This window comes from Euphorbia lathyris, chromosome 1 (assembly GCF_963576675.1).
Source record: "Euphorbia lathyris chromosome 1, ddEupLath1.1, whole genome shotgun sequence".
In the NCBI taxonomy this organism is placed as follows: domain Eukaryota; kingdom Viridiplantae; phylum Streptophyta; class Magnoliopsida; order Malpighiales; family Euphorbiaceae; genus Euphorbia; species Euphorbia lathyris.
In genome coordinates, this window is record NC_088910.1 from 110,606,656 (window position 1) to 110,678,744 (window position 72,089).

The following is a 72,089-nucleotide window of genomic DNA, read 5'->3' on the forward strand; positions in this document are numbered from 1 at the left end:
TTAATGACATATTTTTTTATTAATGTCAAATAAATATTTAAACTGATAAATTATGTTTTTAATTTATAATTTATAGTTTAGTAAGGGCATTAATTTTGGCCTAATTAGAAAAAAGTTCTATGCTTATACTGATTGAAACATCTAACACTATGTGTTGGGGGCTAATTTAATTTTTATATTTTTAGCATAGGTTATAATTTTATTCTATAGTTTTTTTTTAAATTCATTTTGCAACAAAATAAAAAATAGAAAATAATATCAAAAGATGATTATAAAAAAGAAAAAAAAAAGAAATAATAAAAATCAGGGACAAATTTGCACCATTTTTTCAGTAACCCGTCCAGCAACTTCGACGATGAAACGGACCCCGAAACAGCAAGATATCAGACAGCTATTTTTTTTTCAGAAAGCTCGGGATGTTAGCTTTCCGGAATGTCAAAAACGGAGCAAAACGGAGCTAAAACGAAGCCAGTAGAATTTTTCAAAGAGAAGTAGTGCAGAAAAAACGGGTTTGAACTTGTCTTCACATCCCAGGACATATTCAACGGCATTACCTCCATATTTCCAACTCCCCACTCACCCATTTTCTTTCTTTAACTCATGGGAAGGTAGTGGGATCATGTTTGAGAAAAATAAAGGCTACTAACATGGGATTTGTTGCTCAAAATCCTATAAATAGAGCTCAAATCCTTCATTCCAATCCCTACTCAAAAAACACAGAACAACTCAATTTGTCTCTCAAATTTTCTGCCAAATTCGGCCTCTTTATCAATCCTTAGATTCGTAGAAATCTTTCCTTAGCATCTAACTAGTCTAAACAAGGTCTCAATTCCCAGAATTAGTTCTTTAATCTTGAGTTCCTCATAAAAGCTTTCAATTTTCAGAAACTTCAAATCCGAAATTCTCTTAGTTTAATCAACCAATTCACAAATCGTTTTTTGCAATCTCTTAGTTAAGTCAGTAAAATCATTACCCAATCATCGGTTCAAGCTTTCTTAGTCTAAATCAAATTTCGCCATTGTTAAGTTCTTCAAAGTTTCAAACATTTTCCGTGAAACCAAGATCACCGAAACCCCATTTTCGAGTCATTCTTAGTTTACACACCTATTCCAAATCATATTTGGGAACTTTTTATTGATCTTAATCAATTAAAAAGACCCAGAAACAAGCTTTTGAGTTTTTCATCATTGAAAAATTCATCAAACAACCTTTCTGGTGAGCCGTTTTCCAAATTTTATTTAGAGTTCGTTAGCTGATCATTTTAGCCCAAGTTAATTTTAATCTCTTTATTGACATCAATTCTAGAACTCTCAATTTTTATTTCATAAAAAACGACATCCTATAGCCTTCTAAATCGCCCCTAAAGTACCATCCACGAAACAGAATCAAGATTTTGGTTTTTTCAACCATCAAACAATTATTCTCTCGCCCAATTTTCAATAATTTATTCCGACTCATTTACTCGATCTTTTTCTGAAATTCCAGTTCTAAATCCTTCCTTCGTACACTAAATTTAGATATTAGCCTTCGTCTCGCTATTATCCGACCTCTACAGCTCCCGAAATTGAGCCCGAAAGTCTCACAAAAGCATCAATTTAGTCTCATTTTGCTGTTGACTTGGTGGTAAATTTCTGCTCAAGTCCCTGAACTCTCCGAATTACTTCAAATTCGCCCAGCACTACCCGGACAACGCAACAGCCCCCAAGCCGATTTTCTGGAGGTCCAATCCTCAATTTCACGCATCCCAACGACATCAAAGAGATCGGTTAATTTTATTTCATCCCGTACATATTTGTTTTTGTGACTTATTTGCGTTTCTAGCTTTAAAGTTATTATTTATTTTTAAGTTGTAATTTTCATGCTTTATTATTATTTGTAATACAAAAAACATTGAAAAATATTTACAAAATCAATAAAAATATAAAAGAAAATTAAAAAATTTATATTTTTGTGTTGTTTTATTGCCTTTATTTTTAGTACTTATCTTAAAAAATTGTTTTTCCGACCGACCTGTCAAGTAACGTCGGGGCCCAAGACCGTTGTTTTTATTTTCAGTCCTTGTAACGGTCGTCAATCGCTTTTCGTTTAGAATTCAAGTAATTTAGGCGCATTTTATTTATTTACTTCATTCAATTACCATTTTACCCTTTGAGAATTAGCTTCTCTGGCACGCCCGCATTATTTTTACCATTTTTAATCCCCGCAAACGCGTATCAAGGTTGAAAATTGGGATATTTCGAAAATATCGCTAACACTATGGAATTGTTTTTTTTTTTTATTTATTTATTGTTATGACTATGTAGAAAGAAGGTTTTCGCTTACAAACTAATTTTTATCATGTGACAATGTTGAGAGAATGTTGGAGTTGTTTTCGTACAATTTCATAGAGTTTCAGATGAGTGATAGAAAAGATGAAACAAGAAACCACATAACGATTAAGATGATATTATATTGTATGAAGTGCTTGTATGAACTCCGCAACTAGGTTGCAATGTCAATGAAGAAGAAGAGTTATCCGCACGCTTTGCAGACTTCAGAAGTCGACGTTCGGGAAACAGAAATTTCAAATAGAAGAAAATGAGGTTCAATAAAATATTGCAAATGTTTCAAAACGAGCACACGATCATTCAAAAAAGCTAGATTGATCTAAAATAAAATCGGCAATTACAGGAAATCAATCAAGTGGTTTGTTTCGATATGTTATTAAACAATAATAAACATCACCAATTTTTTGGTTGAAGCTTCTAGATGAATTATTGAAGACCACGCTATAAAAATATCTTTACAGTAATTGATCTTAATATCTAGATTTTGTAAGCTTCATTTGTCTTCTTTGTTGTAATGACTTTATAATTCTATAAAATAGGGTACCTGTGATTGTAGGATGTGCAAGTGAAGAATGAGAGCTAGGAAGTTCTTATAACAAAAAAAAAGAAAAAGTGTGTGAACCAATAAATAAAAAGTGAGTTGTGTATATGTGTGATATGTTGGTGTAAAGAATTAAAAATAAAATAGTTTATTATTTCAATTAAATCATATATTTTCAACAAGTAGTATTAGAGCAGGTGGTCAGGAATCTATAGTCGGGTACGAGTAGGCAGTCAGAGACCGATTATCGAGTGCTAGGAGTTCATGATTTGGGATCTTGGTGGTACGAGGTATTGCTAGTGTGCAGTCCCAGACATGTCAACCTCGGTAAGCACTTTAGAAAAACTCAATAATAATAATTACAGTACTTGGAGTACTTGTATGTAATTTTATCTGCTCGGACAAAATATATGGGAGAGTGTTGGAGGTAATAACGCAACACCTCCAACGGAACAAAATAACCTTAAAAAGTGGAAGATCAAGTGTCGTAAAGCTATGCATCCTTTATCAATTTGGGTGGAGGATGATTTGCTACAGCGTATCAAAGATGCCAAAAACTCTAAAAAAGCATGAGACACTTTTACAGGAATATTTGCAAGAATGAACGATGACAAGCTCCAACAATTCGAGAATGAGTTACTGTCAGCAGGGCCGACTTTTGGGACAGTTGTCCTTGGCTTGTGCTTAGGGCCTTCAACATTCCAATTTCAAAAAAATTATAAATTATTATTATTATTAATTAAGGAAAAAAATTGAAACTTATATGAATATATGATAGAACAATACGTACACAATTTAATAACACATTTCATGTGTCTTTTAATTGGCACATTTTACCATTAACTTCAAAGAAATTGTCAATTAAGGTGGTGTGTAATGACTTGAAGCCTAGATATGAAAGGAATAACAATATAATCATTTGATGTATCAAATTTTGTTAGTGGGGCTTTTAATTGCGTCATTTGATAAACGTTGATACAATTTGATAAACGTTGAGACTGAAATTGTATTATTTAATATGAATGTGCTAAATTAACTCTTCCTCAAAAACCTTAAAATTATTTTAATACCTTATCCCAATTATATATTACAAGGTCGATAGAACCAGTATCTTAACCAAAGTGTATAGCTTCTGATTACGAGGCCTACTTATTCATTGAATACATATTAAAATAGATTATATCAATGTTAATTAACTCTAGCTAAATCAAATTATTTATCCTATTATCTTTGAGCTAAAGTTAATAAAAAAATTATTTTCGATAAACAATTTTATAAAATAGATTGAACAGTTCAGTCATACGTAGTAGAAAATTTTAGAGATTACAATGATTTAATTAGAGATTTTGTATATCAAAAAAATAAGAAGAAGAATAACTTCTTATTTTAGTTTATTATTATTATTATTATTTATTTTTGTTTGTTATATATGACTAATATATAATTATGAATTGTAGTTAATAATATACTTATTTAACTATGTGATGTTTATTATTTATAAAACAATATTAAATTTTATATTTATTAAATTTAGATTTGTACAAAAAAAAACAAAAAGGAGCATAAGACCTCCAAAATGCTAGAGCGTCTCTGACTGTCAGTGTCGCAAAATCATATGATATTGAGTTAATACTTTACTAAAGTTAAAACTTTATATAAACAAATTTCAAAATTGAATCCTGAAAATAAAATTATAAAACGAGAATAAGAAGAAAAATACTTTATGAGTTACGTCTCAAATTTAATGCGCTTTGTCATAGCAACCCGTGGATGGACTAAAAAGCCAAATTTAAACAAATTAGAAAATACATTGACTAATCAAGAGGTTCTAAACAAACTAATATCTAAAGTCTCAGTCAAGGATGAAGATAAAAAAATTTAGCAATAAAAAGAGCAATGATCCAAAACCGCGAGATCGAGAAATGGTAGAAAATTCAAGCAAGGATGGCAGAAAAAGAACGAGGGAGTTAGCAACAAATGGGAGCTCACTACAACCACAACCAAGCGGACGAGAAATCACATCGACACAAGAATAATCAATGTCATAATTGTGGCAAAAGAGGTCCTTATGTTCGAGATTGCTGATATAAGAAAGCAGAAGGAAATGTTGCAACATCCACACACTCTTGAAATGAAATAGAGGAAGATTAGGACTTCGAGGCTTCATGTGCAATTATAGGGCCAATGACATATGATATATTCATGCCCTCCAAAGCATTTGCATAGGATGAGCTAGCACTTACCTCTATAACTAATAAATTTATCAATTATAATGATGATTGGGTAGTGACTATAAATGCTTTAACCATACGACTGGAGATAAGGAAAAACTATCAAGCATGACAGTATAAAAGGGAGCGACTTATTGTCACTACGAACAACTCAAAACTACCAATCACACATGTTGACAAGACGATGGTCATGCCTTGATATAACTCTAAGAAAGTGCAACTAGAGAATGTATTATATGTGATATTACCCGGTTGAATTCTTGTCGGGGCTCCACCTGTGGGGGGCGCCGTTGGGTTCGGCCGGGGGGACTCCGATGCTAAAGTTAGTAGAGTGTATGGAATGATAAAATAAAAAGTATAAAGTAGGGTCTTGGAATGTGTACCTCAATAGCTTGGGATGCAAGACTATTTATACTAGGTTAGTGGTAACCCTCGATTTGGTAACCAGAAAGTCTCCGTTAGTGCCTCATTAATGGTGGTTACTGAGTTCATTCAAGTATGACCGTTAGCTCATTAATGGGTTATTACTAGCCTTTAATGATGTCAGTTTTCCCATGGGAAGACGACGCCGAAATTCTGCGGGCGTATCGATTCCTGAGGGCGGATCTCCTAAAATGCGGTGGTCACGAGCCTCTTTGTGATACCTGGCCATCTAAGGCGTATCGAAGAATCTAAGGATCCATGTGGCGTATGGCTTGTCTCATACGCCATATAGCAGGCGTATCTTATAATGCCCGCTCGTGGCAAAATGTCCTTTCTGGTCCTTCGATTCCTTAGAGCTTTACAGATTAATATCATAATAATATCTGGATGTTATCAGAAGCCCCCTTTAAAAGTCTAAAAATCTCTTTAGGGCTTTTCAACTTCTACGCGTGTTATAGTTGGCGGCCTATAGATGGATGGTCTGTCCCAGGCCAATGGATGGGTGACAGGTGTCTCTTGCGTGCTTTGAATAATGGGATAATGACGTCACGCCTTCCTCTTATAACTTTGGGTTTTCCTTTCTCTTTAACTTTCTCACTCTTTTAACTTTCCTAGTTCGTCTTTCTGCTTCATTTCTCTTTCGCGTGGAGCTTTTTCATTTTTGGACTCCTTCGACCCCGTCCTTGCTTTTCACAGTATTTTCATCTACTCACGTAAGTTTACATAACCATTCACACTTGTTTTCTTCTATTTTATTTCCATAGTTTCTAGCTCTGAATTATTGGGTTCCATTGAGAGTTCTTTGAGCGAGGGTTCCTCCGAAACCTTCAGTTGTGAATTCACGAACCTTAGAGGTCTTAGGTAAGACCAGGAGGTTAATCAATCTGGATTTTTACAAACCCAGATTCCTCTCGTCATTTCGGCTTCGGTTGTGATGACATTAGAACTTAGGTTTGCTTCTGGGGAAGAGGCCACCTCCTCGACTCCTTATAGGAGGAAGAAGAAAGGTCCCCGGGTGGAAATTACTCCATCCCGGATAAGTTTTGGGGATCTTACCACTCTGGCGGGTCTTTACCCCTGGATGAAGAGTGTGGACTTGATGTTGGTGGATGAGACACATCGTCCTGACATGCCTCCTAAGGGATACTTCTCTATGTGTAGGAGTCATGTTGAAAGAGGGTTCACCTTTCCTGTCCCCAAAGTGATTGGGGAAATCTTAGATTATTTTGGGGTTGCCGTCTATCAGCTACATCCAAATGGCTGGCTGGATCTAGTGTTGGATGCTTATCTGGCGGTTAATTTAGGAGTGGTTTTGACCCCACGTGTCTTTAGGTCCCTTCATACGCCTACCAAACGCAAAATAGAAGACCATCTAACTTTTGCCAAGTTGAGGGGTTATTCGTCTTTTAGGGACAAAATGTCCAACGTCCATAACTAGAGTGACAAATTTTTCTTTGTCAAATTGTCGGAGGGCGTATCTCTTGGTTTCCCCTCCTCTTGGAACCATAACCCCCGTCATATGGCTGGGGAGATCATTACTTTGACCCCTGCTAAAGAGAGGGTGGCTGGGATCTTGAGAGCGATCAAGACGGATTCTTGGTTGTACGCTCAAGCCATTGATTTTGTAACTGATGGCATTCCGTTGGTCCGCCGCGAGGGGGCATCGATTGAGCGATGACTGATTAAGAGCAGACGTCTTTGACTTTTTAGCTGACGGTTGATAGCCTAGTCCGCCAGCGATGACGTTGATAATGCCTTTCGCTTTCTTCTTTGGATCATTTTTCTATTTTTCATCACTTTGCTTTTTGTCATCTTAGATAAATCTATCTAGCTTGCCCTTTTCGATTAACCTTTCAATTTCTTTAGCTAGCTCCCAACATGCATATGTGTCGTGACCATGCCTTCTATGGTATCGGCAATAATTTTTAGGGTTTTTTCCAACATTGGTGTACTCCCCCCTTTGGTTCGGGATATGTAGTTCCGTTTGTGTTGGCTCCTCTCTAACCATATTAATACCTTACTCTTAGGGGCGTTCAACGGAGTGTACGCCGGCCTATTCCTCGAGCTCCTGCATCTAGCTCTGGCGGATGGTTCAAAAGCTTTATCCTTCTCCTTTTCTCTGTCTTTCTTCCTATATTCACTTTTTCCACTTTTAGGAGGAGATGTATATTCCCTTCGAATGTCATCGATCTTCATGAACCCCTTGCATTTTTCCATAAGCTTGGCAATACTTCTAGGTTTGTGCCTCGCCAACTTCTTTTGTAAGCTTTTACATGTGGTATTTTTTATCACTGCTTCAACATCCATGGGAATGTCCACATCGATTACCTGAATGCATAGTTTATTGAACTTGGTGATGTTATCTCTGAGGGGTTCGCCCTCCTTCTGCTTGAGCTCAAAAAACTTACATGATGAGACGACTGGGGGGATACTGCCTGCGAATTTGGCACAAAACTCTCTGCTTAATTGATCCCAACTATCTATGGATCCTGGTGGGAAGGATTGAAACCAGTCATACGCTGGTCCTTTCAAAGTGGTTAGGAACATTCGGCATATGATTGCTTCGTTTGCACCATTGATCGCCAGTAACTCCTTATATTTTCTTGCATAACCTTCTGGATTCTCTTCCCCCATATAGCTGGGAATATTTGGGATTTTGAATCATCTATCCGGTGTGACTTCCTGGATATGCCTTGAGAATGGCGATTCTCTATTGGCGTGTGGATTGTGCCTTGCATTCTCTTTATTCTGCCTTTGGAAGGTTGCTCGGATTTCTCTTGTAATATAATCACGGTCTATCTTTGGACGATCTCTGATGTCAGATCTGCTACACCGAGATTCAGAAGAGCTTAATGACGGATCCGATGGGGATCGTCTGCCACCTCTGCCCTGTCTTCCAGATGGGGATCATCCGCCACCTCCTCCTTACCTTCCAGGTAAAGGTGGAGCCCTTCTATCGTGAGAACGTGATTGCCTTCTGCTATGGGAATGGGATCTGGATCGCCTTTTACCTCAGGATTGGGATCGTCTTCTACGTCTGGGATTTGCGTGCTCGCCTCCTTGGTGACCTTGATCAGCCGCCACTCTGAAGGGGGTGGCTGTTGTCCGCCAATTACGATTCCTAGGTTCTGCATATTTCTTGGTGGGAATTGATTGTTCCTCTGACTCCCTTCAGACGGATCTTCGAACAATCTTTTATGCAGTGGCAGGTTTCCTCCCACCTCTGTGCTGGTGATGACTGCATCTACATGATCATAGAATAAGAACGATGACTCGTTCCTTGCTCGTGGTCTTACAATGGCACTTTCCCAATTTGAGATTCTTGGCCTTGGCGGAGGACGACGAACGGGTGGCACAATTCCTGTTGTTGGTCCTCCCATGAGTGGGTTAGTAAAGTATGGTCTTAATCGATCCGCAGCTGCCGTGCCATAGTTATTTGCCACTAAGTCCATGATAAGATCGGTGTCAGTGTCCGGTGACATTTCTCATTCGTCCTGAACAAAAGGAGGTAGATTATTTCTTTGATTAGTAGGGATTGTCGAGGCATTGCTTACCGATGTGAAAATTGTAAGCGAGGGTGTCGTTATTCCGGATGAAGGGTGATGCCCTTCATTAGCCATCTTATGTACGTGGTGTGAGCTCTTTTATAATTAGAGCCTCTACGATCACCGCAACAATTGATATTACCCGGTTCAATTCTTGTTGGAGCTCCACCTGTGAGGGGGGCGTCGTTGGGTTCGACCGGGGGGACTCCAATGCTAAAGTTAATAGAGTGTATGGAATGATATAATAAAAAGCACGAAGTAGGGTCTTGGAATATGTACCTCAATAGCTTGGGATGCAAGACTATTTATACTAGGTTAGCGGTAACCCTCAATTTGGTAACTAGAAAGTCTCCATTAATGCCTCATTAATGGTGGTTACTGAGTTCATTCAAGTATGACCGTTAGCTCATTAATGGGTTATTACTAGCCTTTAATGATGTTGGTTTTCCCATGGGAAGACGGCGCCGACATTCTACGGGCGTATCGATGCCTGAGGGCGGGTCTCTCAAGACTCGGCAGTCACGAGCCTCTTTGTGATACCTGGCCATCTAAGGCGTATCGAAGAATCTAAGGATCCACATGGCGTATGGTGTGTCTCATACGCCATATAGCAGACGTATCCTATAATGCCCGTCGGTGGTAAAATTTCCTTTATGGTCCTTCGATTTCTTGGAGCTTTACAGATTGACCTCAGAATAATATCTGGATGTTATCAACATGTACTCGGGATGACAAAGAACTTGATATGAGTGTCATAACTGACATCCTCAAGCAACTACTTGGTACTTGGTCCAAATGATGTGAAGTTCTACCAAAGTTTAAAGTTCACGAGCACACCATTTATGGAGGGGAGAAAACTTGAGTTTGTCTACGTAATGTTAACACAAACAACCTACATAGACAAATCTAGAAAGAATGAGACAACTGATTTATGGCATGCGCGCTTGGAATGCGTGAGCTATCATAAGTTGAAAGTGATGATGAAGAATTCGATGCTCAATGTATAAGGACAGTGAAAGGTTGTCTCTCTATCTCCCTCTCTCTCATCTACGTCATCTCCTCTCTCTTTGTCTCGCTATTACATTCACTCTTAGTTTGTGAATTAGTCAATTCCTCTCCCGATTAACATCGACGTAGTTAAAGCATGATCGGTAATACGAAAGTCGGTGATATGTACTTCTGATGTAAATCACATAAGAGGTTATTTGTGCTACAAGAGGTAATTAGATAACCCGTATAAAATATGTGATATTTATCTTTCAATATTTAACATTATAAATGATATAATTTTACCTCTGATATTGACAAATTGAGCGAATTTCATATCCAATTTCACCCATAATTAAAAAAACACCAATATTTTGTTTTTGTGTTATATACTAATTTACATATGAGTTGCTTATGAAACGAAAGATTTTGTGTTTTTTTAGAAATGAAATACTTTAAAGTTCAACAATATTAGGTCGGAGAAGAAGAGATGAGATGGGGCTTAGGTCAGGTTCGAAAAGTAGAGAAGAGATGGGAGGGGGCTTATGTAGAGATCGGAAACCAGAGAAGAGAGGAGAGGCGGCTAGGTCAAGCTCGAGAGCAGAGAAGCGAGAAGAGGGGGCTTTAGGTCGATTTGATTTAGGTTTTCCCTTTTTCTCAACTTCCTTTTATATTTATTTTTCTTTTTCTTTTTTTTTTTCTAAATTTCTTTTTATTTTAATTTCTTTTTTCTTTTTTTTTATTCGGTAAGATGGGTGCCAATATTTCCCCTAACTTTTTTGCGTCTGGTTAATAATCACCGACCGAATCAGTCGTTAATTAGCGACCGAATTTGCCCCGGTCGCTAAAATCGATCGCTAACTATCTGTTCACTAGTGGTTGTCAATATTAGGAATATTTTTGTATGTTATTTCTGTTTATTTTGAGGTTAATAAAAGAAAATAAGGCAAGTGTATAAAAATATAGGTGTGTATTTTAAGGTGTAGATGATGGTTATGATTATTGATAGCAAATTGATGAGTGACAAAATTTCAAGGAACCTTATGAACTAAAAACTTAAGTTGATAGTTAATGTCCAATGATAATTTTTTATTTTATATAATCTATGATATGCCTATGCACTTGCACCTGCATCTGTATGTTGAAATTCCTTTTAATAAATGGAAGTTGTTGAGATTCGAATCCTTGATCACTTGGTTAAGATATTTTAATACCTTGAAGTGTGTACGAGATATGTCCATCATATCATATGTTGAAATTCTTTTAATAAAGGGGAGTTGCTAAGATTCGAACCCTCAACTTAAATTTATATAATGAAGTAATTTGTACTATTCGATTACAATCAAACTCAACCCATTAAAATAAGCAACTCATGGGTTGGTTATTAAAACCAACCAAACCCATGCAAAAATAATCAATTAGAATGAAAAAGGTTGAATAAGGTTGGTTTTTAATTCAAATATCTGTATGTTTTTTTTTACTCTTCTTTACTTTTCAATATGAAAGCAATTTTATTACAAAATATTAATTTAATTGAAAAGTGAAAAAACAATTCTAATTTAGGTCATGTTTCTTGTTCAACCCAACTAACCTATATGATAAACAAGTTTAGTAGCGGGTTAGTTGAGTTAACCCGTTTAATCAATTTAACAATTTGAGAAAAAATGATTAAAACAAAAAAAACCCGAGAAAAGCAGTGAAAAAGGAAAAAACAAGATAAATGGTAAAAAAAATTTTGAAAAACGAAAAAAAATATGAAAAAAAAGAAAGACGAAAAAAATATTTTTTTTTGCCGTATTCCACATTTTTTTCTATCTTTTACATTTCTTTCATGTTCTTTTTTAGTTCAAGTTTTTCCACTTTTTATTTTTTTGTTTGCTTTTCCGTTTTTCTATTTTTCACGTTTTTTTTTTACGTTTTTACTGTTTTCCCGTAGTTTTTTTCACATTTTTCTTCTCATTTCCTTTTTTTGTTATCCTATTTTCCTGCTGCTTTTTTTCTCATTTGTCATGTTTTTCTGTTTTCCTGTTTTTTTTATGTTTTCTTATTTTTCCGATTTTTCTTGTTGTTCCTGCTTTTATTTTTTACTCCTTTTATATTTTTATAGGTTTTATGTTTTTCTCATTTTTCCATTTTTTCCTTATTTCACCGGTTTTTTTTGTTTCCCATGTTTTCACTATTTACTATTTTACCTTTTCTTGTCTGCACATCTATACTATATATAATAGCGGAAGCAGAGAGAAATAAGGAGAAGTGTTTTAGAGGCATTTTGTTGTTGGTCCCTGGTAATTAGTTCCAAGGGGGGGTTAGGAACTAATATAACTTTTTCGTGTTTTAATTGACCTGACCAGAAGTTATTTTGAGAGTTTATTAACTCAGCCTTTGGTCAGCTTGGTGAGATATATCACAGGACAGCTTTAGTCAGATGTTGACCAAAGTTGTTTCCTTGAGAGTTAGGAATTGACACTCTTGGAGGTCAGCTTCTAACTCAGCACCACTTACTTACTCAGGATCAGCTTAGGCAATTTATATGATGAGTAAATAAAGCAAACAACAAATGCAGTTATAAGAGAGAGTTTAGAGATTACTCAGTATTACTTATCCTGGTTCGGCCTCTCTGCCTACGTCCAGTCCCCAGAGTCCTCTGGGCTTTTTGAATCCAATACTGAGCTCTTTAATGGTAGAGCACAAACCAATTACAAGGCAGTTGAATATGCAAGAGTACCTTCCTCTATTCGTCTACTCAACTCCTACTAAGTGCTACAACCCAGCACCTAGATTTCTCTACTACTGAAATGCTTACAACCAAGCACTCAGCTTTACACTCTCAATATTCTTATTGATCACAGGCTTGTTCCTTTTTGAACTAAAGAACACTTTAGATGATTACAACTCAATCTAGCTTTTACACATAGAATAGAAACGTCGGTGTAAGATTCTTTTTGTATTTGAGTGCTTTTGAAACTTTCTCTCTTGTATTTTTATTTGATGCTTCAGTGTGCTTTTTAAGTTCTTCGATTGTCCTTTTATAGAAGAAAATCTGTGGACTTGATTGTTTTGAAATGTCTTGACCGTTGCTACCAAAACGGCTCTTTTGAGGAACAATCTCTGGAAAGATTCAGACTCCACCTCCATTCCCTTTCTCTGTTTTCTTCAGGCGTCAGGTTTGTCTTCTAGCGTCTGGTTTGTTTGTTTGTGCCAGTTGTCTGTTTCCAATAATCCAACGTCCCATGACTCTCGGAATTAGTCTTTTAGGTGTCTTCAAGGTTCCAATTATTGGTGCAGAAAATTTGCAGACTTTGTCTTTTTGTGAACGAATCCTTTATGCTGTCCTGACTGTTACTCAGCTTCGTTTGTTCTTTTCGAATGTTTCACGGTTTATGCTGAGTTCCTACAAGGTCAGCTCCATTTTATTTAACGCTCCTAAAGAAGTCTTCAGCTTTAGTCAGCTTCGTTTTGTTCCTGAATTTTAGCTCCACTCAGCTTCTATTCAGTCATGCTGAGTTCCTTTCTACTTAGCTTCGTTTGTGCTGACTTTTGTCCTGTCTTTACTTTATATATTTTTGCACTCAAGATTTAACAAACATATTAGTACAATTAAATCAAAGCATCTAAATTTAATTGCCTCTTGATCATGGATGATTTTGTCAAATCAAAATCTTGTGGAAAGGTGTTTCAACAAACTCCCCCATTTTGATGTTGGCAAAATACATAATTACGGAACTCAGTTATAAGTTGCCCCATGATTGATGTTTTTGAAATGACTCCCCCGTAAGGGTTGCATTCATTTTATTCTAAACCTTCCAAGATCTAATTTCATTAGACTTGTTACATTTGTGTATACTGACTTAGTTTTGGAAAGATGTTGTCTCTTAGTTTAGTTTTAGTGTTCATGTGGTTAACCTTTTTGATTTGTTTGTTCAAACTTGATTAGTCAGATCAAGAAAAAAAACTGATATTGTGATATTGGATTTAAACAACAACAAAACAAAGCATATTAACTTAAACAGTAGAGAACACAAAAAAAAAACAGGTAACAGGATATGGTGACAAATCTCTAGACACAAACTGGCTAGATTTACTTCTTCTTGCTTTGAGCTGAGGGATCAACATAAGCAATGCCTTTTCCTTTGCTTCCAGACGCAGACGCAGTTCCTAAAGGCTGAGGCTGAGTTCCTCTTTTACTTGTCTCCCCCGTTTTGCCATCATCGGGTTGGTAAAGGAAGGTCTTATTTCTGGCGGCAGAGGAGAGATAGTTAGAGTAGCGATGAAGCCTTTTTGTGCTTTCACCCAAACTGTCAATGACGGGAACGCTATCGTCCTGGACATGCCTAGGAACTCGAAGGGAGCTGCTGATCATACTGAGGAGACATTCATGGGCTTTGCTCAGGCAGGAAATTGAACTGGTGACCTGACCATAAGATTGATGGAATAGTTTGAGCAGAGCAGAGTCATAAAACATGCGCTGGGCATTGTTGATCCGCATGGCCTTCATAATAGCTTGGGAAAAGCTCATGAGTTATGTGTTGGATACGGGATCAACATCCATCTGGGTTCTATCAATGTTCAGGAGTCTGACTGCCTCACTTAATTGGTCAATGATGCACTAAGAGGAAGAGGATACTAAGTCACGTGTACTCGTCAGCTCAGCTTGAAGCTTAGTGAAGCATTGTTGGAGTTCGGTAGAGGTGACAAACTCAGTATTGCTGGGTGGACTGGATTTAGTTAGCTCAGCATATAACTTGGTGAAGCAATCTTGCAACTCAGCAGATGTTGCAGACTCAGTATGGGCAGTTGCTCTAGAGGGGGTCAGTTCCGCTGCTAGCTTAACAAAACAGTTTTGAAGCTCAGTGGAAGTGACGTACCCTGGATTGGCTTCAGACATTTGTTGAATTTTCCCTTCAAGAGAGTTCATATGAGTGGCCATTGTAAGCACTAATTCAGTCAGTTTGGCCATTTGCTTTTGGGTTGGTTGCTTAGTTTGGACTGCAGTGATAATACTGACCAGATCTTTTAGGCTACGTAGTTCATGCAGAAGCTGAGTGATACCTGTCAGGTGAGAGGACTCAGCTTGAGTGGATTGGCAACCTTCAGCTTGAGTAGGATAAAAATCTTGAAGTAAGGACTGAGCAGAAGCAATGACCCGACGGCCAGACTCAGTTGCATTCAAGTATGCAAACTTAGCAGCATTGGACTCAGAGGCTGGTGCAGGATTTTCTGATGGAGGTGGTGGTTCCTTGCCAGATTGAGTACCTGGACTTTGATGGATTTGTTGAGCTGAGTTATCAACATTTTGTGTTGGAGGTGGAATTGAGGTATGAGTTGGCTTAATTTGAGCAGTTTGACTTGGATCTACAGGGTTTTTAGCATGTTCCTCATCCTGAGTAACAGAGGCTTGCTTTTCTGCTAGATCTTCTGGTGGAGATTCAGTTGCATTTGAAAAATACTGGAACTGAATTGTAGAGAGGTCAGTTTCAGGCTCGTCAATGGGAAAGTCGTTCATGAGATCAAGTTGCTTCTGCGCTTTCTTCTTTAATCTTCGCCGAGTCTCAGTTTTTGGTGGTGAATGGTCAGTTCGAAGACCTTCACTGGACTCAGTAGCAACTGTCCCCTCTTCTACAGGTTGCTCAACATTACCTTCTTTCCTTTTCTGCTCAGCATCATCATTGGGGTGTTCTTCTTCTTCAGTATTAACTTGTTGGTGCTCAACATGTTGCTCATCTTCCTTTTCTTGGTCAATCTCATGACCTTCAGGTTGAGTGGAGGCTAGTGGGACAGCTTCTATTATCTTTAAAGAGTTACCCTTTTTCTTCTTCTTTAAAGGGGTTTCAGGAGTTTCTTCGTGCTCATCCTCAGGCTCTTCTTGCCTCTTTCTTTTCTCAACATGCTCCTTACCCTTGTCAGATTTAGCTTTCTGTCTTGATGAAAGCCTTACTTTCTTTGGAACAGAATGAATGTCCTTGGAGCAAGTTTCTACAGCCTTCCTCTTCTTCCCTTTTTCAGGCTGAACTGTCTCAAGTGACTCAGTATGAGCCTCAACATCTTTTGCAGGCTCAGCTTCAGGTTCCATTTCAGGTTGCCCAGCTTCTTCATCTTCCTCAGCATCTCCAGCTCATTCATACCCCTTCAAGGGTTGATTATACAATAGTCCATTCAGTAGGACTGCAGTGATTTCACTTCCCAACGAACTTGTCTTATCCACGGTCTCTATTTGCTTGTCCTGTATAATTTTCGTAATAAGTGAACCCAAGCATAGTTTCTTACCGCTTCATTGAAATGCTCCAACTAGAAACACGGGAAGATTGAATGGAGTGGAGGTCAACATGTACCAGATAAAGCACTGTTCGAAGTTTGATGCGGAGGAGGCTGAGCTGAGTTTGGGAAAGATGAAGTTAGTCAGCATGAAGTGGACCATCTTTTGTTCTTTACCCATACAGGTACTGGGTATTTCCCCTTTATGATCTTTGGGTTTACAGAACCCCTTTAGCTTCTCAGATGTGGCTTTCGGTATTTTCTCCTTTGTTGTTCTAAATTGGATTCCTTTGTCTGGTATCTCTAATAGTGTGGCTAGATAGGCGGGGGTTATAACGATTTTCTGACCTTTCACAGTGGTCTCCAAATAATCAGAGTCATCTGCATCAACCCGTAAATTCGAGTAGAATTCTCGAACTAACCTGGGGTAGGTTGTTCCTGGGAGAGAAAAGAGACCTTTCCAGTTGTTTTTCTCGATCCATTCACAGAATGGCGTCTCAGACGATACGAAGCTTGGAGAGAACCATCAACATTTTAACACCTCCAGATTGTTAACTTTTGAGTGGACCTTGATCATTGTCCTCTCCCTTTCTATTGAAGGACCAGCGTGGTCAGTGGGTTGGTCTGTGTTTTGAGCTTTTGGGGTTTTCTTTTTGCTGGGAGACATTTTTGACGATTTTGAAGTTCTTAGAGAGGAAGAAGTTTGGATTACAAACGTAAGGAATGACGAGTGGTTCTTCTATTTTTATATAAATTCATGAAGACCCTAAATTATTATCTAGCCGTTTTTCTCCTAGGGACGTTCAATCGACAGACATTTTGTCAATTATGACATCTTCGGCGCATGAGTTTTGCCATTAATGTGCGTCTTCCCAAGGTGTCAGAGGTTACACGTGTAGCTTCACTTTACGCGAGTGGGTTTTGGCTAGGTTTCGCTGGAATTCGAAGCGTCCATGATATTGAGTGCTTAGCGTTTGTGAAGACAATTTTCTATCTTTTATTGACTCAGCATAAGTTACATACTCAGCATGTGTATTTACTCAGCATAGAGTGATTTGTTTATCTATTCAGCATGGGATGTTTACTCAACTTTTATGCCTACTCAGTATCGTTACTCAACATGTATGCATAGGGTGGCTTTTTCATTTTTAAGCTTAGTTGGGAACAGATATTTTACTCAACATGGCATTTGTACAATCATTTAAAGTGTCCTCACATGGCAATCATTCAATACAGATTTAGTTAGAGTGGATTTGACATACCAATTGCTTCCCTTAGTATGTTGAATTGCTCTCGTGCCAAGGGCTTTGTGAAGATATCTGCAAGCTGATCATTTGTTGGCACGTAGGTCAGCTTGATCTCATCTTTTAGTACATGGTCTCTGATGAAGTGATGCCTTATGCTAACATGCTTCATCCTGCTGTGTTGGACTGGATTTTTAGATAGATCAATGGCACTTTTGTTGTCGCATTTGATCTCTATTGTCTTTGTTTTGACTCCGTAATCCTCAAGTTGTTGCTTTATCCATAGGACTTGTGCAACACAGCTTCCAGCAGCCACGTACTCAGCTTCAGTTGTAGACAGAGCAACGGATGATTGCTTCTTGCTAAACCAAGATACTAGGCAGCTTCCGAGGAAATGACATCCTCCTGAAGTACTTTTTCGTTCTAGCTTATCTCGTCCGTAGTCAGCATCAGTATATCCAATGAGTATGAAGTCATTTGAGGTTGGATACCATAGACCTGCATCAACTGAGCTTTGCAAGTATCTAAAAATTATTTTTACAGCAGTTAGATGAGATTCCCTGGGCTCAGCTTGATATCTAGCACAATAGCATACTGAGTATTGAATGTCTGGTCTACTAGCAGTGAGATAGAGCAATGAACCTATCATACCTCGATAGAGTTTACTATCAACTGACTTACTCTTTTCATCCTTGCATAGGACAATATCAGTACCCATGGGGGTTGATATTGGTTTGCAATCTTCCATGCTGAATTTCTTTAACATTTCCTTGGTGTACTTAGACTGACTTATAAATATGCCACTCTTACCTTGCTTGATTTGGAGTCCAAGGAAGAAGTTGAGTTCACCCATCATGGACATTTCGAACTCAGTTTGCATCTATTGGCTAAATTCTTTGCACAAAGATTCGTCAGTAGCAGCAAAGATTATATCATCAACATATATCTGTGCAAGTAGGGTATGTTTACCCTTTTTCTTAATGAACAAGGTTGTGTCAGCTTTTCCCCTGACATAGTTCCTAGTCAGCAGGAAGTTGGTCAACCTCTCATACCAAGCTCTTGGAGCTTGCTTTAGACCGTACAGGGCCTTTTTGAGTTTATAAACGTGATTTGGAAATTTTGGATCTTCAAACCCGGGAGGTTGATTAACGTATACCTCTTCGTTTATAAAGCCATTAAGAAACGCACTTTTTACATCCATTTGGTATAGTTTAAAATTCATGTAACTGGCATAGGCACACAATATACGTATAGCTTCTAATCTAGCAACAGGAGCAAATGTTTCTCCATAGTCTATACCCTCTTGCTGACTATAGCATTGGGCTACAAGTCGGGCTTTGTTTCTAATCACATTTCCATGTTCATCTAGCTTATTTCTAAAGACCCACTTAGTTCCTATGGGCTTTTGATTCCTAGGTTTAGGTACTAAATCCCATACCTCATTTCTGGTGAATTGGTCAAGCTCTTCTTGCATAGCATTGATCCAATACTCATCTTGCTCAGCATCAGCAAAGTTCTTTGGCTCATGTATTGATACGAATGCAACATTGCTGAGGTATCTTCTAAGTTGATCCCTGGTCATTAGTTTGTTGTTGGCGGCATCAAGAATGGCTTGTTTTGTATGACCTCTTGGGATCTTTATTTCCTTGGGCAATGTTGAGTTGTTTGGAAGAGGTGTTTCTACAATCTCTACATGAATAGATTGGTCAGCAAATGATATTTCAATTTCTTGCTTACCTTGGGTCAGCTCCTGTATGTTTGACACTGTGGCTTCTGGTTGATCAGCGAAAGCTGAGCCTGGTTCATCTTCTTCAGGCTGAGCTGACTTACCTGTGGGGTTAGTCTCATCGAACTCAACATGCACAGATTCTTCTACAATCTGGGTTCTTTTATTAAATACGCTATATGCTTTACTGTTTGTTGAGTACCCTAAAAAGATCGCCTCATCAGCTTTAGCATCAAATTTAGCAAGATTGTCTTTTGTATTGAGTATAAAACATTTACACCCAAAGGCACGAAAGTATCCAATGTTGGGCTTTCGACCTTTCCAAAGTTCATATGGGGTTTTCTTGAGTATAGGTCTGACTAGAGCTCTATTCAGTATATAACATGCCGTGTGAACAGCTTCACCCCAGAAGTACTTTGGAAGCCTATGTTCACTCAGCATTGTCCTAGCTATTTCGACAATGGTTCTATTTTTCCTTTCAACAACCCTATTTTGTTGAGGTGTTCTAGGAGTAGAGAAGTTGTGGTCAATACCACAGGTTTCACAGAATTCATCAAACTGTTGGTTTTTGAATTCTCCACCATTGTCGCTTCTAATGTGAGCCACTTTTAGGTCTTTGTCATTTTCAAGCTTTTTGATCAATGTGGTGAACATCTCGAAGGTTTCATCCTTGTTACTCAGCAAGATGATCCAAGTGTACCGAGAGAAATCATCTACAATAACCAAAGAAAATTTCTTACCTCCCAAGCTGAGTGGCTGGATAGGTCCGAAAAGATCCAGGTGTAGTAATTCCAACGGCCTTTTGGTTGAGACGATATTTTTGCTATGAAATGACTTTTTAGTTTGTTTACCCTGCTGACAGGCTTTACATAGTTGATCTTTTTCAAACTTTAATTTGGGTAATCCCTCAACTAATTGCTTTTTAGCTAATTTGGCAAGAAGGTCCATGCTGACATGCCCAAGTCTTCTATGCCATAGCCAGGAGTTGTCCTCTTTAGACACTAAGCATATATTTTTGAAAAACTGTTTTTCCAAGTTTAACATATATACATTTTCTACACGAGGGGCAGTTAAAATTAATTCATTTGTATTTCCCTCGAGTATTTGACACTTAGTATCATCAAATACAACCCTTCTGCCGCTCTTGCAAAGCTGAGCTACACTCAGCAGATTGTATTTGAGACCTTTAACTAAGGAGACAGACTCAATGGTTGGGTTACCTCCGATAGTACCTGAGCCGACTATCTTACCCTTCTTGTTGTCTCCAAAGCTTACACTTCCACCTCGTTTAAGCTCTAGTGTGATGAACTGAGTTTCATCACCTGTCATATGCCTTGAGCATGCGCTGTCTATATACCATAGTTTTGACTTTTCCACGCATGTCAAGCTGACCTGCAGTTTAAACTATTCATTTTTAGGTACCCAATTCCTTTTGGGTCCTTTCTTGTCAGTATAGACAGTTGCAAAGTCATATTTTAACTTGTGACGGCATACTTTTATGGTGTGGCCTAGTTTACCACAGAAGTCACAAAAAGATACCCTTTGCGGGTTGAACTGAGTATAGTCAGCATTATTGTGTTGGGCATGCCAACATATTTTTGTGGTATGCCCTTTTCTTCCGCAGAAGTCACATTGGATAGTCCGCTTGTTATGCCAACACACATCCTTTGTGTGTCCCCTTTTTCCACAACATTCACATTGAGTGCCTTGCTTATGCTGACTATTGTTTGCGTACTCAGCATGGGCTTTATTTCTGTTTGAGCCCTTCCCTTGACTCTGTAATGTTGTGATATCCTTTCTAAGTTTCTTTGACTCAGATTGAACCTCCGTGACAAACTTATGTAAGATTTGCATGTTGGTATGCAAGTCAGAGTTGTCCTGGAGAAGATATCGGAGGTCACTCAGCTTGACCTCTTCAATCTCATCACAGCGCCTGCTGCGTGCCTTAATCTTTTTGTTACACTTCTTAGTTAGTGTATATAAGTCACTCAGGGCATTTACCATTTCATTTCTAAGCAAAAGTAAAGATGTTACCTCATTGTTGTGATTCTCTTGGTCAGTTTCATCAGAAAGGTCAGCATGCTCAGATTGGGATTGGTCAGCTCCATCATCTGCCATAAAACATATGTTGGCTATTTCATTTTGCTCAGCTTCAGATGATGTTGACTCATCACTGTCACTCCATGTGGCTACCATAGCCTTTTTGCTTCCCTTCTTCTCTTTCTTGAGGTTGGAACAGCTTGACTTGATGTGCCCGGTTTGATGACACTCAAAACATGTGACAGATTTCAAGCTGTCCTTCTTGTACTTGTCACTTGACTCAGCTTTGTACTTATCATTTCTTCTAAATGATCTTTTGCCATTTCTATCATTTCTCCTGAACAGCTTTTTCATCTTTCTGGTGAACATGGCCAATTCCTCATCATCAGTTGACTCCGCTTCAGTTGAGTCAGCTTTCATGACAAGGGATTTTTCTTTCTTATCTTCTGATTTTTCTTTCTCTTTGGCTTCAAAGTTTTTCATAGAGATTTCATGAGTCAGCAGGGATCCGATCAGCTCATCATATTTGTAGGTAGTCAAGTCTTGAGCTTCTTCTACGGCTGTTTTCTTTGCTTGCCAGCTCTTGGGCAGGCTTCTCAGAATTTTCTTTACCTGTTCTTCTTCAGTGAAGTTCTTTCCAAGCCTTTTTTAGCTCATTTATAATGTTTGTGAACCTTGCGTTCATTTCTGAGATGTCTTCATTCTCCTTCATCTCAAACAGTTTGTAGAGTCTCATATGTTGATTGACTTTAGACTCCTTAACTTTGCTTGTGCCTTCATAGGTTACTTCAAGCTTCTTCCAAATCTCCTGTGCTGACTCACACCCTGAAATCTTATTGTATTCTGCAGCATCTAACGCACAGTGAAGCATATTTATAGCCGAAGCATTATTTTGTAGTTTTCTGAGGTCATCCTCTGTCCACTCAGTCTCACTTTTAACAATTTTCTCATTGTTAATAGTTTTGTATGGCACATGTGGACCTTGAACAATTGCAAGCCATGCACTCATGTTTGTGGCTTAAATAAAGTTCTTCATCCTATTCTTCCAGAATGTATAATTTGATCCAAAGAATAGGGGTGGTCTAGTGATTGATAATCCCTCAGGGAGTATCTGTGTTGTTTGGTTTCCAGGAAGGAAACGAGTGCTATTCTCACCCATTTTTAGGGATCAGCTCAAGATTGTTGAATCTTTGAGTAGTGAGCTTTGGCTCTGATACCACTTGTTGGTCCCTGGTAATTAGTTCCAAGGGGGGGTTAGGAACTAATATAACTTTTTCGTGTTTTAATTGACCTGACCAGAAGTTATTTTGAGAGTTTATTAACTCAGCCTTTGGTCAGCTTGGTGAGATATATCACAGGACAGCTTTAGTCAGATGTTGACCAAAGTTGTTTCCTTGAGAGTTAGGAATTGACACTCTTGAAGGTCAGCTTCTAACTCAGCACCACTTACTTACTCAGGATCAGCTTAGGCAATTTATATGCTGAGTAAATAAAGCAAACAACAAATGCAGTTATAAGAGAGAGTTTAGAGATTACTCAGTATTACTTATCCTGGTTCGACCTCTCTGCCTACGTCCAATCCCCAGAGTCCTCCGGGCTTTTTGAATCCAATACTGAGCTCTTTAATGGTAGAGCACAAACCAATTACAAGGCAGTTGAATATGCAAGAGTACCTTCCTCTATTCGTCTACTCAACTCCTACTAAGTGCTACAACCCAGCACCTAGATTTCTCTACTACTGAAATGCTTACAACCAAGCACTCAGCTTTACACTCTCAATATTCTTATTGATCACAGGCTTGTTCCTTTTTGAACTAAAGAACACTTTAGATGATTACAACTCAATCTAGCTTTTACACATAGAATAGAAACGTCGGTGTAAGATTCTTTTTGTATTTGAGTGCTTTTGAAACTTTCTCTCTTGTATTTTTCTTTGATGCTTCAGTGTGCTTTTTAAGTTCTTCGATTGTCCTTTTATAGAAGAAAATCTGTGGACTTGATTGTTTTGAAATGTCTTGACCATTGCTACCAAAACGGCTCTTTTGAGGAACAATCTCTGGAAAGATTCAGACTGCACCTCCATTCCCTTTCTCTGTTTTCTTCAGGCGCCAGGTTTGTCTTCTAGCGTCTGGTTTGTTTGTTTGTGCCAGTTGTCTGTTTCCAATAATCCAACGTCCCATGACTCTCGGAATTAGTCTTTTAGGTGTCTTCAAGGTTCCAATTATTGGTGCAGAAAATTTGCAGACTTTGTCTTTTTGTGAACGAATCCTTTATGCTGTCCTGACTGTTACTCAGCTTCGTTTGTTCTTTTCGAATGTTTCACGGTTTATGCTGAGTTCCTACAAGGTCAGCTCCATTTTATTTAACGCTCCTAAAGAAGTCTTCAGCTTTAGTCAGCTTCGTTTTGTTCCTGAATTTTAGCTCCACTCAGCTTCTATTCAGTCATGCTGAGTTCCTTTCTACTTAGCTTCGTTTGTGCTGACTTTTGTCCTGTCTTTACTTTATATATTTTTGCACTCAAGATTTAACAAACATATTAGTACAATTAAATCAAAGCATCTAAATTTAATTGCCTCTTGATCATGGATGATTTTGTCAAATCAAAATCTTGTGGAAAAGTGTTTCAACAACAACCAGTTCAGATTCATCAAGGGAAGAAGCATCCACCATTGCATTGCTGCAGCTTCAGAGGGTATAAATCTGCTTAAAAAGAAATGCTTTGGAGGCAATTTGGCGCTCAAGATTGATATTAGAAAGGCCTTTGACACCCTGGATTGGAAATTTATGCTTGTTGTTCTAGAATCTTTTGGCTTCTCATTGAAATTTAGGAACTGGATTTTGGAGATTCTGAAATCAGCTAGAATCTCAATAGCGATTGGCGGAGGAATCAAAGGTTTTTTTGGTTGCTCTTGCGGAGTTAGACAGGGAGATCCCCTTTCCTCCATCCTATTTGGGATTGCCGAAGACTTTCTAGGTAGGTGGATTTCTAATTTGGTCGATGAAGGCAGATTAGACCCAATGAGATATACCAACACTGTTGAGTTCCCGTCTCACCTGTTCTATGCGGATGATATGATGATCTTTGCCAGGGCAACTTCAAAAAACATGAAATGCATAAGAGACTTATTTATCATATATGAAGAAATCTCTGGTCAGGCTGTCAATTGGAGCAAATCCCAGGCTCTCTTTGGCAATTTCACTACTTCTGTGCGCAGAAACAGACTTTCAGACATCCTGGGCATCAGGCAGACAAACCTTCCGCTGAATTATCTGGGAGTTCCTCTGTTTCAAGGAGCGCCTAGATCTCGATTTCTGAACCCATTGATTGACAAATTTCTCAGTAAATTCAGTCTTTGGAAAGGGCACTCTCTCTCTCTTTTGCAGGCAGGCTCACACTGATCAAGTCTGCGTTAACTGGTGCTCTGGTGCACTCTTTTCTTCTGTATCATTGGCCTGCTTCCCTTATTGAGCGGCTGAATAAAGCCATACGCAATTTCCTTTGGACAGGGGATAGGGATAAAAGAAAGCTCATTGTTGTTCCCTGGAGAGTCTGCTGTCAGCAGATTGCAAATGGGGGCCTGAGGATCAAAGATCTCAGAATTTTCAACACTGCTCTTCTTGCTAAGTTCAGTTGGGATCTAATACAGGGCAATGGTTTCATCATCAACATGCTCAGACTCCGCTTTCTTGAGACTTCTGGGATGCCTAAAAAATATATTGCGAACTCCTCCATCTGGTCTTCAATAAGAGCTAATTTTGATTTAATAAAAGAAGATTCAGTTTGGTGGTTTGGCAAGGATTCAAATCTGAATTTCTGGACTGACAGATGGATTGTGCCATCGGTTGCTGATCAGCTAGACATTCCTAGAAAGTCACCGGTAAAGCTCTATGATCCCATCCAAAAGTTCAGAGTTGACGGTAATTGGATCAATTTATAAGAGATTCCGATTGATATTCAGACAAACATTAGACAAATCGAAGCTCTTGACGGGGATGATCTCTGTGTTTGGCGCCCGTCTGATTCTGGACGGCTCACGGCCTGCTCGGTTTATATGCACCTTGCTCAGGGTGAACCAGTGGCGTGGAATAAATTCAGCTGGAATTCTGCGGTTCCTCCTAGCCGTGCCACCACTTGCTGGAAGTTGTTGCATGGAAAACTCGCTGTCCAAAAGCTGCTGCAAGCTCGCGGACTGTATATAGCGCAACGGTGTGAACTGTGCAAAATCAACGAAGAGAACGATGCTCATCTCTTCGTGCACTGTACTGTTGCGAGGCAGCTTTGGGGTTTAATTTTTAACATCTTCAATTTGAACTGCAGCTTCACGCCTGGCTTTGAGGATTTTTTCATAGGCATTCGGGAAATAAGAATTAATCGCAACAAGAGAAACAGATGGAAATTTGCTGTTACAACCTGCATTTGGTTCATCTGGCAGGTACGTAACCGTGCGATTTTTGACGGAGTGCTCCCTTCAATCCAAAGCTTAAAGTATAGGCTGCTGCAATTAGTCAATGAAAGCTCCACTGTAGCTGTGGCTGATGAAAGACCGCCCCCTGATCCTGACTATATCATTGTTCGCTGGATTGCCCCACTGATAAACTGGCTGAAGGTAAACACAGATGGAGCTTCGAGTAGTACTGGGAATGCTGGGGCAGGTGGAGTTTTTCACAACACTAGGGATTTCGTACTCGGTTGCTTCGCTTTTCCTATTCTGAACACTCCAGCGCACATAGCTAAACTCAAAGCGATTGTCCACGCAATCAATGCTGCGAGTGAAAGAAATTGGCGGAACATCTGGATAGAATCCGATTCAGTTTATGCTGTTCATTTGTTAAATAATAATAGCGGAGAGGTACCATGGAGAATCAAAAGAGAATGGCAATCTTGTTTAAATCAACTCTCGCTAATGAATTGGAGAGCCACTCACATTTTCAGGGAAGGAAATCAAACAGCTGATAGAGTTGCGAGCTACGGACAATCGGCCTCCTCCACCTGCTGGTGGCACTCGGCACCTTAATTCTGTCAGGCTCTAGTGTTTGACGACATTTGCAATGTAGCACATATCCGCTTGCTGTAACCTTGTGCTTTCTTTTCTTTCTCTTTTCTTCTTTCCCCCTTTTCTGTAATATTTTCATTTTTTATTAATAAACGGGATGTTGGCTGTGCTGGAGGTGCCAACCTCGTTGGGATGTTCGGCCTTCCTTCGAGTCCCAACCTTTATTCAAAACATGTAAAAATGAAACATGGTCATAGGACAAGCTGTTGGAAAATATTAATTAAAAAAATATTATTATTTGAATCTCTTCAAATTCTCAAATATTGAGCATATTGATTCTAATTAATAGAATTAATTTCACATATTAATTATAAAACGTTGTTTTTTTTGTACTGAGTAGACTTAATACTTCATTAAGAAAAAATAAATTTTTTAATTAATGGGCAAAAAGTATTTCCACCCTTCTCTTTATATGCTTATATTTTGACATTCTCTCTTATTTTCGAAAAAAAAAACGAGAGGAAGATAGTTCTCTCCTAATTATCTTTTTGTCCATTCATTTTTGTTTTCTATTCTTTTATTTGTTTTTCTTGCTTACAAAATTCAAGAATATATAATTATTAGAAAATATTAATGAAATCAAATAAGTGATATATGCGAGCGTGACTGATATTCTATATAGTGAAAGAATGAAGAACAAATTGAATGTCTTGATGAGATATTACGAAATGAAAATAAGAGAAATCATCACCTTAAGCTGATTCAATTGGATATATTGGGTTATTGTAGCAGAATGAATAATTGAATTCGAATACTTGGTGATCATGAAATTCCATCAAGCAAGATGATTATCATCAACATGAATTTTATTTTTTTTATATGTAACATATTGAATTGATAAAGTTTCTTCATATGCAACATTAGAAAAGTATTGATTGTAATAATCTATAGCATAATATATTGATGTTGCTTCCACTTTAACATAGATTGTAATTCTTTTGTATTGTAAAAATAATATTTAATTTTAATTGTAGTTTAATTAAATTTTGTTTAACATATATTGTAATTCTTTTGTATCGTAAATATAATATTTAATTTTAATTTTAGTTTAATTCAATTTTTGATTTTTCATTATATTCTAATATATTTCTTAATTAATCTCCTATTTTATTATTATTGTTTCATAAAATTCCAAAATATGAAAATATATTAAAATTACTAAAAAGTATAAATCATTGAATTCTGTAAAAATAAATAAACCATTCACCTTTAATTATAATTATATAAAAAATTAATCAATTATTTTCAAAATTAATTTAATTTGAATTATCAATAAAGAATATATATTAATTTCAAATATACATAATAAAAAAAATTCATAATATGATATAAAATTACTTAAAAGTAAATATGTCAATTTATTTATTCATCTAAATTATATAAAAGTTTCGTATCCCGTGCATCGCACGGGTTTTCGACTAGTTTTTAAAATAATTAAATTATCTTTTTTGCCTACACTTTAATTTATAAGCTTTTGTTTACTTCTCTTTGTTTAATACGTGAATTAAAATATTGTTTTTTAATAAAAAAAATTAAATTGAAAATGAAAGAAGAAGAAAAAGCAAGCATTTGAAATAAAAAGAAGCAATCTTAACATGTACTTTAATGATCAACTGGTTAGACTTAGATTTAATAAGATTTTTAATAAGTGATGCGGAGCATCTCCTTGGAGGATCGAGTCTGGGCGAAGAAAGTCGGAGGAAGAATCAAGCACGAATGATCATAAGAGTAAAGGGGTCAAAACAGTCCCACACGGTAAGTCAGCAGCTAAGGCACGCTCCACGTGAGTGAAAGCACGCTCCGCGTGGAGCCTGAGTGATCCGGGGGAAATGACACTTAAAAGATCAGTAATTAATTCACGCTCCGCTTGGATGAAGGTATGATCCGAAGAAATACCAGCAGCCAATCCACGCTCCGCTTGGAATTAAAGCACGCTCCGCTTGGATTCATTTAAAAGACATTGCTCCTTACTCCAGCTTCTTTCTTATTTACAAATTTGTCACCCCTTAATTACAACCCATGTCATTCCATATTTACACCCATGTCACTACAAATTTACACTCATGCCTAGGGGTGCAAACGAGCCTTGGTAGTTCGCAAACTATTCGAGCTCGGCTCGGTGAAAGCTCGATCAAAGCTCGACTCGATAGGGCTCGACTCGAGTTCGGGATCGGCTCGAGCACTAACGAGCTGAGTCCGAGCTTCCTCAGGTTCGGCTCGAAAGCTCGCGAGCAGGCTCGATTATTTTTAATTACTATATATATTTCATTGGTTATTATTAGTTTTCATCATAATTCACAACTCAAATAAGATTTAACCCATACAAAAAAATGACACAAAAAAAAGCTTAGACATTTGAGTCTTTAGCGAGACAATTAGGTTTTGATGAAGAATAAAATACATTACAAAGTTTAATATATATGTCATTGTTTGAAATTTTTCTCCGAGCTTATGTTTTCCGATCACAAGTACCATATATTTTTCTGGAATCTCGACAATAACATGATTGTTTTTCTTTATAAATATTTTAAACTCATATGGAGTATGTTATAAGGCTTTTCTATTTTTTATGCTACTTATTCTATGCATGTATGATGAATTTGGTTAAAGCTCGTTAGAAGCTCGATAAAAGCTCGGCTCGGTCAAAGCTCGGCCAGATTCGGTCAAAGCTCGGCTCGGTCAAAGCTCATCAAAGCTCGATTCGAGAGGGCTCGGTTCGAGATATTAACGAGCCAATACCGAGCCTACCTAGGGTTCGGCTCGGTTCGGTTCGGTTGCACTCCCACCCATTTACCTTTACCCCAATTTACCCTTATCTTTACATTTTTTAATTAGTTATGTCATTTGCCTTTTTATGTAATTTGGCAATTAGGTTTTTGAAATGCTATAAATACATCTCTTTCTATTGTAATCTTTAACTTTTATCAATATAATTTTTATCATCTTCTTCAAGAAATGTTTGTTAAGGTCTTAACCTTCAACAATGGAGGATCTTTGATTTCCTACGGATTTAGGCCGTAAAACCCGGGATTCACTCCTTCTAGTTTAGCTAAAGAAGAACATCTTTGTTAGTTTACGATTAAAACTAACTCGTCCCGAATTAATCTGTATCAATAAATTTGTATCTAATAGGGAATGACTAAATATACTATATGATCATTAAGATCCATATAATCGAAATTGCAATAAAAAGTGCATTTTTTTACACTCCAAATTTAAGGATTTTAATAACAGCTTTTATATTTATATTACAGTAACACATTATATTATTTCCACGATACATTATTAAACCACATATAGCTTTACATTCATTTTACTCTTAAATCAAAACTTTTAAATATAACTTTATTTTACTCTTAAATCAAAACTTTTAAATATAACTTTATTTTACTCTCAAACTAGCTATAACAACATTATAAATGTGGATTACTAAACCTAGCCACCATTTTCCACCTCTAGCCCCGTGAAAAGCCGAAATTGCCCTTTCAACAAATTCACTCATCTTCTCAAATTTTCAAATCCTTTCAAAAACACAAAAAAACACAAAACTCTCTAAAATCTAATCCGGACTAATTTGGTAAAGAAAAAACATGGGAAATGACTAATGATACGTAATTATGTTCAAAAATATGTTTTATTTATGATTGTTGTAAGTAAAATCGAATGATTTTTTAAAAATCAAATTTTCGGTATCGGGGCATGTGAAGAATATGCCTCCACCACAGGTGGGGCGTATGAACATCACGCCCCACCATAGGTGGAGGCATATATGAATATGCCTCCACCTATGGTGGGGCGTGATGTTCATACGCCCCACCTGTGGTGGAGGCATATTGTTCATATGCCTCCACCTATGGTGGGGCGTGATGTTCATACGCTCCACCTGTGGTGGAGACATATTCTTCACATGCCTACTTGAGATTTTTTTTTTCAATTTTACATTTTAATTATTATTATTCTAAACAATTATAAATACTATAATTATTCTAACAAATTGTAAATATTATAATTATGAACATTATAATTTGAATTATAATTATTAACATTGAATCAATTTCAGACACTATTATAAAATACAGTCATTTTTTTTCTTTATTTTGCACCAATTGCATATCAATTTGTTCTAAAAAAATGATATAATGTTTTTTATAATTTAATAATAAAATTGGAGATTAATATTTATAAATTCGGTGAATTTTTTAAATTTTTTACTCTAATTCGTACAAAAGGCTATATATTTTTAATATTTTTTTCTTATTTTTTCACATCCCAACATATGTTTGTGATTTGTTACTGATAAAATAACGCATATGTGAAGTGCAGATGACAAGATTCATGACCGAGAAAATAGTTTGATGAATTATTTCTCAAATTGACCCAATTTATCAACGTTAGAGGTAAAATTGCTATTGACTTCCAACATTAGGGATAAAATTGTACCATTTTAGACGTTACGGGTAAAATTGCTCCTGACCCAAAACGTTTAGGGTATTCATGCACCTTAACCCTAAAAACAATAAGTTCTAAACAATTTTAAATATTAAAAAAATTACAACAAGTCCATTCGTCTGGTTCCATGGAATAATAATAATTAAAATGTAAAATTGGAAAAATAAATTCACACGTGAGCATGTGAACAATCTTTCTTAAATCTATCACACATCGATTCATTGAGGAATGGAACCGGACGAATTGGCTTGTTGTAATTTGTTAATATTTAGAATTCTTTAGAACTTATTGTTTTTAAAACATGTTTGATATTTAATGTATATTATTTAATTATAATGTTAATAATTATAATTCAAATTATAATGTTAATAATTATAATATTTAGAATTTTTTAGAATAATTATAATATTTATAATTGTTTAGAATAATAATAATTAAAATGTAAAATTAGAAAAAAAAATTCACACGTGGGAATGTGAACATCACGCCTCACATTATTTAATTATAATGTTAATAATTATAATTCAAATTATAATGTTAATAATTATAATATTTAGAATTTTTTAGAATAATAATAATTAAAATCTAAAATTGAAAAAAAAAATCACACGTGGGCATGTGAACATCACGCCTCACCACGTGGTGAGGCATGTGATAGCCACACGCCCGTGTTTCGTAGAGAGAAAAAAAATAAAGGTAGTTTGGTCATTTCATGGAGCTGGAGGTGGAAATTGGTGGCTCGGTTTAACAACACCCTTATAAATTGATTATTTTATCTTACATATTGTTTCCCAATTGACAAATTTTAGCTATAACAACATTATAAATTGATTATTTTATCTTACATATTGTTTCCCAATTTACAAATTTTAGGAATATAATTACCATTTCTGATATTAGGAGTAAAAAAATTCTCAACCGTCGATGTTGGAATTAATTTTTTACTTTATCATTTTTTATTGTTAGTCTTATAGAACTAGTAGTCCCAAGGTTGTAAAAAATGCTAGACTCTAGTCAGGGGGACAGAGCCCTCGAAGATTAATCAAGGATTAGTCGAGGATAATCGGATTGGTATTTTTGTATTTTTTATTTGTTAATCAACAAATTATTATATAAATTCAATTCAAATATGTACTATTATACTATCTAAAAATAATAGTATAAAATTATTTAATATAGAAAACACGTATATTTGGAACATATATCTTTAAAAACGTGCAAACATCAACATTTGAACAACAATATTATTGAAACAACTCAAAAGTGAATTATAGTAAAGAAAAAAATAAATTCACGAATAAAAATGATTTTCTTCATCGACGCTTAGGCGGCGATCTAGGCGGAGTCTAAGCGGCTAAAAATCGGTTAGAGGCCAAAAAAACAACTAGAGGGACTAATCGAAGAAAATCGGGACAGATTCTCAATTTCGAGCGCCTAGACGGGTCCTATGATCTATCAAAAAAAATATTGGTCTCTACCTCCCAACCTATTAATTGGTAAGATTTACGCTTTGTCTATCTAAAATGTTAGTTTTTGTATCATGAGCTATTATTTGGTAACATTTATCTCAGGACCTATCAAAATTGGTGAAATCTCATTCAACGTGAATTATAAATTAATAATTTTGTTAAATTTTTATGAGTTAGATTTCTATTAGATGTGCCGACCTAGTTAGGATGTCAGGTCTCTAGTCGCTGTATCGTCCCAATCTTTATTAAAAAAAAGATTTCTATCGGATAAGTTAAAATTTTAACATACTGCTAATTTACCATCCATATTTACTCAAATTTCACCTATTTTGTAGATGTTCAAGTATTTTAGATAGATTGATCCAATATTATAAAGACAAAAATCAACATTTTAAACTGTTAAGAGAGTCGATATTGCTCTAAGCCTTTTTTTATCAAGTAAATCTGAACACTCAATATGAAATTGGTTAGACAATCTTTAAACTATTTTGCAGTTCTCTCCAATGTTTTTTAGCTCACAAGTTTTTTCTATTATTTTGGTAATGTATTTACCTGCCATATATTAAGAATGCTTCCATTTTGTAAAATTGGTAAACTTTTGCAATATTCTTTTAAATAACAAGTCACCAACCACATAGATACACTATATATAGATAGGACTACCATACCTTAAAAAAACAAACATTCAAAACCAACATGAATGTCAAAATAGAAAGCACAAAAATCATCAAGCCAATTCTTGAATCTCCTCATGAATTTCCAGCTTCTATTCCCTTAAGTGTCTTTGATAAGGTCACTTATAACACCCATATGGCTGTAATTTATGCTTATCGCCCTCCCACCCCTCCAAATGAAACCATTCAACTTGCCCTCCAAACAGCTTTATCTGAATATAGAGAATGGGCTGGAAGATTAGGCCAAAATGACAATGGAGATGCCCTCATTCTTCTTAATGGCCAAGGGGTCAAGTTCGTCGAAGCAACCGCGGATATTAAGCTTGATCAACTTATGCCCTTGAAGCCATCTCCGGTCTTGCTTAGCCTGCACCCTAGTTTGAAAGATGTGGAGGAGATTGCTCAAGTTCAGCTCACAAGGTTCACTTGTGGCTCACTTGTGGTTGGTTTCACTTCCAATCATTTAGTTGCTGACGGTCATTCCACTAGTAATTTCTTGGTTGCTTGGGGTAAAGCTAGTCGCGGACTCAAGATTGATCCACTTCCAATTCATGATGGTACTATTTTTACTCCTCGAGAACCTCCCGTTTTCGAGTTTGATCATAGAGGAGTAGAGTTTAAGAGCAAAAATTTGGTGAATGATAATGTGTTTGAGGATGATATTGTTGTCCATAAAGTTCATTTCACAAGGGACTTTATTTCGAAGTTGAAAGCAAGAGCTTCGGCATCATTAAATAACAAATCTTATAGCACTTTCGAAAGTGTGGTTGCTCACCTATGGCGAAAGATAACGAAGGCTCGTGGACTCGGAGGGCTCGAGAAAACGCATGTGAGAATTTCAGCGAATGGTAGAATGAGGATGAATCCAAAGGTACCTAATGAGTACTTTGGAAATTTGGTGTTATGGGCATTTCCTACCGCTAGGGTTAAAGATCTTGTTTGTGAACCGGTGTCGTATGCAGCTAAGCTCATTCATGATGCGGTTACTAATGTGAATGATAGCTATTTCAAATCGTTCATTGACTTTGCTACTCATAAAGTAGAGGAGGAAGATCTTGTTCCGACAACCGAGATGAATAAGTCGGTTTTATGCCCTAATTTAGAAGTTGATAGTTGGTTAAGGTTTCCATTTTATGAGTTGGATTTTGGAGGAGGAAGCCCTTATGTGTTTATGCCATCTTATTTTCCAATTGAGGGAATGATGTTTCTTACTCCTTCATTCATTGGAGATGGAAGCATTGATGCATTTGTGCCTCTTTTCCATGACAACTTAACTATGTTTAAGCACATTGTTTATGTGCTTGATTAGAGTTCTGGAATTTTGTTTTCTTTTTAATAATGTGTATTTCAATTAATAAATATGAATTTTCAATTAATAAATATCCATTTTCAGCAAAAGCATATTCATATAAAAAAAACCACTGTGTTCACATGGATCACTTGAATTACATTTGTTGTTTATTATCTTTTCATTTGTAATGTTTTCTGATTTAATAAGAGCAGAAATGATAGATTTTATATGTAGACCACTACCTCTGCATTGTTGCAAAAAGAAATGACTCAGATCCCAAGATTCGGAAGAGTTTAGTTGATGAAGATTGGATTCGAGATGTTTCTCTACGAATTTGGAGTTTCAAGAAGTATATGTTTCATATATTCGTATTATTAGTACCTGTAATGGTTTGTTTTGATCTTTGTAGTCATTTTCTTACCTATATGAATTCTATATTGGACATAGCCTTGTATAAGGTTTTATTCCTTACTTTTCTTGTTGTACTTGCAATTTTTATATCAATGAAATGATATACTCATTTTCATTAACAAAAAAAATTGATACGTAGAATTTGACCATTCATCTAGACTTAAATTTAGGCTTATTAAATCTAAGTCTTAATATGTTTAAAATCTCTACCCTAAGATTCTAATAAGTTTAGATGTAACCGTGAATGATAAATTATTTAAGGTCCAAGTGAACATTACTCTTAGGAGAAAACATGGACATAAATGACATGGTGTTACAGTGTCGCCCAGCAGGATCAACATCTATGTTGCACCGATACAGAAACTGATAAGGACTTGGACATGGAAACCAATACCAAAAACGTTATTTCTAACTCATAATTTTCATTAAATAACCTTCAAACAAAAACAGACACAGATACAAAAAGGACACTAACACAGACACGAAATACACGGAGACGCTATTAAAGTGTCCATGCAACATATATCTAACATAATAATACACATATATAGACATAAAACCGACCCCCTAAGCCGAACACCACAATGATGCTTTAATACATATGACCTAAATAAAATAAGCATCTTTTGTTGAAAACATTATGTAAAAACTACAGGATGAGACACAACAGGAATTAAATCCAAATCATTATCTCTTTTAACAGCAATCCCATAAGCCTCATTCATGTGTAGATCTTCATGTTTCATTCCACCTGGTAATTTCCAATCAAAATGGTAGAGCAAATTCGCAAGAGGAAGCTCAACATTAACAATGCCAAAGTTCATTCCAGGACAAATTCTTCTTCCACCACCAAATGGTATAAACTCAAAGTTAACTCCTTTATAATCAATTTTACCATCACTGAATCTTTCAGGAATGAATTCCTCAGCTTGTTCCCAATATTTAGGATCTCTTCCTATTGTCCATGCGTTTATAAGTACATTTGTATTTGTCGGAATCTTATATCCATTGATCTCACATTTGTCTCGAGATTCTCTTGGAAGTAATAGTGGAAATGGAGGGTGTAATCTTAGAGATTCTTTTATAACTAGTTTCAAGTAAGTTAGTTGTTCAAGTCCTGATTCTTCTACATGTCCTTTTTTGTTAAAAACTTGTCTTACTTCTGTTTGTGCCTTTTTCATTATTCTTGGATTTTTTAGCAGTTCTGCCATTGCCCATTCCATTGTTGTAGATGAAGTTTCAATTCCAGCAACAAAAATATCCTGAAATGAAATAGTCATATAGTTATATTGATTTAAACATATAACAGAGGTAGAAAATATATTTCCTTTCTGTAATTCTGCAGAAGATCATATAGAAAATACTAGATATGTAATGAATGTGTGATTAGCATTGATTTCTGTCTGGGGAAGTGTAGATTTAAAACTAATATATGAAATGGTAAAATTTTGACTTTAATATTTTCCAAGCACCATCAATTTTATCTCTATCGCATAGAAAAGTTTGTCCATAAATTCAAATAATTCCATACATGTTTTAAGGTCATTTGTTGCTAATGATGTAGTAAATATTTTAGGTATATTTTTTGTGATTAACTTATACATTGCAGATTTACTTTTTGGCATTTTAATAAGTCATTTGTAAATATATTTGCAACTATATTTGCAACACAGTAAATATTTTACATAATTAATGTTTAGAAAATTTGTTTTTATTAAATAGCGAGTCAAATAACAGTAAACTAGTTTCTTCAAAATGTTCTGTCGGGTAGGTGTGAATCTTGAATTGGAAATGTTAGAGGCATAATTTTACCAGAGTAAATATGCACTCCTCTAAAGAGATAAGGACAAATTTGAACCTTATATTTTTTCTAAAGTATGAAAACATTGTCCAAAATATTTTTTACAAGTTTCTAAGAGTTTCTCAGTTTCCAAAAAAAAAAATATAGAACGTGAAACGCTCCAAAATTGAAGTTCCTGTGTGATAAATGTACATGCTTTTAATATGAGTTTGATGTTTACAGTTATTTTCAGGGATGAGTATTAATTCGGTTCAGTTTGGTTATTAACCGATGATCGACCAAAAGGAATCAAATAAGCTTAATAATTAAATATAACCAAACTAAATTTTATCGGTTCAGTTTGGTTATTAACCGATGATCGACCAAATTTTATTCTAATAAGTAAAAAAATTAAAATAAATATATAATAAAAATAAATATAAAGAAAAAATACTAATAGTATATTAGTATTAAATAACTATGTAAATATAAAAATATTATCTTAAAAAATTAAAAAATTTGTTTACTTTGTTTTTAACAAAAGTAAGCATTACTTTGTTTTTAACAAAAGTAAGCATTACTTTGTTTTTTCCACGAATTTTGACAAAGTAAGCTCATCCAATGATGAGTAAAACAAAGTAAAGCTTACTTTGTCAAAAACAAAGTAAGCATAGAAGACACCTAAATATTATATATGCATAAAAATATATATATATATAATTATATTATATAGATAGTTTGGTTTGTTTTTCTATTATACCGATTTTTTTAAATAACCGAATCGAACCGATAATTAAATTATTTTATTTTCAAACTCGAACTGAATCAAACTAAATGAATAATTGAACCAAATTATAATTTCAATTCGGTTTTGATTCGGTTATAAATTATTGGTCAATTTTGCTAGTCCATAGTTATTTTTGTTTATCTTAGGTAGGAGTCTAATGTATGATATTATAATTAAGCTCACTACACAACATCCAAAAACCAAACAACAAAAAGGTGATTATAAGACGGTAAATCCTTACCAGGATGACTGCCTTGATGTTATCAATTGTGAGTGAGAATTCAAGATTTCCCTCATCCTGAAGTTTCAACAGAACATCAACTAGATCTTCATCTTCATCTTCACCAATAACCATTCCTTTTCTTGCTCTATGATCCTTGATTATAGCTTCAAGTATCTTATCTGCCTGCTCATGAATCCTCTCCATCTTACCTTTCAATCCCCCAATCTTCCGCAATACCTTAAACGCCGGAAAAAGATCCGCCAAACTAAACCCAGCAGCTACCTCCATAATCTCCTTCACATAAGGAAAAAACACTTCATGTTCTTTCCTTACCTTACCAAAAGCAGCTCTTGAAATCACAGAAAACATGTATTTATGCAACATCTTACTGAAATTAACCCCACTTCCTTCACTACCTGAAACCAATCTCAAAATGTTCATCATCTCTTCTTCTCGGATTGACCTGAAAGATTGAACTCTTTTTACACTCAGAAGCTCCAAAATGCAAATCTTCCTCAGTTGTCTCCAGTAATCTCCATAAGGTGCATAAACAAGATCAGTTGATCCGTAAGAAATTATATCAGCAGCGAGACTAAAAGGTCGATTGGTGAAGGTGAGATCATGCGTTTTGAGAACTTGTTTAGCAGTTTCAGGAGAAGAAATTACAATGGTGTTAACTTGTCCGAGTTGAAGATGCATAAGAGGTCCATGTTTCATGGAAAGGTTATGCAGGCTTCGGTGTGGTAAACAGCCAATGATATTGTGAATGTTTCCTAAAATGGGTATCTTCCATGGCCCTGGAGGAAGGTGTTTTGATTTTCTGGTGGTGATGATAGTGGTGATCAGAGCCAGGAAGACAAGGAAGATTGAAGAAAGAAGTGGGAAAGAAGGGAATTGGGAATCCATTTCTTCTGTGGTTAATTTATGGGTTTGATTATGCAGATTTATATAGTGGTGGAATCAAGATTATGTTGAAGATAGGTAGAATTTTAAATAAGGCAAGTCATTATCTTGTAGGGCAAGAGATGAAGTAGACATGGCCGGACACTAATTAATTGGACTCATTCCGGTTTTGAATCTAAACACCAAATTGTATAAAATAAGTTCAAAATTGAAAATTATTTTGTTCTTGTAAATATGTTGTATATCTACTCTAAATGTGTCATTTTTCCCGAAATTGTATTTAACTTTGTTGAATGGGATGGGATTGATGGTATATTACAAGAAGAATACTAATGTATAAATTTGCTCTCGCCTTGGGAGTGGGTAGACTTATCCTTACCTAAACTTTTATTTACCAAAAAAAATTGCACTCATTTATTTTTGGCAATGTTATCAAACTCAGACGGCCGGTTCCCCTGGAAACCGGTAAAGAGTTCAATCCGAGCTTCAGTGGTTCGATGGAGAGTTAAAAAAAAATTGGTGTGAATCGGGGTTGAACCAGTAATCGGAGGTCGAACCGGTGCAACCCCAGTTTTCTGCGGTTTTATTAAAAAAATTAAACTAAAATTAGGATTTTTTAAAATTGAAATCGTCATTCATAAAAATAAATTTTAGCAAAAGGAGGCCGGTCTAAAGTACCTTATTTTGGTGAGGCATTCGCGTCGCCCATGTCGTGCGGGTGCACCCCTAGCCCAATGGTGCTTCGACTGCAACCTCTTCGCGTACGAGACTATTTCCCCCAAGTAATTGGTTAAAGTCTTGTAAATGTCATTTACTTATAAAATAGTTAATATTCTCATTTATTTCCTACATGGGATGAGAATGTTTAATTTCCTTTTATATTCTTTCGAACCATTTCAATTGGTTCATTTTGAGCATCAATTTCTCATTCATCACATGTCCGTTTGAGTTTATAATATATTATTAAAAAAATCCCATGACATAGAATACGTTGACATATTTGAAATTATTCTAAACTTCATTTATCTGTTATATATTTAACCCTCAAGTTGACAAAAACCAAAAGTTGTTTATAATTTGTTTGAATATATATAATTTATAAAAATAATTTTAAATAAATTATATATATTTAATATATATATTATTTATTTATTACGTCATCCAGTCCCATCAATCCAAACCATCTGGTCTGACCAAATGACTCGTGACCTAATTATAAATTTGATATCTAGTCTGGTTCTGATAACATTGGTTTTTGGGAATCACCAAATCACTCTTAATATATCACATAGTAAAAGTTAAAAAGTTTAACGTTTCTAAGTAAGATCAATTGTATCGCTACTTAAAAAACTTTAAATCAGTTGGTTTAACATGTTATTTGAGTATTACATCACACTTTTCAAATAAATTCAATAAAATTTAAGTAGTTTTATGAATTTTGGTAGGTTGTTCGTACTTGGGTTAGTAACATAGTAAACATTTTGGTAATTTTTCATAATTAACTTTTATATATATATATATATATATATATATATATATATATATATATATATATATATATATATATATAGTAGATTTGACATTGTTCTGACCAATAGAACATGTTGTAGGAGGAAAGTGCTCACAGAAAAAGATGATAATTATTTGTAAATACATAATAAAAAAAAGGGTAAATTCCAAAAAAAACCATGTGGTTTGATGTTGTTCCAAAAAAACCCTTGTGGTTTGTTATTACAAAAAAAAAGACTGTGGTTTGCGCCGTTACCCCGAAAAACAAAAATTGGCTTAACACCGTTAAAGTGCTGACGTGGCACAAGGGTAAAACGGGAAAATCGAAATTTTTTATTTTTTTATTTTTTCCCTCTTCTCTCTCCTCCTTCTTCTTCTCTCTCCTCCTTCATCTTCTTCCTTCTCGCTTCTTCTTCTCCTTCTTTCTTCTCTTCTTCTTCTTCTTCTTCTTCCTCCTTCTTTTTCTTCTTTTTTTTCTTTCTTTTGTTTAGAAAAAAATTCCCTTACTCGAAGAAATCTGGAATTTTCCAGAAATCTGGAAATTTTGCAGATTTCTGGAAATTTTCAGATTTCCGGACAAGATTCCTCGTATTTGAATTCCCTCGCCATTCCCGGCAACCACCTCAGTTGTTTCCCCATCTCTCTTTCATCTTCCTCCGCTCCTCCGTCCGCCGCCGCCGATTTCATCTTCTTCTTAATTCTAACACACAACACTGTGAAAATGAGTTGAAGTTCAATAGCCATTGGTGTAATTTACCCTAAAAAGATGAACCTCTAGCTAGATTCAATCCAACCACTGCAAAATGATGAAATGCCATGGCAACCCTTTTCAACAGAAATACAGCTAATGTATTGATTCAATCTCAGAAACCAGAAGAAGTAACACAACACAACACAACAACTTAACCCCAATTGAAAATTCAAACAGAAAATGTGAATTCGGAAACGAAACCCAATCAAGATCTCATTTTCAATCCTCAGATCAGACAATCAAAACAGAATCTGATTGAAAAAAGACTGAAACTAATTGTGTATTGACGAATAACCCATAAACTTATAGTGGTGATGGTGTGTGGTTCAATAGAGAGCAAATCTGAGGAGAGAGAAGCAGAGCATCCCTGCACTAATCTAGATATGGGGATAATAAAAAATAAAGGCCCAACCTTTATTTGACTATTGATTACTTCATAATGTTGAGGGCAAGCATGAAAAACGAAATTTAATCGTATTCAGCTGGAGTTTGAAGCTTCAGTGATGTTGGAAAGTTTCAAATACGAGGAATCTTGTCCGGAAATGTAAAAATTTCCAGAAATCTCTAAAATTTTCAGATTTCTTCAAGTAAGGGAATTTTTTTGTAAACAAAAGAAAGAAGAAGAAGAAGAAGGAGGAGGAGGAGGAGGGAAGGAAGAAGGAAGAAGGAAGAAGGAAGAAGGAGAAGAAGAAGGGAGAAGGAAGAAGATGAAGGAGGAGGGAGAAGAGGGAAAAAAATATAAAAAATAAAAAAAAAAATCAATTTTCTCATTTTACCCCTGTGCCACGTCAGCACTTTAACGGTGTTAAGCCAATTTCTGTTTTTCGGGTAACGGCGCAAACCACAGTCCTTTTTTTTTGTAATAACAAACCACAAGGGGTTTTTTGGAACAACATCAAACCACAGGGGTTTTTTTTTGAATTTACCCTAAAAAAATTAAAAGTGAGGAAAGGTTAAAGAGCTTTTTGAGGTAAAATTAGAGGTTTGAGTCACTTTAGAAGTTTTGACTAGTCAAACCTCTAATAGTGGTGTTTGATGAAAAGAGGGTTGAAATAGCTTATTGGATCCAAAAATCTAATTTTGAAAAAGCTCGTTTTAGGGGCTTTTTCAATTACGTTATTGCTTCATATCTTTTGATGGACTTTTTACCCCTAATTACTACCTTTTAACCCTCAAATAAAATATAGCCATAAAATAGCAATGTACTTATTTGTCAGCTATTAGCAATCAGTTAAATTTTACCAAACAAGTTTATACAATCAGCTAGTCAAATCAGCTAGTAAAAAAGATAATCAGTTATCAGCTAATGAAAAATAATATCCGAAGATGATGAAGGATTATTCGAATCCAAATCCTAATTTACCTTGAAACTTAAAAAAATGTTCCTAAAAAATCTCATGATGATGTTTTGGTGATAGAAATTCTAATTGAAAACTTCATGGATCGAAAGTGTTCGTTGACACGGGAAGTTCAGTGAACATCATTAACCGAAAAGCTTTTGAGGCTCTCTAACTTAATGTCAATCATTGTGTGCCTATGATGTCCCCGCTAGTGCCATCAAGGGACACACAATTCCTCTACTTAGTAGTATAAGAATGGTAGTTGCAATTAGAGATGGCATTACAAAAAGGCATACCAAGGTGAAATTTCGGTGGTCAATACTATTCCTCCTTACAACGATATTGTGGACAAGCCATTACTATCAGAATCTGTTAGAGCCATTTCCATTCACCATCTTGCTTAGCAAATTCCTATGAATGGGGTATGTCCATCTCTCAAGGAAATCAAGTGATTACCCAAGAACCATACATGGCTTTCTAAAACATGAAACTCGTGCTGATAGATCTAGTGGAGGAAGTAAGAGAAGCGGTCAATTCGTTAAAGACACTCTAGATGATATGGTTAGACGAAAGCAAATCAGTTCAAATCTTAGTAGAAGTACCAAAGTAGAAAAGGAAGCAATAGTTCATACATTAACGGAGCACATCACGACTTTCTATTAGTGCACAGCAGACATAGTGGTTGTTTCTTCCAACATCATGATGCATTCTTTAAACATCAATCATGAAGCTACTTCGTTTAAGTAGAAGAAATGAAACCATGGATCAGAGGTCGAAGGTAATTAAAGCTAAGGTTAAGAAGCTAAAGATTGCGGCCACATCGAGGCAGTGTACTACCCTAAGTGGATGGCCAATGTGTTTTGGTAAAGAAGGCTAATGTGAATGGAGGTTGTGTGTTGACTTCATACACCTTAACAAAGTCCAAAGGGTTATTACCCCCTCTTATATATCAGTATGCTCATTGATTCCACAGCTAGGTATGCAATATACTTTTTCCTAGATGATGCAGTCGGATACCAACAAAACCTAATGAACCTAGATGATATGATAAAAATGAGCTTCACTACACATGAAGGGACATACTATTAAAAGGTTATTCCCTTCGACCTCAAGAACACTGGAACAATATACCGACGGGTAGTGACTAAAATCTTCGAATGAGGCATCAAAGAAAAAATTGAGATTTATGTTGATGATATGATCACGAAAAGCATAACAGTAGAAGAGCATGCTTCGCATCTCAAAACAGTATTTGCCACTCAGGTTAAATCCAAAGAAGTGTACCTTCGGTGTGCCATCAGGAAAATTTCTAGGATTTGTGATTTCTTAGTATAAAATCGAGGAGAATCTATATATGGTCCAAGCCGTTATCAATATGGAACCACTGAAAAAGTGTAATGATGTATAGAAATTGACTGACAAAATGAATGCCCTTAATCGATTCATATCTCGTTCGAAAAAGAGGTGTATACCCTTCTACAAAAGCCTAAAAATAGCAAAAGATTTCAACTGGATGACTGAGTGCCAAACGTCGTTTAAGAAAATGAAACATTTCTTAGCTTTCTCACCTCTCCTAAGCAGGCTAGTGCCTAGTGAAACACTATATTGTACATCAACGTAGCTGACGAATCATTAGGCGTGGTTTTAATCCGAGAATAAGTCACCAAACAGTTTACAGTATACTATGTCAATAAATTCATGTGCGGTGTGGACTAGATACCAAAATTTGGAAAAATCGGTATAAAGAGTGGTTATTGGCGCCCAAAATTTCGGCATTACTTACAAAGCCATTCCATCACTGTGAGAACTGACACTCCATTAAGGAAAATTTTACCGAGACCACGAACTTTGGGGAGGATTGTCGAGTGGGCATTAAAATTAATAGAGTTTGATGTCACCTTCGAACCTCACAAAGAATTTAAAGCCCAAACACTCACAGGATTCTTAATTGAAATTCCAGATGATGAAGCAACAATCCTAGTCCTCAAGGACATATGGAAAATATATGTGGATGGAAGCTCCAATAAAGACGGATTAGGAATATGTGTATTTGCCAAAGGTCCCGATAGAGTCACATTAAAATATGCCGCCTTTCTCATTTTCTAGCATCAAGCAACGTGGCAGAATACGAGGAACTATTGCATGGCATTCGTATCTTGAACGTTATCGCACTAGATAGAAGCGTCCTAAAAAGTGACTCGAAACTAGTCGTCAGCCAATTAATAGATAACTACAAGGATGAAGATGCTTCCATGAAACAAGACCTTGCAATGGTCAAGCAACTCATGAATAAAGGAAAAAAAACGGATGGATGAAGCATCAAAATGTGAAGAATTCCGAGAGAAAAAAATGTGAAGCTAACCAATTAGCAAAAATGGCATCGACTTTGAACAAGTCTAGAATTTGTTCCTACCAAGTAAAAGTTATTCCACACCCCAGCATCCGAAAGACGAAAGTCTTGACTATCGACTTAATGAATAAGGTTTTACCCCCAATATACTCATATATTACTACAAGAACCTTAGGAGAGGACAAATCGGAGAAAGTAAAGATGATTTAGAAGTCTGGCCGATATTCAGTAGTTGACAACATACTTTATCGGAGGTCATTTTATCATCCTTGGTTAAAATATGTGGGGTTCAAGGAAGCAAAGTACATTTTACAAGAAATTTATGAAGGAATTTGCGATGCCTATGAAATGAAGGACGAACTGGCCAGGAAAGCTCATCTGCAAGGCTTTTATTGGTCGAAGATGGCTCGAGATGCCGTTGACTTTGTAAATGATCAACTTGTCAAAAATATGCACGGGTAATTAGATCTCTGGCTTCGGTCATGAGCATTATCCAACCAGTATGGCCCTTTACCACATAGGGAATTGACATAGTAAAAGCTTTTCCTACAACCATAAACTAGAAAAATATTTAATTATAGTTGTGGATCACTTTACCAAATGAGTTGAAGCTCAACCAGCCTCAGCCATCACTTCAACAGAAATAATAAATTTGTGGAAAAAATAATTTTATGCATGTTTGGTGTTCCTCACACTATCATCACCAAAAATGCCAAACAATTTGGCTATAATGCCTTTTGAACATATTGTAAAATGATACACATAAAGCTTCGGTTTACTTCTGTATCACACCTTCAGACTAATGGGATGACCGGGGTCATACATAAAGCTTCGATTTACTTCCCAAACTGTAACCGTCGGAACCACGTAGACCGAGAAAAAAAAAGGCTTTAATATCACACACATCCTTACCCCCATCTAATGCTGCAACTAGCGGAATCGCGGGTGTGGTTGTTGTGACCGTCACTGGCATCACCATTGACTAATCGTCACGCGGCCTTCTACTCACATTAAGAGCATACAACTCATACCTCATATAAAATACAAGGTACACAGTACCCAAAAGGTATTCACTCTATTCCATTTGCTCATCGGAGCGGGGTCGTCAATTCCCCACTCCTCTTTAACCACTTTTATATCTTATCTCAGGTACCTTGAAGATTCATAAAGCTCAGATCAAATTCTCTCTTATCACTGTTTTCCCCAAAAGCTACAAATTCTATCTTTTTCTAAAACCAATTTTCCAATTTTTAAGGAAATCAATTTTGCATTTACCAAATGTTACTTTTAGTTGGAAAAGCATGAGAAAAGTGTTTTTAAGGTCTGCGAAAGCAATGGTAAACACACACTTAGTTGTTGACATTTTAACATGTTGGAACAAAAAAATATTTAGACATAATTAATATTTAGAATATACAATTTTCCGATAATTAAATAATACTCGAATTTTCTGTTACATAGAGATAAAAAAAAATCTTATTTAGAAATATTATTGATAAATTTTTCTTATTTCATATATTAAAAAGTAAAGCTGTGCTTTTGCCTAACTTAGCTGAGTTCTTCTTGAAGAAACTCTCCTCTATTATTGATAGTTTCAAAGGTGAGTCCCTTGCCAGATCTTCCCCGAGTAGTGATATCCACATCGTGAGCTGGAGCAGGCCGAGAGAGGGGGTTGTGAAGCTGAATACTGATGGTTCCTGCCTCAGTAATGGTAAGATTGTTGCCGGAGGTGTTCTTAGGGATGCGGGAGGCGCCTGGCTTTCTGGGTTTACCCAGAATTTGGGTTTGGGTTCTTCCTTCTCTGCGGAGCTCTGGGGCATTCTCTCTGGGATCCAGCTGGCGATTAGGCTGGGTGTTAAGAGGCTTTCTGTGGAGTCAGATAACTTGGAGGCCATCAATATGATTTTGGGTAGTCATGCCATGGGTCTTCATAGCCGCAACCTTATTAAAGCTATTAAGAGGCTTAGCCCCTCATTTGATATCCTTGAGTTCAGCCACATTTTCCAGGAGCAGAACCGTGTTGCAGATCACTTGGCGGCGGCAGGCCATGAGGGGGTGTTAGGTGTTTCTACCCTTACCGTTCCCCCTATCGCTCTTTCTCCTCTTCTTTTAGAGGATAGGATTGGGGTTAGCTTTCCTAGGCTAATCCCGGTGTAGTTGCTTGTTTGCTTTGCTTTCCTTTCATTTTCTACCAAAAAAAATAATAGGGATAAATTTGAATACTTAAAATGTTTTTTATTTAAATATAGAATCCCATTCAACGAAGTTACATACATATATTATTAAGTTGGAAGAAAATTTTTTGTAAGAGTAAACTTGATCTATAAATTCCACGAAGTTACATATACTATTGAGTTGGACTTGAAATTTTTACAATAGTCACTTTCGTAAAAACCACAAGTCGAAACCATTCATTGAATTCAACATGCTAACGTACGGCAGGTGTGAATTATATACATGTTATTTGAATTTTAGGTTGTTTTATATTTTGATATAATACTTTGTCAAAAGTAAAAAATAGAAAAAGTTACATGTGATTTGTGATAATTTATAAATCACAATCACATGTTATTTACACAGTTGCGTTCACATGGACCCTGATTACCACGTAAATTTTACCATTCACCGTTAGATCTAGGCGGATTAAATATAAGCCTTTGGATGTTTTGAATCTCCACCTTAGGCTTATATTTAATCCGCCTAGATCTAACGGTGAATGGCCAAATTTACGTGGTCATCACGGTCCATGTGAACGCCACTGTGTTTAAACATTAGACATTTAAGACATGTTTTTTTATTAATAAAATGTAATATTTTAAATTACACTGTTATATTCCGATGATAATTATTAATGTATTTTTATTTTTTTTTAAAGTACATTTATATATCGAAAAAGTACAGTTCCTTCAAAACACAGTCCCTCCTAAATCGAAACCATAAATTATATTGTGGGTATTTCACGTTTTTGTTATTAATTTGACATTTTATGATGTTTAAGTTCATTTTATATTGTTGCAATTTGATTTGGGAACTATGTTTATATATATATATTAATAGAATAAAATATGTAAAGGGTAGTTTAAGTTTATATCTTAGATTAGTAAGGATAATATAGTCTTTTACCTTTCCTATTTATCTGCTGTATGTATAAGCAGTCAGATTAGGGGTTTTACATACACTTTTCTTCTTTATCTTTTCTCTTGTAGCAGACTTCTTCATCTCAATAGTTGAATATCAATTCCCTCACAATTCTTCTGAATTGTAGTTTGTTATGGTATCAGAGCACTTCTGTGCATCATCGTTCATATCAATTTCTTCTTATTTCATCTTGTTTCTTTCCTATAATCAGATCTCATTATTTTTCATTTTATTTTGATCGTGTTCCGATTAAGATCTCACTTCTTCGTTGATTTCATATATCTTCTTTCATCTTGTTTTTTTTTTTTTGCTGAATCTTTCATGACAACAACTCAAGATCCACCTGTTTCTGGACATTCAAGCATCATAACATATGCCTCTCGGAATCCTTCAAGTTACTTTTATCTTCATGCAGCAGAAAATCCAGGTTTGGTGTTAGTTGCACAATTACTTGATGGAACTAATTTCCACTCCTGGAGTCGAGAATTTCGCCATGCATTGCGAGCCAAGAACAAATTGATTTTCATCAATACTACCTTTGCGATTACAGCCATCAATGGTGAGAATAGAGCTGCCTAGGAAAGATGTAATACTATGATCTTTTCATGGATCTGCAGGTCAGTGATTCCTTCTATTGCTAATAGCATACAGTGGTTAGACAATTGTGCTGATGCTTGGGACAATTTGCAAAAACGTTTTTCTCACGGAGATTCTATTAAGATTTCTGAATTACAAGAACAACTTTATAGTTTTACCCAAGGATCTTTAACAATCACTGACTATTACACTAGGCAAATGACTTTATGGGAGGAATTAATCAATTATAGGCCATTGTTTGTTTGTACTTGTAATCCGTCTTGCAAGTGCTCGGCTCTTTTACTCAAAGCTAAGTCTTATCAAGAGGAGGATTATGTCATTAATTTTTTAAGAGGCCTCGATTCTGAGTATTCAGCAGCTAGGTCTCAAATCTTCTTGATGAAGCCTCTTCCTGATATAACGATAACTTTATCTTTAGTTTTGCAATAAGAACGTCAAAACCAAAGTAGTTCTATACAGATTGAATCTTCTATTAATTTAGCCAAGACTCAGCATTATGATAATAAGAGCAAGAAGAAATGCAGTCACTGTGACAAACCAGGGCACACTATAGACCAGTGCTACCGCAAGCATGGTTTTCCTCCTTCCTTCAAGTTCACCAAGAGCAAGAAAGAAAATGTGACTGGTAATGTGGTTGCTGATAATCAATTGCAAGATGTTGCTGCTGTTTCTGGTGCTACCAATACTTCTGAACATAATTCATATATGGATACAAGTGGAATAGGCATAACTTTATCCAAGGCACAATATTCTCGCTTGTTGGGGCTTTTGGATACACCTGATTCTTCTCAGCATTCCATAGGTCATGTTGTTGGTAATGTGATCACAGGTACTTCTATACCCTCTGTTTCTTTTTTTAGTAATTGTCTTGTTGATACTCAATTTGTGCTTATTATTAATAGTAGTTTGACAGATGATAAGTTGAATGTTGATAATGATAATTGGATTTTAGATAGTGGGGCAACTGATCACATTGTCACCAATTTATCTTATTTTAGTTCTTGTGTTGATGTTAATAATATCATTGTTCGATTGCCTAATGACCAGCAAATTCATGTTACTAAAATAGGGACTGTTCTTGTTAATTCTAAACTTTCCTTACAAAATGTTTTCTATATTCCTAGTTTTAAGTTCAACATTATTTCCGTAAGTAGGTTGTCTCAACATAGTAATGCTAAATGTGTCTTTGATGCTGGTTTGTGTCTGATCCAGGACATTCATCGACGACAGATGATTGGTTCAGCTAAACTCTGCAACGGCCTCTATTTGCATCCTCACGAGAAAACTTCTTCTACTTTTATGCATTCTGTTTCAAATGTATCTCATATACATGTTCCAAATATTTCTTTAAATTCTGCTAAGCCTAAACCTTTTTCTGTAAAAGAATTGTGGCATTATAGACTAGGGCATTTTCCTTTATCCAAACTTGGCCTTATAGACAGTTTACCTATTTTCATTTTGAATAATAAGAATGATCGTGTTGATTGTACAATATGTCCTTTGGCTAAAATGAAGCGTTCTTCTTTTCCTATTAGTGCTACTATAACTATTTCCTTATTTGAGTTGGTTCATTTGACATTTGGGGTCCTTTTAATACTACTTCTAATGCTGGCTATCGGTATTTTTTTACTGTAATAGATGATTACAGTCGTTATACTTGGATTTTTCTTCTTAAGCATAAGTCTGAGGCACCCAAATGTATAGAGGGTTTTTACCAATATGTAAAGGTTCATTTTGACATATGTATTAAAACTATTAGAAGTGACAATGCACCTGAATTTCAACTAGTTGATTTCTGTACAAATAAAGGAATTCTTCATCAATTTTCTTGTCCGTATACTCCTCAACAAAATAGTTTGGTTGAGAGGAAGCATCAACATTTATTAAATGTTGCTAGAGCTTTGCATTTTCAATCTTCATTGCCTCTTACTTTTTGGGCTGATTGTATTTTGCATGCCGCATACTTAATTAACTTGAGTCTTACTCATGTGTTAGCTAATACTACACCTTATCATGTTTTGTATGGGAAAGATCCTGATTATAGTAACCTTAGGGTATTTGGTAGCTTAATGTTTATAGCTAATCTCAAAAGCGGGAGAACAAAGTTTGATCCCAGGGCTATTCCTTGTATTTTTATGGGATATAAACCTCAGGTTAAAGGCTATAAGGTTTATAATCTCGACACTCACTCATATACTGTGTCTAGAGATGTGAAGTTTGTTGAACATATATTTCCTTATCAATCAGAAGTCTTAATGCAATCTTTAGAGAATATGCAGGGTTTAACTACTGATTTTTTGAGAAGTATTTTCTCTGCTGATTATAGTTTTCCTGCACTTAATACCAATATTGTTCCTAGTCAATCTAGTCAGGTCATTCCTGTTCATGTTGATATTATGGATGAGACCGGTATAGGTTTGCCACTTGAGGATGATGCTAGTGAACAAATTGTTAATCAGCATAATGTAGAGGATCATGTTGACCCTGAAGTACAACCACCTGAACAAATTACTCCTGTTGTGATTGAGAGAAGGTCAACTAGGACTAGAACTCAACCTAGTTATTTAGTTGATTATCATTGCAATCAATTAAGTATGTCTAATTGTAGTGATTCTTCTAGTGTTCATTATCCAATTAAGTATCCCATTCATGATGTTTTAGGGTATTCTAAATTGTCTTCTGAGCACAAACATTATGTTATGAACATAAGCATTCTTAGAGAACCCAGTTCTTATAAGGAAGCTATTAAACATGCATGTTGGATTGAGGCTATTAAAGCTGAACTTACAGCTTTAGAAGCTAATCATAAATGGAAATTAACTCCTTTGCCACCTGGTAAAGTAGCTATAGGTCGTAGATGGATTTTTAAAGTAAAACTTAGAAGTGATGGAACACTTGAATGGTATAAAGCTAGGCTAGTTGCAAAAGGGTACACTCAAGTTGAAGGCATTGATTTTCTGGACACTTTCTCCCATGTAGTCAAGCTTAGTACTGTTAGGTTGATTTTAGCACTTGCGGTCATTAACAGATGGCCTCTTTTTCAATGTGATGTTAGCAATGCATTAATGCATGGTGAATTAAATGAATAGGTATACATGTTACCTCTTGAAGGGTTACATTTGTCATCTCCTAATCTTGTTTGTAAATTAACCAGATCTCTTTATGGTTTGAAACAAGCAAGTAGACAATGGTTCTCTAGGTTGTCAGATTTTCTATATAAATTTGGTTACAAACAGTGTGAATCTGATCATTCCCTCTTCATTAAACATCAAGGTATTGCTATTACGGTTTTATTAGTTTATGTAGATGATATAATACTAACTGGCAATGATAGTGTTGAGATACAAAATATAAAATGTTTGTTGGATGCAGAATTTAAAATCAAAGACTTAGGTACTTTGAAGTATTTCTTGGGTTTGGAAATTGCTAGAACTAGTGCATGTTTGAGTATAACACAAAGGAAGTATGCATTGGAGCTACTGGAAGATGCTGGGGTGTTGGCCGTAAAACCTGCTGCAACACCTATAGAGTCAACACTCAGACTTTCTCAGACAAAAGGCATTCCTTTGACAGACCCTACTATCTATAGAAGAATGATAGGCAGACTGGTGTATTTGACTAACACCAGACCTGACATCGTCAACACTTTAAGCCAATATTTGGCAGCTCCTACTACAATACATCTTCGGGTAGCAAGAAGAGTTTTAGCTTACATCAAAGGGGATCCAGGGAAAGGGTTGTTTTATTCAGCCAACTCTGTGTGTTTTTGGGTGATTCTTTGATTTCATGGAAGAGTAAAAAGCAACAAACTGTTTCAAGATCGTCAACTGAAGCAGATTATCGATCAATGGCTTCCCTTTCTGCAGAGATTCAGTGGTTTCATTATATTTTACAAGCTTTACAGATTAATCATAAGTTACCAGTACCTCTATTTTGTGATAATTTATCAGCCATCTATCTCACTAACAACTCCACATTTCATGAGAGGACAACGCATATAGAGCTAGACTGTCACTTTGTCAGGGAAAAGCACAAACAAGGTCTGGTTCATCCATTGGTAGTGACTACACTCAATCAAGTAGCAGATATATTGACAAAGGACTTGCCGACAAAATTGTTTCATTATTTCTTAAACAAGCTTGGAGTTTTGAGTATTTGCACTCCAGCTTGAAGGTGGGTAATAGAATAAAATATGTAAAGGCTAGTTTAAGTTTATATCTTAGATTAGTAGGATAATATAGTCTTTTACCTTTCCTATTTATCTGTTGTATATATAAGCAGTCAGATTAGGGGTTTTACATACGCTTTTCTTCTTTATCTTTTCTCTTGTAGCAAACTTCTTCATCTCAATAGTTGAATATCAATTCCCTCACAATTCTTCTGAATTGTAGTTTGTGTTAGGGAAAACCCCGCAGCGGAACGAAATATTTAATTTGGGTAAATAAATTGACAACAAAATAAAAGAAGAACAATAAAGTAAATGACACAAGGATTTACGTGGTTCGGCGGTGTGCCTAGTCCACGGGCGAAGGAGACCGAAAATTATTCCACTAGAGAGACAAAAGTGGTACAAAAGAATGGAGAAAATAACACTCAAAACCCTTAACCCCAATACACCCAAAACCTCACAATTCTCTCTTGGAGAATATCACTCAAAACTAGCAATCTAATATCAATTGCTAGAATGCACAAACCTATGCCAATGCATGGTATTTATAAGAAAATTTTGAGATGTGAATGGAAGAAATCAAAGTCAAAAATTACATGTGAACAAAGGGAAAAAGACTAATGTGAACTTTGACAAAATTGTATGGCTTGTGTTCAAAATTCAACACAATTTAATTTGAATGTTGAAATTCAAATCACATTCATACAAATCTCCACCTTGATTTGAAATTTCACCAAAGGTCTTCCTTCGCCGTAATGCCCTTTCGGGCTAGCTCACTTATTGCTAATACCAATCAAGTTCAAGCAATGCTTGAACTTAGTCGTTGGAAGAGGCTTCGTCATCATTTCGGCTGGATTATCTGCAGTACCAATTTTACTAACTGTAATATTTCCTTCAGAAATAACATCTCGAATAAAATGGTACTTCACATCAATGTGTTTCGTTCTTTCATGAAACATCCGATCCTTCGTCAAATATATAGCACTCTGGCTATCACAGTGAACGATAATCTTCTGCAAATTTGAACTGAGCTCACCAACTAAGCCTCGTAGCCAAATAGCTTCTTTTACAGCTTCAACTACAGCCATATATTCTGCTTCTGTAGTGGACAATGCAACTGTAGGCTGTAAAGTAGCTTTCCAACTGATGGCACTGCTACCAAGAGTAAACACATAACCTGTAATGGATCTTCTTCTGTCAAGATCACCTGCATAGTCTGAATCAACATAACCTGCCACCATATTCTCACTCCTTCCAAATTTTAAACAAGCATTAGTAGTACCCCTTAAATATCTCAGAATCCATTTCACAGCATTCCAATGATCTTTACCAGGATTAGACATATATCTACTGACTACACTGACTGCATGTGAAATGTCAGGACGAGTACAAACCATCGCGTACATGATACTACCAACCGCACTAGAGTAAGGTACATGTGACATATATTCAATATCCTTTTTGGACTGTGGACACATATCAGCAGAAAGTCTGAAATGAGCAGCAAGTGGAGTACTTACAGGTTTAGTATTTTTCATGCCAAATCGCTCCAACACTTTTTCAACAAAACTTCTCTGAGTTAAACAAAGTGTTCCTGCAGCTCTATCTCTATAGATCTCCATACCAAGAATCTTCTTGGCACCTCCCAAATCTTTCATCTCGAATTCACTGCTCAGCTCTGCTTTCAATCTGTTGATATCAGACATATCCTTGGCAGCAATAAGCATATCATCAACATAGAGTAACAAATAAACAAATGAGCCATTTGGAAGTTTTGTGGAATAAACACAACTATCATATTGGCTCCTAAAATAACCATGCCTAATCATAAAGGAATCAAACCGCTTATACCACTGTCGAGGAGACTGCTTTAACCCATATAGTGATTTCTGCAACAAGCAAACATGGTCTTCTTTGCCTTCGATTTCAAAACCTTCAGGTTGTTGCATATAGATTTTCTCCTCAAGTTCTCCATGTAAGAAGGCAGTTTTGACATCGAGTTGTTCCAACTCCAAATCATTTATAGCAACCAATGCAAGCAAAACACGAATAGAGCTATGTTTAACAACAGGAGAGAAAACATCATTAAAATCAACTCCTTGTACCTGACTATAGCCCTTAGCTACCAATCGTGCCTTGTATCGAGCATCTTCAACGCCCGGAATGCCATCTTTTCGTTTGAAGACCCATTTACAACCGACAATCTTCTTGTTCTTTGGCGGTTTCACCAATTCCCACATTTTATTTTTGTGAAGAGATTCCACCTCCTCTTGCATGGCTATCAGCCATTTTCCAGAATCTTCACCGGATATGGCTTCTGAATATGTTGAAGGATCGCCAACTCCTTCAGTCTCTTGTGCAGCAACACATGCAAAAGTGACATAATCTGCTAACCTTAGAGGTTGTTTTCTTTCTCTTTCTGGCCTGCTTCTAGCAACTGGATGCTCCTCTTCAATAGCTGTAGATTCTTATACTTCGGCAGACTCCGTCAATTGTTCATTCAATGGAGAGAATGAATTCTCCACCTCAACTTGAACCTCCACCTGCTTATCAGAATTCTGTATCTTGGTGTTAGAAGTGACTGAAGACTCCTTTGGATGAAGCATGACAGATTCATTAAATACAACATTTCTACTGATTACAGATTTTGGTGACTTGGGATCAAGAAGCCAAACTTTATATCCCTTTACACAAGGAGGATAGCCGAGAAAAATGCCCTTTTTAGATCTGGGCTCCAACTTTCCATCATTCACATGAACATAAACAGGACATCCAAAAATCCTCAAATCAGAATAATCAGCGGGTTTTCCAGACCATACCTCTTCAGGAGTTTTACAATTAATTGAAGCAGACGGAGAACGATTCACTAAATGACAAGCTGTTAAAGCTGCTTCAGCCCAAAAGTCTTGAGATAAGCCAGAATTTGATAACATACAACGAACCTTTTCTAACAGAGTTCTGTTCATCCGCTCAGCTACACCATTTTGTTGTGGTGTTCCTGGAACTGTGAGATGTCTGGAGATGCCCATATTTTTACAAAATGTGTTGAATTCATCATTGCAAAATTCTAGACCATTATCAGTGCGGAGACGCTTGATCTTCTTACCAGTTTGGTTTTCCACCAAGGCCTTCCATTGCTTGAAAGTGGCAAAGGCATCATTTTTCTGCTTCAAGAAATAAGCCCAAACCTTCCTGGAGTAATCATCAATGAAGGTAAGCATATATCGAGCACCACCTTTTGAAGGAACACGTGCAGGCCCCCATAGATCGGAATGGATATAATCCAAAGTGCATTTTGTTTGGTGAACACCAGTGTTGAAACTGACTCGTTTGTGTTTGCCAAAAATGCAATGCTCACAAAACTCCAACTTGGACGTATGTTGACCACAAAGGAGACCTCGTTGACTTAACATGGACAAGCCTTTCTCACTCATGTGGCCGAGCCTCATGTGCCACAATTTGGTAATGTCTGACTCCGGCATGGAAGAGGAAACTGCAGCAACACCCGTGGCTGTTGAACCTTGTAACACGTGCAATCTTCCAACTTTTCTGGCTTTCATTACGACTAGAGCACCTTTCAAAACCTTCAAGACTCCATCTCCACCAGAAAATCTGCAATTATTGTCATCTAAAGCAGATAAAGAGATAAGGTTTTTCTTCATGTCAGGAACATACCGTACATTTGTCAAGGTTCTGACAACGCCATCATGCATTTTGATTTTGACGGTACCAATACCAACAACTTTACAAGGAGAATCATTTCCCATTAACACAACTCCTCTGTTTACTGATTCATAAGAGGAGAACCAATCTCTGTGAACGCAAATGTGAAATGAGCAAGCAGAGTCAAGGATCCACCCTTGTCCAGATCTAGCACCATCGTCGGACACGGCATAGACTTCGCAATCTACTTCATCTTCAGCAACACTGGCGTCGGCATGATTGTCTTCTTTATGAACCTTTTCTTTATTTTTCTTCTGTAGCTTGAAACATTCAGCTTTGATGTGCCCTTTCTTTTTACAGTAATTGCATGTTACATTACTGTATCTAGATTTTGATTTTGATCTCGATCCATTGTTGTTGTTGCTGCTACTGGGATCTTTTGTAGAAGATCTCCCTCTAACAACCAGACTTTCTGCAAGGCCATTTCTATCACCAGAAAGCTCTTTGTCTATCAGATCTTTTGAAAATAGACACCCTTTAATCTCATCTACAGTTAGAGTGCTTTTACTGTAGATCATGGTCTCCCGGAAATTTTTGAAAGACGGCGGTAAAGATCGTAACAACATAAGAGCTTTATCTTCTTCTTCATATTTAATATCTAAATTTTCCAGATCCAGCAAAATGGAACTAAAATTATCAAGGTGTGACTTTAGGGATGTACCTTCCACCATATTGAGCATGTGAAGACGATGTTTCACAACAAGCTTGTTGGTGAGGTTTTTGGACATGTAGAGAGACTCAAGTTTCTCCCATAAGCCTTTAGGAGTCTTCTCATGGATGACTTCACGCAGAACCTCGTTTGACAAGCATAACTGAATGGCAGCTAGAGCTTTCTCCTCCATTTCTTGTTTCTTCTCCTTTGTTACCGTGGGAGGTAACTCGTCTGCTAACACCTTGCTCAATCCGTTCTGTGTCAAAATAGCTTTCATCTTGACTTGCCATAAGGCAAAGCTGATAGTACGATCATACTTCTCGATATCAAATTTTATTGTCGCCATAGTAGATCCCAAAATAAATATTAATTGGCTCTGATACCAATTTGTTAGGGAAAACCCCGCAGCGGAACGAAATATTTAATTTGGGTAAATAAATTGACAACAAAATAAAAGAAGAACAATAAAGTAAATGACACAAGGATTTACGTGGTTCGGCGGTGTGCCTAGTCCACGGGCGAAGGAGACCGAAAATTATTCCACTAGAGAGACAAAAGTGGTACAAAAGAATGGAGAAAATAACACTCAAAACCCTTAACCCCAATACACCCAAAACCTCACAATTCTCTCTTGGAGAATATCACTCAAAACTAGCAATCTAATATCAATTGCTAGAATGCACAAACCTATGCCAATGCATGGTATTTATAAGAAAATTTTGAGATGTGAATGGAAGAAATCAAAGTCAAAAATTACATGTGAACAAAGGGAAAAAGACTAATGTGAACTTTGACAAAATTGTATGGCTTGTGTTCAAAATTCAACACAATTTAATTTGAATGTTGAAATTCAAATCACATTCATACAGTTTGTTATATATAAATGAAATTTTTTAAGATAAAAATGTTTATGGTTGTTTCTTGAATTTAATAGTGTAATTTAAAATATTGTATTTTGTTAATAAAACATACCACTTGTAAACTTTTAAACTAATCACGTGTATTTGCAAATAGAGAAAATCATAATATATATGTATATATTGTAATTTTCTCTAATATTTTTAGAGGTTTTTTGGAGCAATTACGAGCATGTCAACGATTTATAGTACCTACCTACTTTGGAATTCATCATTTTTGTGTTTCAGGCGATTATTAGAAACCAGGGACCAATACAATATTGGTGCAACGAGGCTCTTGCCCCACTAACTTCTACAAAAATGGCTTAACACATTAGGGTTGCCTCAGCTTGGTCTAAAAAACGATTGCCCTCAATTTATCGAGTGTCAAGTTAATCCTCTCAAATTTCTTAAAGTGGTATGTTCAGGGGCGGAGCCTGGGGGGTAGGGGAGGGTCTCCCGACCCTCCAGAATACCCTTGACGAACAGTGGTTCAGTTCCGAACAGCCTCCAAAATAGTTAAAATTAGTACTTATAATGTAGAATGTGATTATATGACATGAAACTAGGTTTGCATAGTTGGTTGTAGTGATAATTAAAGGAATCTCTACATCCAATTGGTCCTATATTTGAATCTTTCTCTCTTCACTTTTTATCTCATTTTAATTTTTTCCCTTAAACCTCATTCTCCTTTATTATTTTTAATTGTATTTTTTTAGTTACAAAATTCATGACCGAGAAGACAAATTGATGAATAATTTCTCCAATTGACCAAACTTGTCAACGTTAGGGACAAAATTGCTCTTGGCTGCCAACGTTAAGGGTAAAATTGCAATATTTTATACGTTAAGGGTAAAATTGTTCTTAGGTGTAAACATTAAAATATTTTTCCACCTTATCCTTACTTTGTATTGAATCTTAGTTGTTTTGTACCTTAATGTTTCAAATTATGATCAAATTTACCCTTATATTATCAAAAATTTGAAAATTTTGATTGGACTACTATGAATCAAAGCTTTAAATCATTATTAAGAAAAAAAATCTTCATGCAATGGAGCCCCTCCGCTATGTTGGACAACTAAGTTTGTTTAAAGTTATATATTAGTGCATCATTATTAATCTTTAAACTTGCTTAAAGTGATATATACATTTCAGTTTGTCCAAATTATCTCTTGCTCACATAAATTTAACGGGTTAATTATGTCATTTTATATAAGTTCAAATGATAAGCCGACTTAGAAGGGCAATTGGTTTTTTCTCCAAGATCACGTGCTCCATATGTATGTATGTATGAAACCTAAAAACAATTATGTATGTTTAATATTGAACAAATGTTCAAAGTGTCCCTTAAAGTTGGTATAAATTATCAACTTAGTCCAAATCAATAGTTGGCTATCAACTTAATTCTTAAAATTGACGTGAATGGTCAAATTAACTTATTACCAAACCAGTTCTGAAAGTATAATATATTTTTTATACCCAAACTTTATCATGTTTATATTTTGATATCTAAAATCTATTTTTATACTTAAAAAGTGTTGAAACCGTACTAACAAATGACACCTCTAAAAATATCTCGAAATATGAGTATGTGCTACGAACAATTAATTCTGCTAAAAACTTCTAAAAACAGAGGTCTAAAAACAGAGGCAAAAGCATCATTAAACCCTCGAAATAGTTTTAATGCATCAATATTATATACTCGTGTATAGTCCTTTCAGGCCCGCTCTAGGGGAGTTTCCCTAGATGGACGCCTAGGGCCTCAAGAATTCCATGAGAGATTAGAATCTTAGTTTTTCGAAACCGTTCATATTACATGTCTTTTTAGATATTCTTTTTTGTTTTATATTACATGTCATTTTATATGATTAATACACGTTAAGTCATCTTTTTGTCTGCTATAAAACGCGGATTTACGGAAATTAATTAGAATAATGGACTTATTATAGAATCAATGAATATTGGAATCAATAAATAAGGGGCAACAATCTCTTTTTTCTAATATCCTTAATTTCTATACAACTCTCTAAAAAGACATGTAATATGAAACGGATGGAGTAATATTTATGGTTATTAATTTATTGAATAAAAGATTAAATTTAACTCCAACGTTTTAAAGAATGTGCAAATTTAGCTTTAAAATGCGAAATGCTCTAAATATAACCCTAATGTTTTCAAATAAAATCAATTTTAGTCACGTGTTACCAAAAATTTAAAAGCAAAAAGCATTTTGAGGCCCGTGATTTTTTTTATTGTTTGGTGCATTACGCCTTCGATCTTTCATTTAGACACATTGAACCTCTGATCTTTCATTGTTTGGTGTATTAAGCCATCGATCTTTCATTTAGACATATTGAGCTCTTGATCCTTCATATGTGGATGTATTAGACCCTCCCGTAAATCAATTCATATATGGATGTATTAAGGGTCTGTTTGATTAGGTTTATATAACCACAACGTTTAATATTTTCTCTGAACATTACAACATTTTGGAGCTTTTCACGAAAAGCTCTTTTTTAGAGCCTTTTACATCTGTTTGTAGTTACTTGTTATTGACAAAATTATCATTGTTATTTCCACAAAATGTGTTTCCTTTTTAACATTATTTTTATTTTTAGAACATAATTATCAAAAAAAACAAGGTTTTGTTGCGCTCAATAAATTTTTTATTTTTTATTTAAATTATTTTTATTAATTTGTATAATACATTTTTTATTTTATAATTTATTTGTTGATTAATTTAAAACATGTCCATATTAGACATTTTAAATACTAACAACAACAGTTCAATATAATTTTACCAAACACTAATAATCAAACAGCTAATAACAAAGAGCCAACAACAACAATAGCTTACTACAACCGCAAACAGCTAACATCAACAACAACATCTATTAGCTAACAGTCAGTGTTCTAAAAATCGGCCAAGGCGGCTGCCTAGGCGGGGATTTTTAGAACACCGTCCCGATTTTCACTAATTGGACGGTATAAATCGGTTGACCGATTTTTGGCCGTCTAGGTGGTCTCAGGCGGTCCTAGGCAGATTTAGGCGGTCCCAGGCGGTCCTAGACAGCTCCCAGACGGCTTTTTTGAAAAAATTGGTCCTTAAATTTTATGTCAACTTTTTAAATTTTTTAAAAAAAATATTAAATAACAAAAAAAAAATTAAAAAAAAAACTTAAACTATTAAATTTATTTTTAAGAATATTAATTTTATTTTATTTTGACACATTTTGTTATAAATATTATTTTATTGATCTATTTGTTATTTTTTAAGGACATTAATATAAATAATATTAAAATATGTATGTTTTTCTATCCTAAATATTTTATATTATTATTTTTACATAGTATAATTCATATATTAATAGTATATATATAATACTTTATTTAATAAAAAATAAATAAATATAAAAAATATAAATCCGATTAATCCCAATTAATCACCGATTAATCAGTAAGGGTCATCTCCGCCCGACTAGCGCCTAGCGTCTTTTACAACCTTGCTAACAGTTGAATCAAGCATGCCCTTAATATACACATATATGAATTGATTTACGGAAGGGCCTAATACACCACATATATGAAAGATCAATGGCTCAATGTGTCTAAATGAAAGATCGAGGGCTTAATACACCAAACAATGAAAGATCATGGGCTCAATATATCTAAATAAAATATCGAGGGCTTAATGCACCAAATAATAAAATATCAGGGGGCTCATGATGCTTTTTGCCAAATTTAAAAGATTTGTTTGACTATTATTTAACTATCGCATCATACCTTCCAAACACCTTTGTCGATCAACTGAAGCAATTTCATATATTTTTCTAGGGTAAATAATTATAATGTACTTATGTTTTTGCTTAACTTACTAGTAGGTCCATCAAATTATTATAAGGTCCTTAAGTTTTATTTTAATCAACTCTTTAGTCCTTTGATAACTTGTGGAAAAATCCTTGATCGGAGCACTTCCCTGTGAGGCGCCGTTGGGATCGGCCGAGGACACTCCGATGCCAAAGTCAGTAATATTTCTGAGAATAAACTGTAAGCACAAAAGTAGAGAATCAGTAAGTGTACCTTTGATCCTAGGAAGCTGGGGTATTTATATAGGTTTCTGTAACCTTCAGCATTAATGGGGAAGCAGGTGAAGAGTCATGTCATTACTCATCTTTTATTGCTATCAATTCTCCATTAATCCCAGCATTTAGCATTGAAACCCTCAGAGTTGAGGTATTCGAACAGTCAAGTCTTTATTCCCCTTTAATGGCTATTAATTGCCATTTAATTGTATTTATTCCCATTCATGGATGGTAATAAAGGCGCCTTTTGGTATTCTTGGATCCGTCAAGGCGTATGTACGCTCTCCTTAAGAACAACGGCGGGTCTCCATTACTCGCTCTCATCGGGCGTATCTCATTATGGCGTATCTCGCCATGGTCCACGTGGTGTGGCATAGTGCTAGAAACTCCTTCCTTTTCCTCATTATTTGCATATTCACCCCTGCATTAATTATCATTAATTTCACATTAATCATGCATAAATATCTCTTTTAGAAGAAATAATGGTTCGTCATTATCTCTATTAATTTTCCCTTATTCCTTATTCAAGAATAATTTGGGTTGTTATCAAAAGCCCCCCCTAAAGGTATAAAAAGCTCTTTAGGGCTGTCTAAATGGTGTTTTATTTTTCTACCTTGGAGGAAAGTGGACCCGCCCTAGATGGGGGATCATATATGGAAATGATGCGCCTTTTGGGGCTTCCTTATGTGGGATCTTATGAACAAGATCCCTCCTATGTGGGATCATATATGGATATGATGCACTTTTAGGGGTTTTTGCTTCCTTGTGGATAGGTGGCGAACCGTATCCATTGTTATCCTCTAGGGGCTTCTTGAGAGTTATATTTCCTTTAGAAAGGGAATAACCCACCCTTTATGGGACCATTTGTTCCTACGACATAGGATTATGATTCGCCTTAGGGACTTCTTTTGTTCAGTTCTGCCATATTGAGGAGAATGACCCGCACTTAGGGATCAGTAAGAATGATCAGCCATTTAGGGACTTTTGTGCATTTTGTGGAGGCGAGACTTTGTTATTTCTATGATGAAGATGCGGATTCATTACTTTGATGAAAACGAGACTTCATTGTTTGGATAAAGACGAGATTTCATTAATTGGATGAAGACGAGGCTTCATTGATTGGATGAAGACGAGGCTTCATGAATTGGATGAAGACGATGTTGGGGTTTGGTGTCCTATAGTCAATTGTTGCAGGATACAAACTTAATGTAAATGAATTGTTCTTTATATCATTTGTTTTAATGAGATATATGTTTTATAACTATATAAAGGCAATCCCTTTTAAGAACTATATAAAGTCTAATAAAAGGAAATCCGTAAGTTTGTTTAAAGTGATTATAAAGTGTTCATACAAGCATGAAGTGAGACAAAACTTTATAATAAACTAATAAACTTAAAACCACCCCAAGTCAAGTGATATGTTTAGGATTGATATATCACTGTTGAGACTTGTATGTAACAATGTCTTCTGTCTGACAGAAAGCTGATCTCACAAGCTTCATATATATAGATATCTGGACAGTTACATAGATCCGATGAAACGTCGTTCATTAGGATTGGGGATCCGATTTGAGATAACAGGATGGGTAGATTCATCCTTGTCACCTGTTCATCTCATTGGTATTAATAGGTATAAGTAATCCTCAGACTCAAAGGAATGTTAATTGGTCATCCTGAATTACTGAATGTGAGACTTTGATCCTGTGGTCCCACGATCCTTAACAGAGATGACTCTGGGGTGTGAACTGCAAAGGTTGGGTGTCACAGGAAGTAATGTCAGGGTAGTTATACATTGGATTGAGCATTTATCACTCCTGATTAATGGGAGATATATCCAAGGATCGCTTGTGGAAGACTCGACTCTAAATCCTTGCAATGTGATAGCTTAAGAGTAGAAATACAGATTTCACTTAACCTATCTATTTGAGTTGACTCGGCCTGTATAAGTAAAACGAACGTCTCACTATATGTGACTTGACATCACCCATAGTCATAAGATTCAGTTCAAGGATATAGTTGATAAAGGATCGAATTATACTGTAACTAATACGGAAGGGTTAACGACAGAATCAACCTGTCTTCTTAACGGACTCTGGGGGAATGATTACAGACTTGCCTATAACATACTCAGTACATCATTCCGTTATGCAAGGATTAAATATAATTCTTGAAGAAATTAATTTAATAGTTGCATACGGCCAGAAGTAGTAAGAACCTAATAGATCACACATAAGACTTAGAACCAAAAGAGAGATGGATATGATTAATAGATGGAAGCCCAATTGAGCCCAGTAAGGCCCATTTATATAGAGGGGGCCGAAATTTATATATAGTAAATAAGGAATTATTTTAATTCCATTAATCCTAATTTGATTAGGTTTGTGAATTAAATTAATTAAGAGATAATTAACTTAGGAGTTTTAATTAGATTAATATACTCCTATTATTATCCAATTAGGTTATTTATTATTATCCTAAATGTATTTGATATATTATAAGATAATAATTAGGAATCCTATTCCGAATGGAATTCCTATTAAGTAACCTATTCCTATCTAACTAGGGTTTAGATACAAGCGACTATATATACCCCCTCCCTATGAGAATTTTGACTAAGCTAATCCCCTCCCCTTATTGTGATTTTCGAAACCTACATTAAGTAAGAGAGAGTGAATTCGCATCCCCTAGTTCGTGGACAAGAATTCATACGGCTTCCGTCAATTGATTAATCTCATCCATCTCTTTTTCTCTTTGATCTTGTGTTGGTTAATTAGAGGCAATCTAATTTGGTTGCATCTCATAAGGGTTGATTCCATCTTAACCTCACCGTGTTATACTTTGTGGTTGGAATCTCGGAGAAGATTTGTGGGCGCTTCTTTAACAACGGTAGATTGTTTATCGAAAGGTATTCCTTCTTATCCCTCTTTATATGAAATAACGATTAACGGATCCTATGGTTAAAATGAAGTAGGCTAAAAATTTTATATTTCCGCTGCTATACCTTAGCCTTAATTTCCTTCAGTGGTATCAGAGACATCGTTAAATCCGTTATTTCATATATGAAAATTTAGAAGTTTTCAATAGGATTGAATAAATATTTATGGTTAGGATTAATTAACAAATTGTTTGATTAATTAATTCTAAAGATAAATAAATTTTAGTTAATTGTTAATTAAAATTGATTATGCGTATGTTCCTAATTATTTCGGTTGATAATCATTGTAACAAAATCTATTAGTTTTATAGTTAGGTTAATAAAATTAGTTTTATTAATTCTAAATGATAAAACGGAAATCTATTGTAGTTTTTCCTATTTCTGAAAATCGTTTTTTAAAACCGTTTTAAAATCTGATATATATATATATATATATTATAAAAAAAAATACGACAGCGGCTCGGGTCTCGCCTCACGGCGCGACCAGCCGCGTGCGCAGCCGCGGGGCTGCTGCCAAACGGCAGCAGCCCAGTTTCGGGCCCCGGCCCGAATCCCACTTGATTTTAATTGTTAAAATTGGCTTGAATATAATTTATATATATATATATATATATATATATATATATATATGTTTCGGAAATTAATAGTTTTCTGTTTTGATTATCGGATGAAAAATTCGTTTAAAAGTTTGTTTTTACCAAGTTGTAAATCAAAGTGTTAAATGAATTGAAATCAAAATAATTGGGACATGCATAATCGACGTTTTATATGGTTATATTAATCTAAGGATTAATATAAAGATACAAAACGATTAGAAGTAAAATTGGATGAAAGTTAATTTGACGAGTTAATGTGATTAACCTAAATATTACATAAGTCGGTTATGTAATCAACCAATTAAATTTATTTAATTGAGTCTATGCATGTTTGGAGTTATGGACATATTTGGACCCTCTTTTAGTCTTTTGGTATTTTTGAAATAGGGCATGCGCGTCCTGCCTTTCTACTATCTATTGTAATTTCTCCTCTCATCTGATTCCCTTCAATTCAATTGAAGTTTTCTTATAGTAGTATAGAAATTAATATGTAATTTCAAGGCGCCATGGAGAAGACGGAGGACCTAAAGAGAAATATATAATAGTTAGTATTTCTTTAGGTTTGGCCTTTTATTCCGTCTCTGGCTCGACGGAATAATTTAGATGATATGTCCATAACGCCAATGTATGTGAATGTATGTATGTCTGATGTATGCTAAAGCAAATCAAGACTAAGTTAGATTATGAGACCTAAATAAAATCCCTCGTTAAAAAGTTAAGTAAATAAGCAAGTTATTAAAATCGGTTGCCCCTCCCTAATATTATAATTCAGCCGGCAGTACTGGGGGCCTTTGGGTTGTTGAGCAAACTCAAGCTCGGGGTCTTATGGTAACACCTGAATTATCGAAAGTTATTCTTTCATGAATATGGGGTAATACTTAAATTAGATTATGATAATTGGATGAGCAAACTCATGTTGTCATAAACTAATGGGCAATATGGTTGGGATTAATGTGAATAACATGTTAGTTACTAATGTGGTTAGTAACCCAATAACCTAGGAGTCACATTCGAGATGTGATTGATTACATGAATCTACCTAACAAATGAGACTAGCTTGTTGAGCAAACTCAAGGCGAAATCTCAGGAGTTAGGATCCTAGCTCACTAAAGGATTTGTGAAATTCTTCGAATTAATATGGAGGGCTATTAATTTGGCAAAATAGTGGGAGCAATCTGAAATAAATTAAAAGGCCTATAATTTTAGATTGTTATACTTTAAAGCAAATGAATGACATACGTCTACTCTTTCTCACTCTCAGGTTTTGTTTAAACACACACTCTTAAAATCATGACTAACACCGATCTGCGTTACATCCTTACCGATAACAAATTGAATGGTTCAAACTTCACCGACTGGTTTCGTAACCTCAAAATTGTTTTGAAGTTCGAAAGGAAAGGGTATGTACTTGATACACCGATACCCCCTTACCCAATGGATGATGCTCCCTACCAAGAGGTTTATGCTTACTTGAAGCATAAAGCTGATGACGATCAAGTAGGGGACATCATACTTGCATCATTGACACCGGAGGTTAAAAGGCAACTACATTCAGATATGGATGCCTCTTCCATGGTCAAGCACCTTAAAGAGCTATTTGTGATAGAAACTCGGTGCGAGCGCTTCGAAATAACCAAAGAGTTATATAAAAGCAAGATGCAGGAAGGCACATCTGTGATGGTACATTGTGCCAAGATGATCATCCTCATAACCAAGTTTTCTAGTATTGGAGATGCGATGGACCATGAACTAAGTGAAAACTTACTTCTACAGTCCCTCCCTAAAAGCTACTCACAGTTCGTCATGAACTATCAGATGAGTGGCTTGCAAACCTCTCTCGTAGAGCTTGCACATATGCTCGATTCAGTCGAGCCCATTATAAAAGAAAACAAGGAAATGTTGGCCCTTGCTATTGAAGGATCGAGAAAAAGGAAAGGGGTCGCTCCCGATCCAAACCATCTTGATAAATGCAAGGGGGCTGTGCTCACCGAAACAAAGGGAAAGGAACAAAAGAAGCCCAAAGGAAAGTGCCACTATTGTGGTGACGTGGGGCATTGGAAGAGAAATTGTTCTTTGTACTAAGCTACCCTCCAGAAGGGAAAAGCCGGTACTCCAACGTCTGGTATGTTCTATAAAGAACAAACATTGCAATTTTTATAGAGATTCGATTTTCTATTTCTCAGGAATATCACAAAATGGGATTTATGTGTTGATTTCTGTTTTCGCAATTGATACCAAAAGACATAAGATAGATAATTCAACTTACTTGTGGCATTGTCGTTTAGGCCATATAAACAAGAGACGCATGCTAAAGCTACATTCAGATGGGCTTATAGATCCAATCGATTCTGAATCATTGGAAACATGCGAATCATGTTTAAAAGGTAAAATGACAAAGACACCCTTTAGCAATAAAGGTGAGCGTGTATCAGACACTCTAGGACTCATTCATTCAGATGTATGTGGTCCTATGTCAGTCCAAGCAAGAGGAGGATTTAGATACTTCATTAGCTTCATAGATGACCATACTCGATATGGCTATATCTACTTGATGAGGCACAAATCAGAAGCCTTTGACAAGTTCAAATGCTTCAAGAATGAAGTGGAAAATCAATTAGGAAAGAAAATAAAGACGCTTCGATCTGATCGAGGTGGCGAATATCTTTCTGATGATTTTCTGAATTATCTAACTGAATGTGGGATATGCTCACAATGGACACCTCCCTATACACCACAACACAATGGTGTATCCGAGAGGAGAAACCGTACCCTATTAGATATGGTACGATCCATGATGAGCATGGCCTTACTTCCAAAGACGTTCTGGGGCTATGCCTTAGAAACTGCCCTCTTCACCCTGAACCGAGTACCAACTAAATCTGCTAGTTCCACACCATATGAATTGTTCGTTGGTAGGAAACCCGTGTTCTCGTTTATGAGAGTATGGGGTTGTTCAGCGTATGTCAAACGCATTACGTCCGACAAATTAGATTCTAAATCTGATAAATGTTTCTTCATTGGATATCCCAGGGAAACCGTAGGGTATTACTTCTATCATCCAGATAATCAGAAAGTAATAGTATCCAAGCACGCAACCTTCTTAGAGAAAGAGTTTCTCGAAGAAACACAAAAGGGAAGCGTGATTGAACTCGACGAAGTTCAAGAGGAAGAAACACCGACTGAAACAACAGAGGCGGTTGAGGTACCCGAAGAAGTCCCATTAGATGAGACTCCAGTGGCACCTATTCGTAGATCACAAAGAGTTCGTGAACTCCCAGTTAGATATGGTTTTCTAGTGGGAGATGATAACGAGGTTCCCGTATTAGACGACAAACCCGAAAACTACGAAGAGGCTCTTACTAGTCCAGATTCTAAAGCATGGCTTGAAGCCATAGATTCTGAAATGGATTCCATGTATACTAACCAAGTGTGGACTTTGGTTGATCCACCCGAAGGGATACTGCCCATTGGGTGCAGGTGGATCTTCAAAAGGAAGACTGACATGGATGGAAAGGTTAGCACCTACAAGGCTAGGTTGGTAGCGAAAGGATATCGTCAGAAATAATGTGTTGATTATGACGAAACCTTCTCTCATGTTGCTATGTCCAAATCAATCAGAATCATGCTTGCAATTGCCGCTCATTTTGATTATGAGATTTGGCAAATGGATGTGAAAACAGCTTTCCTAAATGGAAATCTGCTTGAGGATGTATACATGATGCAGCCTGAAGGTTTCATATCAAAGGATGCAAATAAAGTTTGCAAACTTCAGAGATTCATTTATGGACTCAAGCAAGCATCTAGAAGCTGGAACAAGCATTTTGACGAAACCATAAAACAATTTGGTTTCGAACAAAATTGCGAGGAAGCTTGCATTTACAAGAAAGCAAGTGGGAGCTCTATAGCATTTCTCATACTATATGTGGACGATATACTGTTAATGGGAAATGACATTGCTCTATTACAATCGGTGAAAGTATGGTTATCCGGTAACTTCTCAATGAAAGACCTTGGTGAAGCAGCCTATATACTTGGTATAAAGATCTATAAGGATAGATCGCGTAGACTGCTAGGTCTTTCACAGGCTACATACATTGAAAAGATGCTAAATCGGTTTAGCATGCTTGAATCGAAACGAGGTAACTTACCCATGGTACATGGAGTAAAGTTAAACAATCATCAATGTCCTAAAACTGATGATGACAAACGACGCATGGCTGTAGTCCCGTATGCCAGCGCGATCGGTTCGATTATGTATGCTATGCTATGCACTAGACCTGACGTAGCGTTCGCGTTATCTGTAACGAGTCGTTACCAAGGGAATCCGGGAGACGAGCATTGTATTGCCGTCAAGAACATTCTTAAGTACTTGAGAAGGACTAAAGATATGTTCCTAGTGTACGGAGAAGGAGATCTGAAAATTGAAGGATTTTCAGACGCTAGTCATCTCACAGATGAGAATGATTTTAAATCCCAATCAGGATACCTGTTTATCTTGAATGGGGGCGCGGTCAGTTGGAAAAGTTCCAAGCAGGGAAGCGTAGCTTTCTCTACGACCGAGTCAGAGTACATCGCTGCTGCGGAAGCAGCAAAGGAAGCAGTTTGGATTAGAAAGTTCATTATAGAACTAGGAGTGGTGCCTGACATTATCAATCCCATTACTCTGTACTGTGATAACAATGGAGCCATTGCGCAAGCAAAGGAACCACGGTCTCATAATGCATCCAAGCACTACCTAAAGCGATACCACATCATTAGAGAGATTGTGGCTAGAGGAGATGTGAGAATAGAAAGAGTACCTACAGAGGACAACGTTGCAGATCCGTTGACAAAGCCTTTAACCCAGAAAGTACATGATCGTCATTTAACTTCTACTGGGATAAGTTTTAGAAACAATTGGCTTTAGTCCAAGTGGGAGTATGTTGGGGTTTGGTGTCCTATAGTCAATTGTTGCAGGATACAAACTTAATGTAAATGAATTGTTCTTTATATCATTTGTTTTAATGAGATATATGTTTTATAACTATATAAAGGCAATCCCTTTTAAGCACTATATAAAGTCTAATAAAAGGAAATACGTAAGTTTGTTTAAAGTGATTATAAAGTGTTCATACAAGCATGAAGTGAGACAAAACTTTATAATAAACTAATAAACTTAAAACCACCCCAAGTCAAGTGATATGTTTAGGATTGATATATCACTGTTGAGACTTGTATGTAACAATGTCTTCTGTCTGACAGAAAGCTGATCTCACAAGCTTCATATATATAGATATCTGGACAGTTACATAGATCCGATGAAACGTCGTTCATTAGGATTGGGGATCCGATTTGAGATAACAGGATGGGTAGATTCATCCTTGTCACCTGTTCATCTCATTGGTATTAATAGGTATAAGTAATCCTCAGACTCAAAGGAATGTTAATTGGTCATCCTGAATTACTGAATGTGAGACTTTGATCCTGTGGTCCCACGATCCTTAACAGAGATGACTCTGGGGTGTGAACTGCAAAGGTTGGGTGTCACAGGAAGTAATGTCAGGGTAGTTATACATTGGATTGAGCATTTATCACTCCCGATTAATGGGAGATATATCCAAGGATCGCTTGTGGAAGACTCGACTCTAAATCCTTGCAAGGTGATAGCTTAAGAGTAGAAATACAGATTTCACTTAACCTATCTATTTGAGTTGACTCGGCCTGTACAAGTAAAACGAACATCTCGCTATATGTGACTTGACATCACCCATAGTCATAAGATTCAGTTCAAGGATATAGTTGATAAAGGATCGAATTATACTGTAACTAATACGGAAGGGTTAACGACAGAATCAACTTGTCTTCTTAACGGACTCTGGGGGAATGATTACAGACTTGCCTATAACATACTCAGTACATCATTCCGTTATGCAAGGATTAACTATAATTCTTGAAGAAATTAATTTAATAGTTGCATATGGCCAGAAGTAGTAAGAACCTAATGGATCACACATAAGACTTGGAACCAAAAGAGAGATGGATATGATTAATAGATGGAAGCCCAATTGAGCCCAGTAAGGCCCATTTATATAGAGGGGGCCGAAATTTATATATAGTAAATAAGGAATTATTTTAATTCCATTAATCCTAATTTGATTAGGTTTGTGAATTAAATTAATTAAGAGATAATTAACTTAGGAGTTTTAATTAAATTAATATACTCCTATTATTATCCAATTAGGTTATTTATTATTATCCTAAATGTATTTGATATATTATAAGATAATAATTAGGAATCCTATTCCGAATGGAATTCCTATTAAGTAACCTATTCCTATCTAACTAGGGTTTAGATACAAGCGACTATATATACCTCCTCCCTATGAGAATTTCGACTAAGCTAATCCCCTCCCCTTATTGTGATTTTCGAAACCTACATTAAGTAAGAGAGAGTGAATTCGCATCCCCTAGTTCGTGGACAAGAATTCATACGGCTTCCGTCAATTGATTAATCTCATCCATCTCTTTTTCTCTTTGATCTTGTGTTGGTTAATTAGAGGCAATCTAATTTGGTTGCATCTCATAAGGGTTGATTCCATCTTAACCTCACCGTGTTATACTTTGTGGTTGGAATCTCGGAGAAGATTTATGGGCGCTTCTTTAACAACTATAGATTGTTCATCGAAAGGTATTCCTTCTTATCCCTCTTTATATGAAATAACGATTAACGGATCCTATGGTTAAAAGGAAGTAGGCTAAAAATTTTATATTTCCGCTGCTATACCTTAGCCTTAATTTCCTTCAGACGAGGCTTCATTACTTGGAGATGAAGACGAGGCTTCATTACTTGGAGATGAAGACGAGGCTTCCTTATTTGGAGATGAAGACGAGGCTTCATTAGTTGGAGATGAAGACGAGACTTCATTGATTGGATGAAGACGAGGCTTCATGAATTGGATGAAGATGAGGCTTCATTAGTTGGATGAACCATTTGCTTTCCAGAACTATTTTTACTA

General features: G+C 35.9%; 2 protein-coding genes across 2 annotated transcripts; one reads left to right on the top strand and one right to left on the bottom strand.

Annotated features, from left to right (window-relative positions):
* Positions 1-32,984: 32,984 nt before the first annotated feature.
* On the top strand, positions 32,985-34,271 carry LOC136213498 (agmatine hydroxycinnamoyltransferase 1-like). Its single transcript, XM_066002830.1, has one exon. The coding sequence runs from the start codon at positions 32,985-32,987 to the stop codon at positions 34,269-34,271; it is 1,287 nt and encodes a 428-aa protein (XP_065858902.1).
* A 1,031-nt stretch (positions 34,272-35,302) lies between these two features.
* LOC136219097 (desmethyl-deoxy-podophyllotoxin synthase-like) lies at positions 35,303-38,360 on the bottom strand. The gene is made up of 2 exons (XM_066006342.1): positions 37,473-38,360; positions 35,303-35,926 (listed from the first exon to the last, which is right to left on the bottom strand). The coding sequence occupies exons 1-2, from the start codon at positions 38,358-38,360 to the stop codon at positions 35,303-35,305; spliced, it is 1,512 nt and encodes a 503-aa protein (XP_065862414.1).
* Positions 38,361-72,089: the final 33,729 nt, after the last annotated feature.

Coding starts and splice junctions, on each gene's coding strand:
- LOC136213498 (XM_066002830.1), top strand. CDS start 32,985: ATGAATGTCAAAATAGAAAGCACAAAAATCATCAAGCCAATTCTTGAA.
- LOC136219097 (XM_066006342.1), bottom strand. CDS start 38,360: ATGGATTCCCAATTCCCTTCTTTCCCACTTCTTTCTTCAATCTTCCTT. Junction 35,927..37,472: donor ACATCAAGGCAGTCATCCTG/GTAAGGATTTAC, acceptor ATTTCATTTCAG/GATATTTTTGTTGCTGGAAT.